Source organism: Balaenoptera physalus (assembly GCF_965194825.1).
Source record: "Balaenoptera physalus genome assembly, contig: HAP1_SCAFFOLD_525, whole genome shotgun sequence".
Lineage (NCBI taxonomy): Eukaryota > Metazoa > Chordata > Mammalia > Artiodactyla > Balaenopteridae > Balaenoptera > Balaenoptera physalus.
The window spans coordinates 295,343-367,431 of NW_028126198.1; the positions used below are offsets into that span (position 1 = coordinate 295,343).

A 72,089-nucleotide genomic window follows, 5' to 3' on the forward strand; every position below is an offset into this window, starting at 1 on the left:
CCCCGACTGATTGACTAATCCGGCTGGAACCGCCTCCCTTCGGGTTTGTCCTCACAGACTCCCTAAGCCCGGGAGCGACAGTAAAAACCGGCGTGTGTCTAGCAGTCCTTTTCAGGATAACAGAGAAATGTTTCGGAGACTATGGGTTGAAGGCTTTTATAAATTCCTGTTTGTCAGGATGCTTCTAAACCAGGGCAGTACTAATGACTGTATGATTTTCTTAAAAAAAAAAAAAAAAGCTTATGTAGAGACAGTTGCTTCTTCCATCAAGTTATACAATTCTGGGGTGTTTCCACAAAATCTTGAAATTAAATTTCATGTGAAGTTCCGTGCTGATTGTGTAAAGTACTTTGTCACGGAGCAGTTTTCCTTAAACCGGGAAGACGTGCTTGGGGTAGTCGGAAGTCAAGTGCTTAAGAAAGAGGCTGGGAGTTCTGTCACTGCCTGGAGTCTTGCGGCCATGCGCTCGCTGGTTAGGAGCTGCGCATCTGCTTGAGGTGTTCTTGCAGCCGTCCTGTGTGTAACCACCGTAATTATAGTGGAAGAACCAAGTGGATTGATCATACTGCATAATTGACTCCGTGGACGAGTTATTGGCAATAACTTAAGTTTTTAAAAAATATGTCAACTGCAGGTTCTCAAATAAGTACTCTCCAGGGTGCTAAATGTTGACTCCATTAAGATACTAAATTGGGGGCTCAGAAAGGGGCTCCATACCCCATTTGCTGAGGCTGTAACTAGTGCTTATTTGTAATAAGAACCTTGATTATAAGATGCATCCTATGTGCCTCATACTGGGTTTGAAACGACTTTCTTGTATGTCATCATTTTTCTAATTAGAAGCACTAAGTTCTCCTTCTTAACTGAAATGATGAAATAACTCTGTAAACTCAATGATGTTATGGACAGTTACTGATAAGAAAAGCAGCAAACCTGCATGCTTGTCTAGATTCCAAGGATTCAAGTGAAAAATTTATGGCCATCAGAGGTCCACAGTGCAAAGATGTTTAGGGCCATTTTCCAGCCAAGGTTCCAGCCATGATTGTGTTCCAGCCAGGAAGTTCTGTCAGCACCAAAGGACAAGTGTTGGAATAGTAACATGGATCCCGTAATAGCAGGAATGGTCCCTCCGGTGTCCTAAGTAATCAGGTGTGCTCAGATGCTGCGTGCTCCGGCCTACAGCAGAGCTCAGATTCTTGCTCATTTATAACAAATCTGTTAACTGTTCTGTCTACACATGTGTCTTTTAAAACGGGAACATTCATAGCTCACAATCATGGCTGGAACCTTGGCTGGAAAATGGCCCTAAACATCTTTGCACTGTGGACCTCTGATGGCCATAAATTTTTCACTTGAATCCTTGGAGTCTAGACAAGCATGCAGATTTGCTGCTTTTCTTATCAGTAACTGTCCATAACATCATTGAGTTTACAGAGTTATTTCATCATTTCAGTTAAGAAGGAGAACTTAGTGCTTCTAATTAGAAAAATGATGACATACAAGAAAATCGTTTCAAACCCATTATATTTCTAGTTGTAAACATTTTTTTGAAGTCAGAAAAACAACATGTTCTTTATGACTGCTGGTTTGAATCATGAGAATTTGGCCACATTTGAATGTCTCTTGCTCAGGATTGGAACTTCTTTTTCTCTTTCGTTTTAGGTAGCCGTACCCTGTTACATGTATTCCCTAAGTTGAGCCAGTTCGTATACCTGTGTCCCTGAGTCTCCTGTGTCCCTGTGGTTAAACCCCTGGGTGGAGAACCGCCAGTGCAGTGTGTAAAGGTGTCCTGCTTTCCTGTTCAAACACTGCTGTTGGTTTGTGCTGAACGCAATTTTCTGTTTTTAATTAACATCACTGCTTCAGTCGAGGGGCTGGAAGCCTGGGAGAGCCAGTCATATGTGAGTTCTCACGGTGAGCTTGGCGACTGGAAGGTGAGAGCATGTCAGGTCATTTAAAGTAGGCATCTAGTAATGTCACCACTTCGTCATCTAGTTAGAGATGTGAGTTGTCGCGGGAGCTAAAGGAAACAGGTAACCTCTGGGGAAGGATGTCCGTTTGTTCTAGGCTTTTGTCACGTGTTTCTCATCCTTGCTGACTCATCTTTGATTTCAAGTGTAGAATTTCTGATGATCTCTATGATGTCATAAGCAAGATTCACATATTTTAAGATGGGGAATTACCTGACTTTACCAGGAGATAGGTTTCCTATCTTGGATAGGTTTCCAAGATCCAAGTTTAAAAAGTGTGCTTATTTATTGAAAATACCAGATGTAAAAATTGCCGTATTTCACCAAACATGTGTAGAACAGCGACCTTTTATATCTACATGTCTGTATAGCTACATAAACATAAATGTGGCTTTTTAAATTTCAACGTTAATTTAGTTCCATGTCCCTAGATGTCCCAGGAGACACACTTACGAAGGGTGACAAGAGGGCAGCACTGATGTGAGTTCGGTCAAGGGAGTGAGTGGCAGACGGAGACGTCGAGCTGCTTTATCGCTGGGTGGAGGGAGGGAGCTCGTGTCAGTGAGTTTATAGCCCGGTTCCCTCTCTGTCATACGGGTACCCAAGCTGCAGAATTATGAGAGCAGCTCGCCTGCCACCACAGGAAGCAGGTGGCGTCGGGCACGTGAGGTCCGTCTCTGTACCCCAGGCCCCCGCGCTGTCCTTCTCAGAGCAGACACTCGCTCTGAGGCACGTGGACACGGGTGATGGGTGGCCGCTCCAGGCGGGACGGGGACGGGGAACCGTGTGTCCCCTGCCTCCCCCTCGCCCGAAGAACCTGTGGTCTGGGTTCTGAGTCACTTCAGACCTGATTCCGACATCCTCAGAAACTCGCTAATTAGAATCTACCTGTATTTTTTGCAATGTAGCAAGGCAGGTTCAAGAAATGCTTTTGGGGGAAAAGTGCATGCGAATTTCGTGGAAAAAAGTATTTGTGTTTCGACTGGCGTGTGCTTTTCCTTAGTATCAGCTGGTTACTGCATGTTGTCATTCAGATTGTACCTTTGGAGAGCTTTGGGCTTGTTTTCAGGGAACACTGGATGTCAGTTTCCCCCAGGCCACCGAGGTCCCCACTCATTCTGCGCTGAGCGGCGGAGGCTCGGCGCCCTGGACGCCCGCCCTCCGGCCTCCCCGCAGCCTCACCTCCTTCCTCTCTTGCGGCTCATCTTCAAGGCTGTTGCAAAAGTGTGGCGAATATTATGCTGTTGTGATTTCTCAATTGAAATTATTGGTGAGACAGTTTCTGTTTTCTACGGAGGCTGTAGTTTTACATCCATAAATATTGTTAACTAGCTATCTTTTAATGAAGCAAGGAAGTAGGACTTTTAAAAAGTGAATGTGACTCTTAGCTTGCTTAGCGGACCACTCAGCAGGCCCTGTTGGAAACAGTTAGAAAAGGCCAGTTACGTGTGGGCGCCGAGCTGCCCTGCCGTGGAGCCCTGGCACCGGCGATGACCTTGTGAGAGTTTCCAGAGCGGCTGAGTCTCGGCGCTTTGCACTCAACACTGTCTGCAGGTTATTTACAGTCACACTTATTATTCTGAGTGAATAAATCTGACTCTAAACTGTTGACATTTGACAGCAATTCTAGTTTTGATAGGCACCAAAATTCATTTGAAATTTGGATGAATACCATTGTATTATGGCGCTGAATTGTACTATTATAAATACGATCATATAAATGGTAAGGTTCAGTATTGTAAATCTCATGGTGTTATTAGCATTCATACTGTTTTATTTCTCGTGCTGATTTTAGTTGAAGGCTGACTCCCCTCCCCTTCCAGTGAGTGGTAATTGCATTTAAGCGTTGACTAAAAGAGAAGTAACTGTAATTATTTGTATTTTAATCGAAGTAGTTTGAATGACAAATCATTGTAAGAATCCAATTCCATTTCTAGAATGAATGTGAATGCTCTCAGCAGGTGTATATTTTATTGTCTGTTTTATGAATTCATATCAGTAAGAATATAACCACATGGATGCACCCAGATTCTACATTAGGACATTTTTGTTCATTGAGCTAGTGTTTAGGAGAATAATCTGTATTTATAAAGTGTGACATAACTGCCAATTATTCCTATCAGGAATTACAACACTTTCTATTGACAATAAATGTCACATTTGACAACGTTCGCACACATTTTGCATGACACGACTTTCAGAAACTAAGTGCGGTGGCCGTCGGGTCTTCTTTAAAGGGAGACCAGCTTCCCTTGCTAAGTCAGAATCCAAGAGGTGGCAGGGGAGCTGAACCCACCTCCCTGACTCTTTCCCTCCGAGTGTGTTGCCCTGGGAGCTGTCCCTTCGTGGTCCCTGCCCCCAGCTGACCATCTTCACCTCTGTCCCTGCAACACTTAGGCCACCGTGTCCCCAGACCTGCTGCCCCTCTGGCTTCACCTCCAAGGGGTTTGAGCTGCTGACGGCTCACCTGGCACGCCTCCCTCCCCGACCCTCTGCTTTTCCTCCTTCCGTCTCCGGCTCTTTGGGGACCTGGTCCTCTGCTCTGCCTTTCAGAGTGCGGTGTACAGACCTTCTGCTGCAGGTTCTTTTCTCGCTGTATGTTTCCAGGTGGCCTCACCTGCCTCTGGTTAACCCACTGATGCCCAACACGGTGCCTCGGTGAGCCCCGCTTGGCTGTCCAGTTAACACTTCCAAGATCCTCCGCCTAATCTGAATCCCGAAACCCCGCTCTCTCTCTGTGTTTATATGTCAGACAACGGCAGCACCACCCAGCCAGCTCATGTCTCTGTCTGATGTGCTCGTGCCCTTGAGGCCGCCTCAGGGCCTTTGCTCACGCTCTCGTCTCTCCCTGGACGTTGACCCCGTCCCTGGCCTCTGTCCCAGCCTCCATCAGCCCTGCTCATTCCCAGTCACAGCCGCGCCCCTTCTCTCTTGCTTTCAGAACCCACGTTTGTCTGGGTATCTGGTGCCCGTATGCTTTATGGGCCTCATCCCACCCTCAGGTGTAAATATGGACCAGTCTAAGTCAATGATTGCCTTTGGAAAGGGCATGATTGCAGCTTTGCCAGTGAGGCTGCTTGTGAGTGAGGGGGGAAGTTCCCCTTTCTTTCAGAAAGAGACGCAAGACTGGGTGAATAAATTACATGCCTGGTACGTAACAGCTGATACGCACTGTTGAATCATAAGTATTTATCTGAATTAATGGTATGTCATGCTGTAAGAGGGAGGAAGTTCTGTTTCTGGCTCTTGTACTGAGAATTTATATTTATGATTAGCTATTTTGTAAATTTATTTATTTATTTATTTATTTATTTTAGGCTGCATTGGGTCTTCGTTGCTGCGCGTGGGCTTCTCTTGCTGCAGAGCACAGATTCTAGGCGTGCGGGCTTCAGTAGTTGTGGCACGGGGGCTCAGTAGTTGTGGCTCGTGGGCACTAGAGCGCAGGCTCAGTAGTTGTGGCGCACGGGCTTAGTTGCCCCGCGGCATGTGGCGTCTTCCTGGACCAGGGCTCGAACCCACGTCCCCTGCATTGGCAGGTGGATTCTTAACCACTGTGCCATCAGGGAATCCCTGATTAGCTATTTCGGGTTTGAATAAAATTGTGCCTTTATATTTTTATAATTGCTGCATTTTGATATCAATTTTACAAATCAGCATAACTGTTAATGGTAAAATATACCGTATTCTCTTCTCATCTCTATCCTGCTGAATATTATCCTTAATGATTTCTCTTCAGATAATTATACTTTACCAAATGGCTCCATTAGTTGACTCTTCACCTTATAATTATCTTAAGTTTTTGTTACGTGCTGAGGAGCATGAAATTACTCCTCAACTGTAAACCTGGGGACATTCGGACCCCTTGAGGCGGCAGCAGTGCTTTGGGGAAGGTGTGTGGGCTCGACATAGGCAGTGCTAGTCCTGTCATCTTGGTGATAGATCCAGGCTGTCATGGCTTGTGTGACAAGGTAGACAAATAGCAGCTTCTGCATTTGTGGCATTAGAAACGCCAGAGGTTTCACTGCCTTCCTGCCGGGGAGGGCAGCCAGGAGAAGTGGCGCCAAGCTGGCCTTTTCCACAGCCGTGAGGGTTTTCCTGAAGGGGTCAGGACTTTATGAAGGTAAACTTAAATGTCATTTGGAAAAGTACTTTGTGGTTACAGATGTGTACGTACCTGCACCTGCGTGCACACCATTTATGCGTGTACATCACTAACAGAGCAAAGTGTGAGCGCCTGTTAGGAGCTGTGCTGGGAGCTGAGAGGACAAAGCAGGACAGAAGGCGTCCAGACACAAGGTGCATGCCGGTGAGCACCCCCCAGCTCCCCCCACCCATGACCACTAGCGGAGGTAGATTCTGGAAGCGCAGGCTTTGGGGCGGGGCAGGGGGGCGTGAGTGGCGGGCGACAGGTGCTTCCTTCCTGCCCCGAGTGGTGACTGCTGCTTGTTGCTGGGGGTGCGGCTGTGGCTGTGTGCACAGGAAAAGAGTGACACACGGAAAACATGATCGCAGATGTTTATGGCTGTTATGAGGGAGAGAGACACGACCTTCCGAGAATACCGTATGTGTTAATCATAAGTGCTCAGCTTGGCGTCTCGGGAGGCTGCCTGGACCATCAGCTGCCCGGTTGTACCCTGGCTCTGTGACCCCAGAGTCTGGGGCCTGGATGCTCTCAGGTGACTCTGTGCAACGGTGAGCAGGTACCAACTTCTTTGTGTGACTCACCTGTAAGGTCGGGAGAAAAATAAGGAGGATACTCATATCTCTAGAATAATGACTATCATTTAATTCTTTTTTTTGAGGGGGATTAATAAGAAAAGATCCAGGTGGGATAGAATTGATTACAAACAGGAGACAGTGTGTGCATGCATGTGTGTGTGTATGTTATAGCACATTTGGAAAAATCATTTGCTCTTATTAGTTATCTATATTATACACATTAGTGTATATAAGTCATTCCCAATCTCCCAATTCATCCCAACACCACCACCACCCTGCCCCCGCTTTCCCTCCTTGGTGTCCGTATGTTTGTTCTCTATATTTGTGTCTCTATTTCTGCCTTGCAAACCGGTTCATCTGTACCATGTTTCTAGAGTCCACAAATATGCGTTAATATACAATATTTGTTTTCCTCTTTCTGACTTACTTCACTCAGTATGACAGTCTCTGGGTCCATCCACATCTCTACAAATAACTCAGTTTCGTTTCTTTTTATGGCTGAGTAATATTCCACTGCGTATATGTACCACATCTTCTGTATCCATTTGTCTGTCGATGGACACTTAGGTTGCTTCCATGACCTGGCTGTTATAAATAGTGCTGCAATGAACATTGGCGTGCATGTGTCTTTTTGAATTATGGTTTTCTCTGGGTATATGCCCAGTAGTGGGATTGCTGGGTCATATGGTAATTCTATTTTTAGTTTTTTAAGGAAACTCCATACTGTTCTCCATAGTGGCTGTATCAATTTACATTCCCACCAACACTGCAAGAGGGTTCCCTTTTCTCCACACCCTCTCCAACATTTACTGTTTGTAGATTTTTTGATGATGGTCATTCTGAACAGTGTGAGGTGATACCTCATTGTAGTTTTGATTTGCATTTCTTTAATAATTAATGATGTTGAGCAGCTTTTCATGTGCCTCTTGGCCATCTGTATGTGTTCTTTGGAGAGATGTCTATTTAGGTCTTCTGCCCATTTTTTGATTGGGTTTTTTTTTTTTTTAATATTGAGCTGCATTAGCTGTTTATATATTTTAGAGATTAATCCTTTGTCCATTGATTCATTTGCAAATATTTTCTCCCATTCTGAGAGTTGTCTTTTCATCTTGTATATAGTTTCCTTTGCTGTGCAAAAGCTTTTAAGTTTCATTAGGTCCCATTTGTTTATTTTTGTTTCTATTTCATTTCTCTAGGAGGTGGGTCAAAAAAGATCTTGCTGTGATTTATGTCAAAGAGTGTTCTTCCTATGTTTTCCTCTAAGAGTTTTATAGTGTCTGGTCTTACTTTTAGGTCTTTAATCCATTTGGAGTTTATTTTTGTGTATGGTGCTAGGGAGTGTTCTAATTTCATTCTTTTACATGTAGCTGTCCAGTTTTTCCAGCACCACTTATTGAAGAGACTGTCTTTTCTCCATTGTATATCCTTGCCTCCTTTGTCATAGATTAGTTGACCATAGGTGTGTGGGTTTACCTCTGGGCTTTCTATCCTGTTCCACTGATCTATATTTCTTTTTTGGGCCAGTACCATATTGTGTTGATTACTGTAGCTTTGTAGTATAGTCTGAAGTCAGGGAGTCTGATTCCTCCAGCTCCGTTTTTTTCCCTCAAGATTGCTTTGGCTATCCGGGGTCTTTTGTGTCTCCATACACATTTTAAGATTTTTTGTTGTAGTTCTGTAAAAAATGCCATTGGTAATTTGATAGGGATTGCATTGAATCTGCAGATTGCTTTGGGTAGTATAGTCATTTTCACAATATTGATTCTTCCAATCCAAGAACATGGTATATCTCTCCATCTGTTTGTGTCATCCTTGATTTCTTTCATCAGTGTCTTAAAGTTTTCTGAGTAGAGGTCTTTTATCTCCTTAGGTAGGTTTATTCTTAGGTATTTTATTCTTTTTGTTGCAATGGTGAATGGGATCATTTCCTTAATTTATCTTTCTGATCTTTCATTGTTACTGCATAGGAATGCAAGAGATTTCTGTGCATTAATTTTGTATCCTGCAACTTTACCAAATTCATTGATTAGCTCTAGTAGTTTTCTGGTGGCATCTTTAGGATTCTCTATGTATAGTATCATGTTATCTGCAAACAGTGACAGTTTTACTTCTTCTTTTCAGTTTCTATTCCTTTTATTTCTTTTTCTTCTTCCAAAGAAGAAGCACTACCTGACAGCACTATTTACATAGTTTTTTGCAAAACTATGTTGAATAGGAGTGGCAAGAGTGGACATCCTTGTCTTGTTCCTGATCTTAGAGGAAATGGTTTCAGTTTTTCACCACTGAGAATGATGTTTGCTGTGGGTTTGTCGTGTATGGCCTTTATTATGTTGAGGTAGGTTCCCTCTATGCCCACTTTCTGGAGGATTTTTATCATAAATGGGTTTTGAATTCTGTCAAAAGCTTTTTCTGCATCTATTGAGACGATCATATGGTTTTTATTCTCCAATTTGTTAGTATGGTTTATCACACTGAATAATATGCATATATTGAAGAATTCTTGCATTCCTGGGATAAATCCCACTTTATCATGGTGTATGATCCTTTTAATGTGTTGTTGGATTCTGTTTGCTAGTATTTTGTTGAGGATTTTTGCATCTATATTCATCAGTGATATTGGTCTGTAATTTTCTTTTTTTGTAGTATCTTTGTCTGGTTTTGGTATCAGGGTGATGGTGGTCTCATGGAATGAGTTTGGGAGTGTTCCTTCCTCTGCAATTTTTTGGAAGAGTTTGAGAAGGATGGGTGTTAGCTGGTCTCTAAATGTTTGATAGAATTCACCTGTGAAGACATCTGGTCCTGGACTTTTGTTTTTAATCACAGTTTCAGTTTCATTACTTGTGATTGGTCTGTTCATATTTTCTATTTCTTCCTGGTTCAGTCTTGGAAAGTTACACCTTTCTAAGAATTTGTCCATTTCTTCCAGGTTGTCCATTTTACTGGCATAGAGTTGCTTGTAGTAGTCTCTTATGATCCTTTGTATTTCTGCAGTGTCTGTTGTAACTTCTCCTTTTTTATTTCTAATTCAATTAATTTGAGTTCTCTCCGTCTTTTTCTTGGTGAGTCTGGCTAAAGGTTTATCAATTTTGTTTATCTTCTCAAAGAACCAGCTTTTAGTTTCACTGATATTTGCTCTTGTTTTGTTTCTATTTCATTTATTTCTGCTCTGATCTTTATGTTTTCTTTCCTCCTACTAACTTTGGGTTTTGTTTGTTCTTCTTTCTCTAGTTCCTTTAGGTGTAAGGTTAGATTGTTTATTTGAGATTTTTCTTGTTTCTTGAGGTAGGATTGCATTACTATAAACTTCCCTCTTAGAACTGCTTTTGCTGCATCCCATAGGTTTTGGATCATCATGTTTTCATTGTCATTTGTCTCTAGGTATTTTTTGCTTTCCTCTTTGATTTCTTCAGTGATCTCTTGGTTATTTAGTAATGTACTGTTTAGCCTCCATGTGATTGTGTTGTTTATGTTTTTTTCCTGTAATTGATTTCTAATCTCCTAATGTTGTGTTTGGAAAAGCCACTTGATATGATTTCAGTTTTCTTAAATTTACCAAGGCTAGATTTGTGACCCAAGATATGATCTATCCTGGAGAATGTTCCATGTGCACTTGAGAAGAAAGTGTAATCTGCTCTTTTCAGATGAAATATCCTATAAATATCAATTAAATATATCTGGTCTCTTGTGTCATTTAAAGCTTGTGTTTCCTTATTAATTTTCTGGCTGGATGATCTGTCCATTGGTGTAATTGAGGTGTTAAAGTCCCCCACTCTTATTGTGTTACTGTCGATTTCCTCTTTTATAGCTGTTAGCATTTACCTTATGTATTGAGGTGCTCCTATGTTGCGTGCATATATATTTATAATTGTTATATCCTCTTCTTGGATTGATCCCTTGATCATTATGTAGTGTCCTTCTTTGTCTCTTGTAACATTCTTTATTTTAAAGTCTATTTTATGTGATATGAGTATTGCTACTCCAGCTTTCTTTTGATTTCCATTTTCATGGAATATCTTTTTCCATCCCCTCACTTTCAGTCTGTATGTGTCCCTAGGTCTGAAGTGGGTCTCTTGTAGACAGCATATACGTGGGTCTTGTTTTTGTATCCATTTAGCGAGACTGTGTCTTTTGGTTGGAGCATTTAATCCGTTCACATTTAAGGTAGTTTTCGATATGTTTGTTCCTATTACCATTTTCTTAATTGTTTGGGGTTTGTTTTTGTAGGTCCTTTTCTTCTCTTGTGTTTCCCACTTAACGAAGTTCCTTTAGCATTTGTTGCAGAGCTGGTTTGGTGGTGCTGAATTCTCTTAGCTTTTGCTTGTCTGTAAAGCTTTTGCTTTCTTCATCAAATCTGAATGAGGTCCTTGCTAGGTAGAGTAATCTTAGTTACAAGTTCTTCTCCTTCATCACTTTAAATATATCGTCCCACTCCTTCTGGCTTGTAGAGTTTCTGCTGAGAAATCAGCTGTTAACCTTATGGGAGTTCCCTTGTATGTTATTTGTCGTTTGTCCCTTGTTGCTTTTAATAATTTTTCTTTGTCTTTAATTTTTGTCAGTTTGATTACTATGTGTCTTGGCGTGTTTCTCCTTGGGTTTATCCTGCCTGAGACTCTCTGTGCTTCCTGGACTTGGGTGGCTGTTTCCTTTCCCATGTTAGGGAAATTTTTGACTATAATCTCTTCCAATATTTTCTCGGGTCCTTTCTCTCTCTCTTCTCCTTCTGGGACCCCTATAATGTGAATGTTGTTGCGTTTCATGTTGTCCCAGAGGTCTCTTAGGCTGTCTTCATTTCTTTTCATTCTTTTTTCTTTAGTCTGTTCCACAGCAGTGAATTCCACCATTCTGTCTTCCAGGTCACTTATCCGTTCTTCTGCCTCAGTTATTCTGCTATTGATTCCTTCTAGTGTAGTTTTCATTTCAGTTATTGTATTGGTCATCTCTGTTTGTTTGTTCTTTAATTCTTCTAGGTCTTTGTGAATCATTTCTTGCATCTTCTCAATCTTTGCCTCCATTCTTATTCCGAGGTCCTGGATCATCTTCACTATCATTATTCTGAATTCTTTCTCTGGAAGGTTGCCTATCTCCATTTCATTTAGTTGTTTTTCTGGGGTTTTTTCTTGTTCCTTCATCTGGTACCTAGCCCTCTGCCTTTTCATCTTGTCTATCTTTCTCTAACTGTGTTTCTTGGTCCACAGGCTGCAGGATTGTAGTTTTTCTTGCTTCTGCTGTCTGCCCTCTGGTGGTTGAGGCTATCTAAGAGGCTTGATGGGAGGCTCTGGTGGTGGGTAGAGCTCTCATTTACCAGTTTTATTTTACATAGGATGCCTCATTTACTAAAACCATAGATTCCAAGTTGCTCCATGAAAAATGTGATATTCTTAGCCGTCAACATTAGGGAATTTCCCCAATCACATTTTTAAATTGATTTAATGTGTTATTTTTTTTTTTTTTTAAATGAAACAAATAACTTTTATTCCACATTGCTCTTTAGAGAAAAACAATACTAATTCCACAATATATATCACTAATATAATAGATCATTTTAACTATTGAATACACTCATTCATAGTCACATTTATATCATTTCCTTTTTTTTTTTTCACACACACACACACACACACTGTATTTTATTTTTACAAGAGATAAATAGACTGACACCAAGCATTGTACATGGATGACCACAACAAAAGCAACAATGATTGCCATTACCAAACATGAAACACACTCATACTATGTCATAATATTGACATTCAGTCCAGTAATCCTCCACTGTAACAGCTCCTTTACTTTGCAGTGAAAATTGATTTGTATATTCTTTGCCTCTGAGTCCTTGTGGGATTTTTTTTTTTTTTTTTAATTCAGACAGAAAGTCACAAAAATTATACTCATCCTCATCAGTTCACTCAGTCCCATGTAATTAATTGTTTTTTTTCATCTTGATCTTTTGTTAGCACTTTTATGAGTTCATAAGTTTTTCATCAGAGTTCTGAAAATGCTTATTCATTCAGTTCAGCAGTACAGTCAGTTACCAGAAACCTGTACATGTCAGAGTCTTTTCCATGAATTTCTTGAAGATGAAACCCTTTTATAGGAACATATTTGCAAAATCATCAGAGTACACCCAGAACTGTCTGTAAATGACAAAAGCCTTAAAAATGACCACGGTAAAAGATTTGATGAAAGTTCATAATAATGCAGTTGACAAGAAAATTAGTTATTTCTGAGATATACATTTTAAAGTAATAACTAGGATTATTACATATAACATTATACCAGAACATATAAGATTTTTAGAAATTTCATGTAATGTCTGAAACATTTATATTAACATATTTCCATACAAATATAAGATTTTTAGAAATTTCATGTAATGTCTGAAACATTTATATTAACATATTTCCATACATATTTCCATACAAATACAAATATAAGATTTTTAGAAATTTCATGTAATGTCTGAAACATTTATATTAACATATTTCCATACAAATAACCCAATGAAAGTTTAGTATTAGTTGTTTTGTTTGCTTTTTTATACTGCAGGTTCTTATTAGGCATCAATTTTATACACATCAGTGTATACATGTCAATCCCAATCGCCCAATTCAGCACACCACCATCCCCACCTCACCACAGTTTTCCCCCCTTGGTGTCCATATGTCCATTCTCTACATCTGTGTCTCAACTTCTGCCCTGCAAACTGGCTCATCTGTACCATTTTTCTAGGTTCCACATACATGCATTAATATATGATATTTGTTTTTCTCTTTCTGACTTACTTCACTCTGTATGACAGTCTCTAGCTCCATCCACGTCTCAACAAATGACTCAATTTCGTTCCTTTTTATGGCTGAGTAATATTCCATTGTATATATGTACCACAACTTTATCCATTCGTCTGTTGATGGGCATTTAGGTTGCTTCCATGACCTGGCTATTGTAAATAGTGCTGCAATGAACATTCGGGTGCATGTGTCTTTTTGAATTATGGTTTTCTCTGGGTATATGCCCAGTAGTGGGATTGCTGGGTCATATGGTAATTCTATTTTTAGTTCTTTAAGGAACCTCCATATTGTTCTCCATAGTGGCTGTATCAATTTACATTCCCACCAACAGTGCAAGAGGGTTCCCTTTTCTCCACACCCTCTCCAGCATTTGTTGTTTGTAGATTTTCTGATGATGCCCATTCTAACAGGAGTGAGGTGATACCTCATTGTAGTTTTGATTTGCATTTCTCTAATAATTAGTGATGTTGAGCATCTTTTCATGTGCTTCGTGGCCGTCTGTATGTCTTCTTTGGAGAAATGTCTATTTAGGTCTTCTGCCCATTTTTGGATTGGGGTGATTGTTTCTTTGATATTGAGCTGAATGAGCTGTTTATATATTTTGGAGATTAATCCTTTGTCCGTTGATTCATTTGCAAATATTTTCTCCCATTCTGAGGGTTGTCTTTTCGTCTTGTTTATGGTTTCCTTTGCTGTGCAAAAGCTTTGAAGTTTCATTAGGTCCCACTTGTTTATTTTTGTTTTTAATTCCATTACTCTAGGAGGTGGATCAAAAAAGATCTTGCTGTGATTTATGTCAAAGAGTGTTCTTCCTATGTTTTCCTCTAAGAGTTTTATAGTGTCCAGTCTTATATTTAGGTCTCTAATCCATTTTGAGTTTATTTTTGTGTATGGTGTTAGGGAGTATTCTAATTTCATTCTTTTACATGTAGCTGTCCAGTTTTCCCAACACCACTTATTGAAGAGACTGTCTTTTCTCCATTGTATATCTTTGCCTCCTTTGTCATAGATTAGTTGACCATAGGTGCGTGGGTTAATCTCTGGGCTTTCTATCTTGTTCCATTGATCTATGTTTCTGTTTTTGTGCCAGTACCATATTGTCTTGATTACTGTAGCTTTGTAGTATAGTCTGAAGTCAGGGAGTCTGATTCCTCCAGCTCCATTTTTTTCCCCTCAAGACTGCTTTGGCTATTCGGGGTCTTTTGTGTCTCCATACAAATTTTAAGATGATTTGTTCTAGCTCCGTAAAAAAGGCCATTGGTAATTTGATAGGGATTGCATTGAATCTGTAGATTGCTTTGGGTAGTATACTCATTTTCACAATGTTGATTCTTCCAATCCAAGAACATGGTATATCTCTCCATCTGTTGGTATCATCTTTAATTTCTTTCATCAGTGTCTTATAGTTTTCTGCATACAGGTCTTTTGTCTCCCTAGGTAGGTTTATTCCTAGGTATTTTATTCTTTTTGTTACAATGGTAAATGGCAGTGTTTCCATAATTTCTCTTTCAGATTTTTCATCATTAGTGTATAGGAATGCAAGAGATTTCTGTGCATTAATTTTGTATCCTGCAACTTTACCATATTCATTAATTAGTTCTAGCAGTTTTCTGGTGGCAGTTTTAGGATTCTCTATGTATAGTATCATGTCATCCGCAAACAGTGACAGTTTTACTTCCTCTTTTCCAATTTGTATTCCTTTTATTTCTTTTTCTTCTCTGATTGCCGTGGCTAGGACTTCCAGAACTATGTTGAATAATAGTGGTGAGAGTGGACATCCTTGTCTCGTTCCTGATCTTAGAGGAAATGCTTTCAGTTTTTCACCATTGAGAATGATGTTTGCTGTGGGTTTGTCATATATGGCCTTTATTATGTTGAGGTAGGTTCCCTCTATGCCCACTTTCTGGAGAGTTTTTATCAGAAATGGGTGTTGAATTTTGTCAAAAGCTTTTTCTGCATCTATTGAGATGATCATATGGTTTTTATTCTTCAATTTGTTAATATGGTGTATCACATTGATTGATTTGCGTATATTGAAGAATCCTTGCATCCCCGGGATAAATCCCACTTGATCGTGGTGTATGATCCTTTTAATGTGTTGTTGGAATCTGTTTGCTAGTATTTTGTTGAGGATTTTTGCATCTATATTCATCAGTGATATTGGCCTCTAATTTTCTTTTTTTGTAGTGTCTTTGTCTGGTTTTGGTATCAGGGTGATGGTGGCCTCATAGAATGAGTTTGGGAGTGTTCCTTCCTCTGCAATTTTTTGGAAGAGTTTGAGAAGGATGGGTGTTAGCTCTTCTCTAAATGTTTGATAGAATTCACCTGTGAAGCCATCTGGTCCTGGACTTTTGTTTGTTGGAAGATTTTTAATCACAGTTTCAATTTCATTACTTGTGATTGGTCTGTTCATATTTTCTGTTTCTTCCTGATTCAGTCTTGGAAGGTTATACCTTTCTAAGAATTTGTCCATTTCCTCCAGGTTGTCCATTTTATTGGCATAAAGTTGCTTATAGTAGTCTCTTAGGATGTTTTGTATTTCTGCGGTGTCTGTTGTAACTTCTCCTTTTTCATTTCTGATTTTATTGATTTGAGTCCTCTCCCTCTTTTTCTTGATGAGTCTGGCTAATGGCTTATCAATTTTGTTTATCTTCTCAAAGAACCAGCTTTTAGTTTTATTGATCTTTGCTATTGTTTTCTTTGTTTCTATTTCATTTATTTCTGCTCTGATCTTTATGATTTCTTTCCTTCTGCTAACTTTGGGTTTTGTTTGTTCTTCTTTCTCTAGTTTCTTTAGGTGTAAGGTTAGATTGTTTACTTGAGATTTTTCTTGTTTCTTTAGGTAGGCTTGTATAGCTATAAACTTCCCTCTTAGAACCGCTTTTGCTGCATCCCATAGGTTTTGGGTCGTCGTGTTTTCATTGTCATTTGTCTCTAGGTATTTTTTTATTTCCTCTTTGATTTCTTCAGTGATCTCTTGGTTATTTAGTAACGTATTGTTTAGCCTCCATGTGTTTGTCTTTTTTACGTTTTTTTCCCTGTAATTCATTTCTAATCTCATAGCGTTGTGGTCAGAAAAGATGCTTGGTATGATTTCAATTTTCTTAAATTTACTGAGGCTTGATTTGTGACCCAAGATGTGATCTATCCTGGAGAATGTTCCGTGCGCACTTGAGAAGAACGTGTAATCTGCTGTTTTTGGATGGAATGTCCTATATATATCAATTAAATCTATCTGGTCTATTGTGTCATTTAAAGCTTCTGTTTCCTTATTTATTTTCATTTTGGATGATCTGTCCATTGGTGTAAGTGAAGTGTTAAAGTCCCCCACTATTATTGTGTTACTGTCGATTTCCTCTTTTAGAGCTGTTAGTAGTTGCCTTATATATTGAGGTGCTCCTATGTTGGGTGCATATATATTTATAATTGTTATATCTTCTTCTTGGATTGATCCCTGGATCATTATGTAGTGTCCTTCCTTGTCTCTTGTAACATTCTTTATTTTAAAGTCTATTTTATCTGATATGAGTATAGCTACTCCAGCTTTCTTTTGATTTCCATTTGCATGGAATATCTTTTTCCATCCCCTCACTTTCAGTCTGTATGTGTCCCTAGGTCTAAAGTGGGTCTCTTGTAGACAGCATATATATGGGTCTTGTTTTTGTATCCATTCAGCCAGTCTATGTCTTTTGGTTGGGGCGTTTAATCCATTCACGTTTAAGGTAATTATCGATATGTATGTTCCTATGACCATTTTCTTAATTGTTTTGGGTTTGTTTTTGTAGGTCCTTTTCTTCTCTTGTGTTTCCCACTTAGAGAAGTTCCTTTAGCATTTGTTGTAGAGCTGGTTTGGTGGTGCTGAATTCTCTTAGCTTTTGCTTGTCTGTAAAGCTTTTGATTTCTCCATCAAATCTAAATGTGATCCTTGCCGGGTAGAGTAATCTTGGTTGTAGGTTCTTCCCTTTCATCACATTAAGTATATCATGCCACTCCCTTCTGGCTTGCAGAGTTTCTGCTGAGAAATCAGCTGTTAACCTTATGGGAGTTCCCTTGTATGTTATTTGTCGTTTTTCCCTTGCTGCTTTCAATAATTTTTCTTTGTCTTTAATTTTTGCCACTTTGATTACTATGTGTCTCGGCGTGTTTCTCCTTGGGTTTATTCTGTATGGGACTCTCTGCGCTTCCTGGACTTGGGTGGCTATTTCCTTTCTCATGTTAGGGAAGTTTTCGACTATAATCTCTTCAAATATTTTCTCTGGTCCTTTCTCTCTCTCTTCTCCTTCTGGGACCCTTATAATGCGAATGTTGTTGCGTTTAATGTTGTCCCAGAGGTCTCTTAGGCTGTCTTCATTTCTTTTCATTCTTTTTTCTTTAGTCTGTTCCACAGCAGTGAATTCCACCATTCTGTCTTCCAGGTCACTTATCCTTTCTTCTGCCTCAGTTATTCTGCTATTGATTCCTTCTAGTGTAGTTTTCATTTCAGTTATTGTATTGGTCATCTCTGTTTGTTTGTTCTTTAATTCTTCTAGGTCTTTGTTAATCATTTCTTGCATCTTCTCAATCTTTGCCTCCATTCTTATTCCGAGGTCCTGGATCATCTTCACTATCATTATTCTGAATTCTTTTTCTGGAAGGTTGCCTATCTCCACTTCATTTAGTTGTTTTTCTGGGTTTTTTTCTTGTTCCTTCATCTGGTACATAGCCCTCTGCCTTTTCATCTTCTCTATCTTTCTGTAACTGTGGTTTTTGGTCCACAGGCTGCAGGATTGTAGTTTTTCTTGCTTCTGTTGTCTGCCCTCTGGTGGTTGAGGCTATCTAAGAGGCTTGATGGGAGGCTCTGGTGGTGGGTAGAGCTGACTGTTGCTGTGGCGGTCAGAGCTCAGTAAAACCTTAATCCACTTGACTGTTGATGGGTGGGGCTGGGTTCCCTCCCTGTTGGTTGTTTTGCCTGAGGCAACCCAACACTGGAGCCTACCCGTGCTGTTTGGTGGGGTTAATGGCAGACTCTGGGAGGGCTCACACCAAGGAGAACTTCCCAGAACCTCGGCTGCCAGTGTCCTTATCCCCACGGTGAAACAGAGCCACCACTCGCCTCTGCAGGAGACCCCCCAACACCAGCAGGTAGGTCTGGTTCAGTCTCCCCCAGGGTCACTGCTCCTTCCCCTGGGTCCCGATGCACACATTACTTTGTATGTGCCCTCCAAGAGTGGGGTCTCTGTTTCCCCCAGTCCTGTCAAAGTCCTGCAATCAATTCCCACTAGGCTTCAAAGTCTGATTCTCTAGGAATTCCTCCTCCCGTAGCCGGACCCCCAGGTTGGGAAGCCTGACGTGGGGCTCAGAACCTTCACTCCAGTGGGTGGACTTCTGTGGTATAAGTGTTCACCAGCCTGTGAGTCACCCACCCAGCAGTTATGGGATTTGATTTTACTCTGATTGCACCCCTCCTACCGTCTCACTGTGGCTTCTCCTCTGTCCTTGGACGTGGGGTATCCTCCTTGGTGAAGTCCAGGGTCTTCCTGTCAATGATTGTCCAGCAGCAAGTTGTGATTCTGGTGCTCTCGCAAGAGGGAGTGAGAGCACGTCCTTCTACTCCGCCATCTTGGTTAATCTAATGTGTTATTTTTGAAAACATAAGTTGGGATATCACAAAATGGACTTAGCCTGCAGAGGCTTACTTTCAACCAGAGAGCTCCATTTCCATGTTCCGCTTAACAGAACCCAAAATGATCTTCCTTCCCAAACCTCTTCCTTTTCCTGCACTATCTAAGAAAAAGTAACCACACTCTACATAGTTCCCTAAGCCAGAACCCTAGCAGCCATTTTTGCTTCTCTTTTCCCCTTCCCGCTCCATATCTAGTCACTGAGCACTTCTATTCTACCTCCCAGATGACCTCAGATCCTTTCCCTCCACTCCAATCTCTGCCACTGCCTTTAGTTTGAGCCCTCACTCCTCTCTTAGATGAATATAAAGTCTCTTAATGGGTTTTGTTGCTTCCATCAGTCCTACTTATTCTCAAGCGTGACCTCACTACAAACCACCTGATAGTGACTCCTTAACTTCACAACATTCAATGGCTCTCATGTTTCTGGGAAGAAAACCAAGCTCTTTACCCCAGCATCTACTTGGGGTTAATAGATCTAGGTTTGAATTTCAGGTTTAAGTACTTTGCAGCAGTGTGACCTCAGACTGTTGGGCTTTCTAAGCCTTTGTTTTCTCACCGTGCCTGAGGTCACTGAGGGCAGGACTATTTTTCACACACGGGTGCCTGGCATGTAGGAGGGACTAATCAATGTTGAATGAAGGGAAAGTATTTTAAAATCCACATCAAAAAATTGTTCCTCCTTAAAAAAAGAAAATCCTGATACACTATGCCACTTCCAACCAAATTTGACTTCGACCTTTATTTTCTGATGATCACAATAAGGTGCCTTTGGGGATCCACACAATCAGGGATCAAATCCTGGCCACACCCCTGAGCAATCATGTGACCTTGGGAACGTGACTTAGCGTCTGTAAAATCTGTAAAATGAAGGTTTCTGAGGATTTTGTTCCCGAGGGTTAAATGAGTACCTCACTTGGAACGGGGGCGGGCGCATAGTGTTTGCCAAATGTTAACTATCGTTATCATCTTCATCAAATCAAGACCGTGGTACTTCACTTTGTGACTCTCAAGTTTGTATGAGAAAATCGTGCTTTATGCGTTGTTGTTGGCTAAAGTAGGGAAACCTGGAAACTCCTGCCGTGGAAGAGAGCAACAGGCGAGAAAAGCGAGTTGCTGAATCCCAGCGCCTCAGAGGTGGGAGGGGGGAGTTTGGTCCCTAATTTGCTGATGAGGAAGTGGAGGGGTGACGTGTCCTCGAGTCTCATTCAAGACACAGCCACAGCTCTTTATTGAGAGTAGGACCAGGGCCCCGGGGGTTGCTATGGTTAAACTGTAGGCGGAAATTAACACTCTTTGGAAGGCAAGACAGGAGGAGCATTCAGTTATAAAAAACGGTCAAAAATTGGGGTGAAACTAAGTTCGTTGAGCAATACATCAAATGAGTCAACTGTGGACCCAGTGAAAGCGAGTTGCTAACTGAACTGGCATTTTACGAACAGGGGCTTTCTACAGAGCCCACTGACTCAGGACGGCTTCGATTAACAAACTCCCGCGGCGCTTCCCGCAGGACCGGAAAGCTCGGAGCGCGAGAGATGAATGGAAACCAGAGTCTGGGGCGCGCCGCTCGGGGGGCGGGGCAGCCGCGGGCGGGGGCGGGGCATTGTGAGTCACATGCCTGCGCTCTGAGGAGGGCGCGTGGAGGGAACTCTGGTCGTGATTGGTCCGTCGTAACCAGGTAACCGAAGGACACATTCCGGTAGGCAAGGGCCGGCCGGGCTAGCTACTTTCAGTCGGGAGGCGGCAGCGGAAGGAGGAGGAGCTCCGGCTGCGCTCTCTCCCTCAGTGGCTGCGCGTCTCAGCGCTTGTCTGGTTCCCAGCCCTTTTAAATAAGCGGGTCTGGTCACCGCCCTCACAGACTAGTTGGTTCCGGGGAGGCAGCGGCGGGGGTGCGGCCGGGGCCGGACCCCTGCCCGGGGCCCAGCGGCTGGGCAGGGGTGCGGCCGGGGCCGTACCCCTGCCCGGGGCCCCGGCGGCTGGGCGGACAGGAGAGCGGCGGGCGAAGTCGCGTCTGCATGTGCGGCACAGCCCCGGCATAGCCCGGGGCTGCCAGTGCCCGCCGCGCCATTGTTGGGGGAGGGGGCGGCTTCTGTGCTCGGCAGAGTCGGGGGACGAGCGGAGGCGGCGGCGGCGAGGAGTGAAGGCGCCCCATGGGGAACTCGCTGTGTTGTTGCCTGTCCCCCAATGCCAGCCCCAAGTCGGGCCGGCGCAGGGGGTCAGCGGAGCCGGACTGCGAGTCTGAGGTCTACAAGGCGGCGGCCGGGAATGCGGTGGCAGTAGCTCCGGCGGCGGCTACCGTGGAACCCGCCGAGTTGGATTTCGCAGGTGGCGAAGGCCACCACCTGCAGCACATCAGCGACCGGGAGATGCCCGAAGGTAAGAAGCGGCGGGCGCGCCTCGCCCCTCGCGGGGTCGGCGCCGTCTGCTCTCGGGCTTACCTCTGGCCTCCGCCGCCCCCAGGGTCCCCCGGGAGGGAGACGCCGCCTAGGGCTCCTTCTTGCCCGGAGTTGGCTCTCCCAGGGCTGGGCACCGGGGACGAAGGCTGGCTCTGCTTGGCGTCCCCACCCCTTATTCTTTACCAGTCGCGTCCGGCCAGTCTCCTTCCCTCTTCCCTACCCGAATGCCCAATTCTTTCCCCCGTTCCCATTTCCCAGCCCGGCCTGAGACCCTCCAATCCGCGGCCCTTCCTGTTCGTGGTTCTATTTAACATCTCGTGGGACTTAGCAGAGACTTTCTGGTGTAGTCTCTCTTTTCTTAATGCAAACTTAAATACTCTAACTTCGGCGTATCCATCCCGTCTCCCTATCCAGATGGTACCTAAGCGAAGGAACTAGGTAAGGGCCTGATGACAGATTTCTATTCCTTAAGGTAGTTGATACTCGAGACAATTAAGACAAACATTAGAGGATTTGTCATTTAAATTCAAAATAGAGATGGACAGAGTCAGTGTGGTGTTCTTAACTAAAATTCTTTGGATTTTAATGTTTTCAGTCGCCCTGATAGAAGCTACTTTATCCCTTCTAACTATAATTTGAACACGATAGGAAAGAAAATGGTGGGAGAGGGGCTTAAAATAACTGTGAACGGTGTGAAACGTTACTGCCACGGCTGCAGAGAATAGTTGTTGGGTTTTTTTTCTTTACCAAAGGAGACCCCATGGAGTTCTGATTACTTTTAAATTCCCACTTTGACACAAGTATGTCTTCAGTTGCACAGCCTTAACCGACTTCTTTTGCACGTTGCCTGTTCTAAGGGAGGGGTGAGGTGGTTCCTGAGACTGCTGGACAGAAGTTTCAAAGGAGAAAAAACAAATTCAGATTGTAATTTGTAATATAAAGGTTTGGGAGTTAACATACCACATCCATCCTGCAGAAAAATGTCTCCATGGCTCCCTCCTCCTCCGCCCCCCCCCCCCAGTAGAATACTATTTAACTTTAGGAATGTTCAGGTAAAAGTTCTGTAGACTAAGTGGCTGGGGGTGGGTGTTGTCGGGGAGGAGAGGAGAGAGAGAAGAGAGGAAATGTTTGATTTTTGCCTCTAGAATTTTGGAAAGGGATGGCTCTAGGTTAAAAAAAAAAAAAATTCTGGGTAGCATAGTGGCACTTTAATAAAGACTGTTCTTTGAAGTATAAAACATTGTATCATAAAGATGTTAAAGCCCCACTGGCCCATTTGTTTCATTTAAATGCCAGAGATTATTTCATTATTTCATAGACGAAATGTCTTACAGCTCTTCTATTTAAATTTTAGTTGGGTTTATTTAATTTCTTTAAAAGTTAGAATAATGAAGCCTGTGGATTCACCCTTATGATGGACGTGGCTTTGTAAGTGGAAAGTACTCCCTTTTCAGAATCGTTAGATATTGTGAAAGAATGAACAAATTATGTGAATTAATTGTAGCTTTAAACACAAAGCATGTAAGTACTTGTGAAAACTGCTCTGCTTGTTGCTATAAGGTAAGCCTCTAAATGATTTTTAAAAACAGTTAGTAGTTGGCTAGTGTAGGATGAGAGACGAAAATTGGACCTTTATAGAATTCTTTTAAGATTTACAATGCATTTTCTTGTGTATTTCACTCGGCCCTTCCATCTACAAATAAGGCCCGTATATATTCTCCCTCTGTTGCCGATGAAGAAGCCAAGACTTAGAGATCTGAAATGACTGTGTAACACAGCTACTGAACAAAAGAGACAGACTTGGGAGGTGGTAGATATGCCAAATTCAGTTCTTGGGATGCTTAAGAAACTGTTTAGAGTGCACCTTATATTTTATTATAATTTATCCATAAGTTAGGCCTATCTCAGCATACTCCAGTTTTGATTATTGCCATTCCAGTTTATTGTACACAACTCAGAAGCAACATTTACCTCTCCATTCTCTGTCTGTACATACATTGCAATGGATATGAATAAAAGTAGAAGTCATGAAATAGCCTAAATTTATCAGTCAGGTAAACACGTTGATATAATTTAAAGAGTTTGTTCTGGTGAAATCCAATTGAAGCCGAGAATGCCCTGGACAGAGGGACATTAGGGGAAGCTGGTAAGCGGGCAGGTAAGGTACTAAGCATTTAGCATACGACTATGTATGATAAGGAAGGAGTGCTAAATCAGGAACTGGAAAAATAGAGTTCATGAGTACAGAATTTACCTTTTTATGTTTAACATGATTGTTAAAATTTCATTTCAATTTGTCTTTTTTGGGGGGGCATTCGATAAAGTGATAAGAGAAACCTCAATTTCAGCATTTGCCTATTAATTAAGTTTCCATAGAAACAAGGTCAGAACACCAAATATAAAGTACAGGCACATTGGAAGTTTGCTCTTCATGTCTTTATTTCAGACAATTTTGTATCAGTTTCCCTGGAAACTGAGAAATACCTACTCAGATATAAAACATTTTGGCTTTTCTACAGTGAAGAATTATTTGGTTACTTAGAGAAAATCGTACATAAATGATGCTCTGTCTTGTTCTTCAGAAACATTGGAGAAGAACATGATTTCTTCAAGCCATCTCAAAAAAGTAACTCCTAAGAACGTAGTATAGATTTCAGATAGACTCAAAAGAATTTTTTACTACTTTGTCTTTAACAGTATATCTAATATAACTGATGGTAGAGTCATAATAGAAAAGAAGATGCTACGGTCCTATTATCTGATTTTATTTTTATTCATCAACTTTTCATACAGCCTTTATGTTCTGACCTTAGGAGCTTTGCTAATTTTCTGGTGAAAGGTGCTCTCTCAAGTGACCCCTACCTCCCATCCCCCTGAAGAGTGGGTAGGGAAGGAATTGGCAATATGATGTGGAAAAACCTCTGAGCAACAGATCTTTCCTTTTTTTGGTGACAGTATTAATGAACATTTGATGTGAAAGATTGAGAAAACACAGAAAAGTCCTTCACTCACACTCAGAATATCCAGAATTTTTATTAATATTTTGGTGTTGATTCTTCCTGAACCTTTTGTATGCATATAAACATAACATTGTGTTTATTTTACAAAGATGGGATTGTTCTTTATGTGCCACTTTGTAACTTTTTGTTATAAAGAAAAGTAACGACATGAAGCTCCTGGAACCGTGCTGACACCTAGAGAGTGCTCCAGGGTGATGTATTTCCATGCAACTGCGCATAGCTCTACAGCCTGCCTTTTACCAACTGTTTACTGGGCCATCGAATAACCTTGGAGCATAATTCATTTACCCAGCCTTTATGGTTGAGCATCTTTTATAATCCCATTATAATGCTTTAGTCAGGGGACACAGATAAAAACTGATGCATTGTATTGATACTTCCCTATAGCATTCTGATTGTACACTTTGTCTTACGACTTAATTAAATTCATAGGGTGAGTCATTTTGTAGTAAAGGTATTTTAACATTAAATGTTCTTTTTCCAAATTAAAGTTACCATTGATTTTTCACTGAACATTAGATTTCCTCTTTTAGGTTTTCGTGGTTCTTGGTAACCTGTCTTGTGTCTTTGATTCTGAGTAACTAAACTACTACTCTAAGAGATCTGAAATTAACTCTGGTCCTAGGTGACAGACACATCAAAAGACAGCATTAGAAGAAATCTTAGATGATGTGGGAAAATTGGGAAAACCTTAACTGGTTTTGGGTACACTGAAACATGATTATTAGGCACCATTCCAGAGGCAGGACAAACAGTGGTTAGACAAGACAAAACCCGTATCCTAACTCAGGTCCTTACTTTCTAGAGGTGCCTGGGGGCTGACGACACAAGAATAACATCAGGTAGTGAGAACACTAAGAAAGAAAATGAAGGTAATGGGCTGGGGAGGAGGACAGTTTTACAAGGGGTGGTTAAAGACAGCTTCTCTCCTTAAGCGACCCATGAGCAGTCCTAAGAGAGCCGTGTGAGGCTGTGGGAGAAGAGGCTTCTGTGCAGTTCCTAAGAAGGGAATATGCTTGATGCGTGCCAAGGACAGAAAGATGGGTGGCTGCAGCTGAGTGAATGAATGCCAGGAGGAATATGGGGGATTAAGACCTTGTATGCCTAGTGGGCCTTGACCAAAAAATATGAATTTTAGTCTAATTGTAATGGGAAACCATTGAAGGATTATATGCAGGGGAATGATGTTAATTCTTAGAAAAAGGGAAGGGGGGTAGAGAGGGCGGAGGGAGATCAGACCAGCTACTGTGTGAGAATAGACTGTAAGGGTGGAAGGAAGCAGAGAGGGAGACCAGTTAGGAGGCTGGTGCGGTAGCTCAGGTGAGAGCCAACAGTGGCTTGAACAAAAAAGCGATATTAATAAGGGTCTAAAATAGGCTGTAGTATATAGATTGCTCTTGCATTTCATTTGATTCTCACCATGTTCTGAGTTAGGTAGTGTAGGAATTCTTCTCTTAGGTATAAATTGAGTTGTCCAAGGTTTTAAAAATGAGTATTGATAGAGAGTAGGACTGTAAATTCCAAATGCATGGCATATAGGAACAGAATTTATTGTTGACATTATGTGAGCTTCTTTGGAATACTACCTTTTTTCTCAGCCTTTTTTGTTGTTGTTGTTTTAGTGTATTAAAGTAATAAAACTTAAGAGTTAAAACAGTAACACTGCGTAATGTGAAATGAAATGAAGGTAACTTGCAACCCAGAAAGGTTCTTAAAAGTCCAAGAAACTGAGTAAAGTGCTCTTTAGAAATATATAAAGCCAGGTGTACTTACCTATGTGTCACCTCTCAGTCATGATCACTGTAACACTGATTGAGGATTAAAATAAGGCAAAACTGAGAACCAGGGTAGAGGCAGGTACAGAAGCAGTTGGAAACCAGAGCTGGGAAGTTTGGAAGCCAGGATTGTCAGAAGCTAGGAAAGCAGGATCAAGGCTTGGGTGAGCAGTAGCCTGGCAGGTGCAGGAGCCTGCTGTGTACCCGCTGGTGAGGCAGCCCAGCTCAGGGCTGGCTGGCAGGAACTCCCTGACTGCGGTGGAAAGTGTGGACGCAAAGAGATGAAATCATCAGTTTACATGGTAATTGTAAAGATTGTAATGTTTGTATTATGAGCCATAAAACTAATACACTGCACAGTATAGGGATGCTAGGGCAGTTCAGTAAATGCAGTGGTTACCGTTAAGTAAACTGGTGCTCAGCAGTTGGCCCAGAAACTGCTGACATCTCCTGTTTATTTGGAATATATTGAAATCAATATGTCGATATTAATCGCTTTCTGAAATATGCTGCTTCTGTCAGATGCTTTCTTGGTCACTTCCCTCTCCCTCTAATATTTTAACAAGGACAAATCATTTATCGACAGTTTGATAGCATAGTTTTAACACTTTTAGCCTTCAGTAATGCATTTCATTTGTTCTAAGTTGCCTATGTTTTCACACTTTTAACAACTGCAATTGAGATGGATCTTAACAACTGGTAGAATCTTAGATTGGAGGAAAAACAGTACTCAGTGTCGGTGGTGTTTTACAGGTTTCCTCTGAGGAATGTTTACATGAAGACCGAGTTTAATTTTTTTTTAATCATACTTTTTCTACATCGACCTATCATGCTGTCAAATAAGTTGCAATTTAAATTGATAATACAAAAATGATGGGTCTTAAAATACAGTTTTAATCATAACCCCTAATCATGAGCTCAAGAATATTTCTCCTGGGTAAAACATTCTTAGAGGTTTCTAAAGAAATAACTTTCGGAAGAATCCATGTAATTTCCTGAATGCACAGTAATTCCCTGAAGTCTCTAAATTACTGTGTGTGCATGTGGTGGGGAGAGGGATGAGAGGGATGGTGGGTGGTAAAGCTTTGCTTAATAGTTGGCAGTCTTACCTTTGTGATAGTGAAGAGTGTGGTAGGTTTTATCATAGTCTCCTTAGGCTCTTGGGAAGATAGTTCATGGGAAGTGCAGAAATATTGTGTGTATGTATGAGTTTACTGTCTAATGGCTCACATGTCCATTCTATAAGATAGTGATGTGGTATTTTTCATTAGCAAAAAGTGCAAGTTATATAGAAAATTGTTAGTTATATAGGCTATAAACAAAAGATTAATATTTTCTGAAAACCTCATGCAAACTGACAGCAGTAGGGCCCTGGTGTTTACAGTACATTCAAATGATAGGCCAACTCACCAAAGTGGAAATAACACTGATAACTGTGGGAAAATGGTCAAACTGTGTAATCAGAAGAAATACAAATTAGATCTACAGTGAGGTTCCTCATTCATATCAGTAGGAATTTTTTTTTTTTTTTTCAAGTATCCAAAGCAAGGGTAGGAAATCAAAATGTCATGATTGGTAGCATTATACCCTAATGTGCCCCCCACCTTCTTTAGGAAGCAATTTAGCATTGTACATGGAGCCGTGAAAGTGATCTAACCTTTTGGCTTAGTCATTCCACTTCCGAAGATCTTTGCTAAGGAGATAAAACCATTATTTTAAAAAACTATGTACATAAAGATTTTCCTCATAATATTTTAAGAATAGAACTTTGTAAGCACCAATCCCCAGCAATAGGGGATTGGCTAAGTCCAGTATAGGAATAACACTTGATGGGCCAGTGTGTATTCATTAAACAATAAATATGCAACAGTGGGGTGGAGAGCGCTTGTTAGTAACAAGAAGACATAAATTGTACACTAATTAGAGCTTTTTTTAACGTATAAGAAAAGCAACTAAAAGTAACAGTTGTGAATCATTGTGTGTTAATGATTGTGAATGGTTGTGTGTAACTTTTAAACAGAGCATCGTTTTGTCTCATGCAGATTTTTGTTCATGATATTTGATAAAGGAATGAGCAAGTGACTTTTACCTTTCCCCACCTTTAGTGTGATCATCAGTACTGCTGATTAACCAGGTCTCCTTCAGTTGCAAGTTAAAAGAACATCACAGAGTTAAGCACTACTTGACCCAGGAGTTAAATGATCTCCTCAGTTCTGCTCTCCTCTGTTGATGTCTCCTGAAAAGCCTTTCCCCTCATGATAGCAAGGGGAGTGTCCAGCAGCTCAAGACTAGCTAAGGATCCTAGAGTACAGTTCTGCCTTTCTCTTTTCTTGGCAAGCCCCAGGACAGCTGTGATTGATTGGCCGTTCCTGGATCCTGTGCCTACCTTTGAACCCCCTAGGATAGAGTAGGGAGAGTGCCAGCTTTTTTCTGGTCACTTGGGCTAAGTTTACTTTTTTTTTTTTGCATGTTGTCATTTCTTTTATCCCAGCCTTCTTGACTTTTGTATTTAGATCTGTAGTAGCACATCTTGGTTTGGCGGCTGTGTGTGTGTGTGTGTGTGTGTGTGTGTGTGTGTGTGTGTGTGTGTGTGTGTGTGTGTGTTAAAGCTTGCTTCTCTTTGATTCTGGCACTTAATTTTCCTGGACTTCCATTGAAAATTGTTAAGTTTTACCATGCCATAGACACTGATAAATAAGACAGCTACTTTGCAAACATTTCTGCTTATTTTTTAGATTCAAATGTAGTCTATTTACTTTCTTTTTGGTATAGGTAAGTAGTCATGAATTCTTTCGGAAGCTATAGGTTAGAGGCAGCTGTGAAAGTCTCTGCCTGCCATTTTGTGTACAGCTGAAATAATTTATTTTCCCATTGTCTTAATTTTTCAAATATGTAGGAGAAAAAAACTTTAAAATAATTGTATGGGTCTTTTACATAAAAATGTTGAATAGAATATTTTCTCCAAAAGCAGCTTGATAAACTTCAAATTCAGTGAAGGAATTTTCATGAAGAACAAAGCAGTTGGTTTAGCTCTGTAAATTACTAGTGCTGGCAATGACATTAAAATGGATGGCTCAGATTCCTGTTAAAACGGGAAGTCCAAAATTACTGTTCGTGCCACATTCTTTCTGGGTGGGAAAAGGGGATTCTAGGTAGATACATTTGTGAAATGCTGGGTTAGACAGAATTCACTACTAGACTAATTAGTTTTTAATATATCAATGTGTGTATTCTTTGGATTCTCTAAGAGGCAGGGATATATTTGTATTTCACTTTGACCATCAAAGCCATCTTTCAAAAACAGATCAGTTATTATGTGGTTTGGGAAATAATTGCCTTAACCATTACTCTTTATCTGAATCTTGGTCCAGTTTCTTAAAAGATTGGTTAAATGGTTTGAGATGGACTTTGCTGAGGAAGTGTCATAGGGCTTTTATGTTTGTTTGTTTGAAACAACAACCTTACTATCCTGTGTGGTAGCTTGTGCTTGTTTTGTATTTCTGCCTAAATAGAAGACGCTATCCCACCTTGGTGCAAGGTGGGCTACAGGCAGACCCACCTTTTCGTGTAGGTATGGCCAAAATTTTTTTCTAGTAGCCCTATGATCTGCTCCAGAAAGTACTCTTATTGAAGCCCCAAATTAATCATGCAGCGTGGAATGAAGAAGTGAGTTTAGCTTTGGAAATAGAGGGCAAAGTTAAAAATCACTCTCATGGAAGTGTTCCTCTAGATTAGAACATTGAACTTTTATGTAGTCCTCTTAAATCTGCCATGATGAATAGCCCCCAGATAAACCACAGCCAATGAAATGAGTTCATTTGTTGAATGGAGTTAGAATTAGCCATTTGATTGTCTGAAGAACATTTGCCAAAAGCAACTCACTTCGTTTTGGCATATTTGATATATTGAGCTGGTATCTGACAGTAGTTGGCCACAGCATAACTTGCTTCTTGAGACTGTTCCTGGAATGTGCTAGTAATATCAGCTTTAAAAGAGGGTGACTGAATTTTTAATTGATAAATAGGAGGGGAGTCACATATATGATTCATCTAAAAATGGCATAGATTATTTAGGTGCAAGTTAAAGAAGTCTAAGACATAGCCATGGTTTTTCTCCACATGTATGGAGAGTTTCTACAATTTTGCTGTTTCCCAATAGAATTTTTATATTGTGCCTTTACTAAAATTGCCTTTTTGTCATTACTAAAAGCTCTTCTCAAGACTATTAATAAGTGGTTTCAATCAATGTGTAGCTATCTTTAAAATCATGTATTTTTCTACTCAACTAAATCACCACACCTTTTTCTCTTCTTCCTATACAGACTTAGCTTTGGAACCAAACCCTTCTGACCACCCAAGGGCAAGCACCATTTTTCCGAGCAAATCTCAAACAGATGGTAAGGCAATGCTTTTTTTTCCCTGAGAAAAAGAGTGAAAACTGTTTTTGTTTTGTGTATTATAGGAGGTATTTAGAAAAACTCTTACAGTGGTTTAAATGTTTCACTTTTTTATGTATTCACTTGTCTTATTTTAATATGTTGATGATACAGTTTCCTTTAGTTGTCAGTGTTTTAGGGAGGAGAACACTTAGACTATCTGTTTATACATTTTGCCACCTCTTTATCAACATAGTCAACTGGCCACATGATTTAGATGTGGTCTATTTCTCCATGCTACTTTGTCCTTTTCCCCTTGCTCCGAAGAGCACATATGTTAAAGACAAATGATAGGGTTTAGGTCACAGTTAGGTTTTCATTTGGTCAAATCAGAAAAATCAGTTGTTATATGTGGGAATTGAGCCTTGTGATTTTGGCCCTGTTTTACACAGTGTTCAACCAGACGAGCCTATCTCACATCCAGATTTATGCTACTCAGAACTTTTAAGCTATTCAAAACTTTCTCATCCTAATGTAGTGCTGTGCCAGGGTAATAAGAGCAACATGCCATATGGGGTTTTCCAGAAGATTATCCTCAGCATGTGAAACTCATATACATTTCCTGTGTCCTCCTTGTTTTAAGATGAGAATCAGAACCGTAGAATTTTTTGCACTCCTGCTTGCCTGCTTGTCTTCCTGAATGTTATGTTAAATCCTAGTTTATTTGCTAAAAAGCCATACGTGACCAAGTTTTTCAGTTGATTACGAGAGCAGGAATACAAGAAGTGAACATTCCATAATATTTAAAGTGATGCAGCACAATAAAAAACGGAGGTTTGGTTTTTTGTTGTTGTTGTTTTGCTTTTGGTTTTTTTCCGTTAGATCACTGGTTTTTATAAAAGGATATAACTCAGGAACAGCCAGATGGAAGAGATGCATAGGGCCAGGCATGGGGACAGGGCACAGAGCTTTGATGCCCTCTGCAAGGGTACTACATGCTCACCAACCTGGAAGCTCCTGGGGTTTCTAACTTGCATTTTTCTAGTGTGTGTACTTGAGCCACTCCTTTCTGGTTAGGATTGCTCTATTTCTCAGTTTCTTCCAGAGCCATGAGCTGCTCACATGTAGAGGGGCTCTGGAGACAGTAAAAGAAAAGCTGTCCCATGCCTGTCTCTCTCTTCAGCCTTAAGGAATCCGTGCCTGTGATGCCTGTCTGGAGTTAAAGGAGGCAATGTGAGCAAGAGTGTGGCCTAAGACCCTCTTCAGGCTTTTATTCTTCTGGCCTTTGTTGGAGCAAAACCGTTTTGTGTGCTGTAGATATGTTCATTTAGGTCAGCACACTCATTTTAAAATTTACGTTTAACATAGGTTACTTTCCAGTTGTGTATTTTTTCAGTAAGGTATTTGAGTAGGTTACCATTAAGTGGTTCAGGATGCTTCCAGAGATCCTGGTGCGTTCGGAGACGAGTGCCTGGCCAGAAACTGGTTCTTAGAGTCGTCATCTGTGGATTGTGGTAATTAAAGTAAGCTGTGTGTAAATGAAGACTGAGAAAATACTCCTGGCTAGTAGTTCAGCTATGCAGCAGGTACATTTTTTTATTAGCTAAGTTTCTCACCTGGCCTGATTTGCTTTGTCCTTTTCTTTTGTAAATGGGGAGTCTTTCATTTGTGCCTAATACAGAATATCTATTAGGTCAAAAAAGTGAAACTAAGTTTTTAGATTTTATTTATAGGACTCATCTTGCTGGGTGATTTAAATTATATATTTTGTTGGAAATTATTTTAAAAAATAGAATGGAATTCTATCTCATTGTGTTATTGGTAATCCATCAGATAATTAGTGACTACTTTTATTTTTCTATGGCATTTGTATCAGAATTCATCAGTTAATTTTTTTTATTCTTAGTGCGGGAAAAGAGGAGGAGCAACCATTTAAACCATGTAAGTAAACAGTTGAAAAGTTAAGAAATTAATAGTTTGAATTAAAAATATGTCTGCCATGATTCCTAAAAATATGATGGATCCAATACTGTTAGCATGGACCTCTTTTTTGTAGATTTTCTAAATCTCTATTTTCCTAATTATCAAATGTATTCAGGAAAGTCTTTGACTTAGTAGTGCCCATTTTTTAAGGGTTCTGACATTTACGTTAAATTTCACTAATACGGTTGTAGTATAAAGATCTGCCTTAAATTCTTTTGCCTTATTTTTTTGATCTTATTTTTTAACCAAAGTAATAAAAGTATAACAGGTAAGTTAATTTTTAGCACTGTCCATTGACTTCTTGTCATAGCAGGTGAAAGCTGAGCTTCTTCGCTCCACCATGACGTTATTTCCCTCCCTGTGTTCCCTCAACATGTATCAGTTTTTATTAAATCAGAATCAATGTTTACATTACTACGACTCTGCAAATATTGTGCATTGCTGAGCCATATAGTTCTCTGACTGTGCCTCCTCCTTGTACACCCTTCATTCTTTTTCTTAAATATTAATGAAATTGGAGCACTTCTGCACTTCTCTAGGATAACCCAATCCCCCTTTTCCTAGCCAACGTGATCTCACACAGCCAAATGCAGTAAGTAGCTCCCTGCCCGGTCTCCCTGCTTTCACATTCTTCATTTTTTCTGTGGAATTAATTTCCTGACTATATTCACTTGCCTGTTTTCTAACAGCTATTTTTTTCCCCAAATGTTTTAACATTTGTCACATGCCTATGAAAACTATTTTCCGTCTACTAAGCCACATCTGTTCCATTTTTTTCTTGGAGACACTTTGCCCCAATCTTTTGTCTTCCTACTCCCATATAGACTAGTGTTCCCCTAGGCCTGCTCTATGCCTCTTTTCCTGGGATATCTGTGTGAAGTCATCTGGGATCTCACATAACTCTGCTCTCTTATGTTGGATCCCCTATGTCCTAGATTCTGTTTCCCTCTTGTCTTGTTATACTTCCTTGTTTTACTGGAGCACATTTTCCTGGGAAAAGGGCACATGGGCAGAAAGTTTAGAGAGATCTAGCCTCTCTGAAACTCCTTCTATTTGATAAAGTATAGAATTCTCAGTTGAAACTAATTTTTGCCGTTCTAAAGACATTTCCCTCTCATCTTCTCATTTACACTGTTGCTCTTAAACCTGTTGACATTGTATGGTACATTGTACATTACCGATTTTAGTCATTTTCCCCCATCCCTTCCTTCTCGGGAACCTTTTAGTACCTTCCCTCTCCCTGGGATTTTGAAATTTCATAATTTGGTTTGGTATAGACCTTTTTTGTGTGTTTCTTTGATATTCTGTTTTTTTCTTCCAGGTTCCTATTATTCAGATGTTGGAAGTCTTAGACTTACCAGATCGCTAACTTTTTTCCCCTCCTGCTTTGCATTTTGTCTTTTTGTCCTGCTTCCTGGAGATTTCCTTGACTGTGCTCTAATCCTTCTATTGAATATATTGTTTTGTCTACCTTATTTTCAATTTATAGAGTTCTCTTATATCCTGTCATTCTTTTTTTCACTGATGCAATTTCAAGTTTTCATTTGCTCCTGAGTTTTTATCACTCCCATCAATTCCTTCTTCCCGTTTTGTTTTGTTTTTTTTTAAAGCGTCCTTATATTTTATTTTATTTATTTATTTTTTGGCTGCATTGGGTCTTGGTTTCTGCACGTGGGCTTTCTCTGGTTGCGGTGAGCTGGGCCTACTCTTTGTTGGGTGCGTGGGCTTCTCATTGCAGTGGCTTCTCTTGTTGCGGAGCACAGGCTCTAGGGCGTGCGGGCTTCAGTAGTTGCGGCTCATGGGCTCTAGAGCGCAGGCTCAGTAGTTGTGGCGCATGGGCTCAGTTGCTCTGTGGTATGTGGGATCTTTCTGGGCCAGGGCTCGAACCCGTGTCCCCTGCATTGGCAGGCGGATTCTTAACCACTGCGCCACCAGGGAAGTCCCATTCCTTCTTCCTGTTTTGATCTCTTACTTGTTGGGGGCTTCCCTCAAACGTGTGATGGTCCTTGGCTGTCTGTTAAGATCTAATTGGAAGCATCACTTGGACAACTCGTTAACTGATGGGCCTCACTGCAAGGATTTGGGGACCACGCCTCTGAACTCTGAGCCTGCCTTGGGTTCTGTAAGACAAACTGGTTTTCTTGTTCCTGTCCTAGTCAGCCTCTGTAGGTACCAAGGTTGTGCTTCCTCTGTTCTGCCATGTCAGTTACCACTCCTTTATCTAGTCTTTTCACCTTTCAAACATTAAAAATCATCTGCTGTTTATCCTGTCTTATGTATAGCTTTTTTAAAAAATGCCTTTAATTCTAATGAGATGATATCTGAAAGAAGGGGGAGAGGAAATAGATTTGTGGTCAGTCTACTCAAACTTAGATTTATTCTTTGAATATAGGTTCTGAGTTTGAAGTTTAATGCAATATAATTAATGATATTAATTCAGACAATATTTTTGATTATACCTATAATTAGAATATTATACTTTTCTACTAAGGCCTTGAGTATGAATTCTATTCAAACCACTCACCCTACCATATTGTCCATTAATGTGCAACATAGATGGAGTATTACAGACTTTTCAGTGAAAGTCATTGATTCTTAATAAACGTATCCAAAACTTGTGAAAAGGGGGAAGAAAAAAGTGAACTTCAGCTTTATTCTCTCTCTTTTTTTTTTTTTTTCATTTATATACTTTTATTTGGGAATGTTTAAATCAATACAGAGAAAACGAAATTTCAGAGACAATGAATATCATTAGTTTGGATATCATTACTTTATTATAAAAGAAACACGGAAATTATTTACAGGATGAAAGATTTCAGAACTTCAGTGGCAGCTTCACGTGATGCCATTGGGGGAACGGGCAGCTTCACGTGATGCCATTTCAATAGTGACTTATTTTAGTCGACATATTTTCCAAGAATGTCACCATCTCTAAATAAGAAATAATCCTTGTCATCTAGAACTACTTTGGTGCCTCCATATTCTGGGAGAAGAACTTTATCTCCAACTTTCACACTAACTGGTTGAATCTCTCCACCCTTTCCTTTAGAGCCTGATCCAACAGCTACTACCATTGCTTGCAATACTTTTCCTTGCGATTTTTCTGGAAGCATAATGCCTCCTTTGGTTACAACTTCGGGTGCACTTCTTTCAACTAATACTCGGTCAAAGAGGGGAAGAAACTTTCTAAATGCCTGTCCTGCCATGACTCGGGTTGCCGCACTTCGTACTCTCGCTCTCTCCAGCTTTATTCTTTTAATGGGTTAAAATCAGAGGCAGTAGGCACAATGGGAAGAGTCATTGGGTGGGGGCAGGATTTCAACAGGTACTTGACCTTTAATGATAAGCTTTGAGGGTTGTTACTTACTAGCCTCCTAGGTATGATTATTTTCTAGTCTTCACCATTAAACCTGCAGTCTACTAAGCAACCTTTCCCCTTATAAAGATTGTAAAAGTCCATGTATTTTGTCCTTAGTGCTGAATGAAGATAAATACTCTTCTTCAGTGACCAATTGAAATAATACCTATGAACATTAAACTGTCAGTAGTGTTTTTTGCTACTTGTTTTTTTTTTTTTTTGTATTTGCATTTTATACCCTTATGTGTGTCAGTGCAGTTTATTGAGGTTGTGAGCCAGCAATGGTAAAGCTTTAATCATAAGGGACAGTTATCTTAAATTTTCAAGCAAGATGAGAGGAAAGTAATCTGCTGGCAGCTAACATATCTAGGCTTTGCTCAGAGGCTTCAATTCTGCCATCCTTTAGTGAACACTAGATGCTGGAAAGTTTGAATAGTTTCAGGAGTAGGCCTGTGGAAGTGTTTCTTTTGTAGGATCGAGCCAGTAGACTGTAAGTTGCTGATACAACTTAAATGAGCCCCCATAGGATTATAGAGCACATCTAATTAAAAATTTTAAATGTTTTAGCAGTAATATTTCCAAAGACAAATCAATATACATTCATAATAGAAAAAAAAGTTTTTAATAGAGGAAAACAGGATAAATAGCACCCAAAGCTCTACCAACTAGTCTATATTTTGGTACATTTCCTTACTATTTTTATTCCCCTCATATATATAGATTTTTGGTCAGAATTGACTTTTATTACGTGTAGTGTATGTCATATTATACCCTAATAGTAGTGACCTTAAAAGATAACCTGCTTCGTTTAGAATCAAAGTATTTGAATGAGTGAATTTTCATTTTTCATGCTGTATCTGTTTTTTGAGATTCTAAAATTACACATTAACCAAATAGCTTAAGGACCATATCAGAGTTTTAGTTTAAAACATTTCTAGCTTGAAGGAGAAATTAGTCTTCCAAATAGTGATACTGTTTCAAATATGTTACATCTAGAACTTTTTGTTAATAAGGAATAAGTGGCTTTGCATAAAGCATCTGAAACAAGCAAAATGGTGTTTTATATATGCCATTTGGATATTTCTGATTATTGGATACTGGCAATTTTTATTTAAATGCTCTGTATTTTAAAAAGCATCAACTAGATTTTCTCCCTGCCTCACCTTTCATGTATTTGTGGAGGACATTGATGGGAGAGTGTGACAGCATGGTGAAAACTATTTTATATGAATAGGAGGAAGGAAGGCTCATCTGAATTAGTAAACAAACAAAAACCAAAACCAAAACCCAGCTTTAAAATTGTTCGTATTCTGTGGTATTAAAGAATGCTACTCTTCCTTCCAGTGGCTTTCAGTGATTGGGATTTGGTTATTGGCCTTACTTTAAGGAAGAGAGTTGTCCTAACATAGTTTAGGCCATTTTAGTATTTGACTATTGCCGTGTTCATGGGCTCTTCACAAATAAATGGATACTTCTAAAGTGTTTTAAAGATAGTTCATTCTCTAGAGGGTCTCAAAAAGTTCTTTGTCACCTATCCAACACCACTGTAGATAAATTCTCACGAATTTGTACCTTTAGTAAGATTTACCTCCAGTTGTAACTGATCTTAAATAATTTCTCAAACACTTGTCGAATCCTAATTTGTCCCAGATTCTGTGCTCAGTAGCTGGAGGTAGGAGAAGAATCTTCCTAACCTGGAGAAGCTTGTTTACTTAAGAGGGTGGTACTATGCAAGCAGCTGAGACCATGGAACAGTTGGTAAATTAGATGTGTGAGTGTGCAGAAAGTGAGAAGTTTTGTGGTGTGCCTGCTGGCAAAGGGATCCTAGAGGCAGATGGGGTCAAGCTTGCTGGGACAGGAGGAAGAAAAAGGCATTGCAGGCAGAGAGCAGCATGGGTGAGGCAGGAGTGTCAAATAACACGTAGAACAGAACTAGTACAATTTTGAAATGAATGGCAAGTATTCTCTGAGGTTCTCACTTGAGTAATGTAATGGCAGTCTTACTTAAACATGAAGTGAGAAGTTAAATTCTCAGAGTTGTTTTATCCGTTTTTTTTGGATGCGAGAGAATCTTTAAGCAGTACCTTTTTGTCCTCCAGATAAGGAAATTGAGGCCCAGAGAGACTTATGGCCCCCAGCTTTTTAGTGATAGAGCAGCCCTGGCATGCCCAGCCTCTGATTGGAAAACGTTTGTTTCGTCACACTGTCTCCTGAACATTTATTATTGGTGTTCATTTACTGCAGTGAAATGCTCCTACATCGGTATTATATAAAGCATTACGTTTTATTGTAGTAAATGAATAGAAATAGGAAATCTCAGCTGCATTTCATTGCTTAAGGAAAAAACCCTGAAATCTTATTCTAAACTTTTTACATTATTATAAAGGTAATTTATAATAGGTGCTTGCCAGGTTTGATTATAGGTACTATATCAAGGCAGCATTTTATAACCCATTTCTCAAAGCTCGTCTGTGGAAGTCAGAGTATAGAGGTTTCCCATAGAGCTGCACATGATATCACACTCAGGCAGTTCATGGAGTGTAAGAAAAATCTTAATGCTTTATCGTTTGACATTTTAACCGAGGAAAAACACACACTTGATAGGTTTAACTTACTGTGACATTTTCTTCTATTTCCCTTCCCCTTCAGGTATCTCCAGGGCAGCTTACTAAAAAGTATAGCTCATGCTCAACAATATTTCTAGATGACAGCACGGTCAGCCAGCCTAATCTTAGAACCACAGTAAAATGGTGAGTACAAGTAGGTTGCCAAGGGCTGAGTGACAGACCCCCTTATCGCTAAAAGCATCCTAGCCATACATAAGTTCATTCATTTGAATTGTCCTTTTCAGTGATCAGGTTAAAAAACTGGTGTCAACTATAGATTGATTTCAAGGACCTAAATATGAATTTTCAGTTTCCATTTTAATCTTAGAGCGCATGATAGAAGGGAAAGCCAGTTAGCAAATAAGAAATCCCAGAAAAAGTATAAATCTTTATTTGACGCGTTTCTGTTGCTAAGCCATTGTTGAACACAGTGAGAAAGAGAGGTGCTTTTGATTGGCTGTTTCTAGAGACAATTATTACTGTATGAGTTGTAGTCCTCAAACAACGTGCACTACTTTGGAAGCTGCTCTTAGAAGAAGGAACAGCTTGTCCCCTGCTGGCACCAAAGCGAATCTGCATTTAAATTTAATTGGAGTTTGTCAGATTTATCCCACTGTGCTTTTTTTTTTTTCCTGCACTCTTTCTGTATGAAATTTTACTTCTCCTTCCTGTCCCCCAAAGAGGGGGAGAATATATCAAACCAGTCTTAAGAAATACACACTCAAGCTTAATTTCTTTGTAGATGAAATTTGTTCAACTGAGGTTTTAACTTAATAGACACATTTAAGTTTTGTTTATATATATATATCTCCAACACACTGTATCACTCACAGCAGAGAACAATAAAAGAGGTGAGGTTTCGGAAACATGGCTGTGGTCAGGCTTATACTTAAGGAGACACGAACAGTGTCATGATGATGGAAACTATTCTTTAATTTCTGGGAGCACCTCATAGTCCACAATTGGAGATGCACTTTCAAAACACCCTAATGATGAACCTTTCAAGCTTATTTAAGAGAAAAAAACCAAACGGGATGCAGAGCTTCTTGCCTCCTCCCTCGCGGTTGTCCACGAAACATTAACATCTCCTTAGGATATGAATGTTGATTTTCCAGAACACAGTTTGGGAAATGCTATTTGAAAATATTAATGTCCTTATCCTTAATTTTATTTGTTGTCTTAATTTTATAAGCTAATTGTATTTTTAATTGGTTTTTAATGTGCCAGCTTTTTTTTTAGCTATTTAAATTCTCAGTAACTTCTACTTTAATTAAAGACAGCAAGTTCACAGTCATAATAATGTAACTTTCCTCTCTTGCTTACAATAATAGTTGCAGTCAAGTCATGTTTCAGCAAAAACTGAGCCCCATCTCTAAAGTCCTGAGTTTGGGCACTTATCACATAATCACTCAATGTTTTTCTTCAGCCAAGACACTGAATCTGTGGGTACAAAAACCACTCTACTTTGGCTAGAGTCGCAGCTTCTTTTGAATTCAAAAGAGTCTGATGTCCAGTATATAATTCAAAAGTACTTTGAAAGTAAACCTTGCTCAGGGACTTCCCTGGTGGTGTAGTGGTTTAAGAATCTGCCTGCCAACGCAGGTGACACAGGTTCGAGCCCTGGTCTGGGAAGATCCCACATGCCGCAGAGCAATTAAACCCGTGCGCCACAACTACTGAGCCTGTGCCGTAGAGCCCGCGAGCCACAACTACTGAGCCCGTGTGCAACTACTGAAGCCCACGCACCTAGAGCCCGTGCCGTGCAACAAGAGAAGCCACCACAGTGAGAAGGCCGCGCACCACGACAAAGAGCAGCCCCCGCTCTTGGCAACTAGAGAAAGCCCGCGCGCAGTAACAAAGACCCCATGCATCCCAAATTAAGTAAAATTAAATAAAATTAAAAAAAAAAAAAAAAGATTTACCTTGCTCAGACAAGAAGGTTTCATCCTTTTTTTTCCCGACCTAGTCTAATTTTTGGAAGTACAGTAAATTTTAATTTGCTCTCATGAAGTTTTAGAAATGATCATTCATCACATTCATTATTGGTGAAATAAAGGTTTACTGAGAAAATTAATAGGGCCAATTGGCTTTTAGGAATGATTTTGAAAATGTTTATCATGGGGTTAGTTTTCAGTGGGGTAGCTGTTCTCAGTGGGGTAGGTGAGCCTTATTAGAATCACTTATGCAACTTTTCAAGATATATGTTTCTGGATGCACAAAGTCCACCCGCCTGCCCCCGCCTCCAAGACACAGTGTCTGTGTGTCTGTCTGTCTGTCTGTCTCTCTCTCACCCACGCACACACACCTGTTGACAAGATGGGGAATGATGTGAAGCATGATTATATGGACAAAAGCATCCCGAGTGATTCTCCGATCTTAACCCTAACTCATTCATCCCTAAACTTTGCTGCACGCTGCAGTCATCTGGGGATCTTTAAAAACAGTCCTGATGCCCAAGTCATACCCAGTGCCGGTTAAATCAGAACATCTTGAAGCAGAAGCCAGGCAGTTTTTAAAGCTTCTCAGATGATCCCAGTGTGCAGCTGAGCTTGGGAGCCACTATTTGGTTAGAGGGCAGGAGAAAGAGAACTGCTTCTGATAATTAGTGGGACCTTAGGTAAGTCAGTTTTAAGCCTTGGTTCCCTTATCTGTAAAATGGGTGGTTTAATTAAATGTCATCTACGGTTCAGTGGTCCTTTCCATCATAAAACTTCTAATGCTGTGATTTTAAAATCAATTTGAAGATGAAACTTGGAAGCACTATAGAAGTATCCATCTTTGATGCTAACGGTGTTACAGGCCTTTATACAAGTGCTAAGATTCTATAGACCTATTCTAAAATTCAGATTTGCCTTCCCTCAATTATTTTGAGTTTCATTTTAGACACTGAGAACAAAGGGGAGCATATAACTTAACCAGAGAACCCCTTTGTTGCCTAATATACAACATCTGTGAATAACTTAGGAATATAGTAACTTAAAAAAGACTACCTAAGGACTTGTATCTATCTGTTCGTTAATACTTTATTTAAAATAATTTGGAAATACCTGTCATTAATAGGATACTGTGTAGTATTATGCTGTCTTATTAGCACTGCTTATTTCAGGATAGCTAGACCTATCATCAGTTTTGTGGCTATAAAATTTTGCTATTAAATTTTCTAATAATTATGTAAAAGTGATTTGAAATCATTTTGGTATAGAGCACTTTTATTATTTACTTTTAGGGAAATAATGGAAAACGGATGGGTAGGTGGATAGCGAACTAAATCAACTGAAATGCAGGGGCTAACAAAACAACCACACACACACACACACACCCCCACACACAAACTACTATATGGCTTAAATTTAAGCATGTGTATAGATAGATATAACTTGTACAGGACAGAAGGTTTTGTGGGTAGAAGGACAAATGACAGGGGACATATGTAATAATTTATATATTATAATAATCAACCAAAACATGCCTTCTAACAGCATATCTAGCATTTTGGGTCTCCTAATTTTGCTAAAAGCTGAAGAACCTAAAACAAGGGGGAAAGCACCCATGTGGTACTGTTCTGAATTCGAGGATTTCGGGGCCACTGGGCCTCTGGAAGGTCTTCCCTCCTTGCTAACCCCTTTTTAAAAATGTCTTCAGGCCTGATATGATAAAAATCAGTGATGACAATGTATTTTTTTTCCTCCACAGTATGACCTTAGCAATATATTACCACATCAAGAACAGGTGAGCTCTTTTGAAACCTATCTTGTTATTCCAGCTAATTAATTTACAAGGTATCAAGTTTAGTGTTAGGTAATAACTATAGATGTTACTGGCATAAGCTTTTATTATTAGAGTGCTTTTATTACAATATAGAAGTGAATCATTTATTTTTCTCTTAGGACCCTTAATTCTTAGGTTACTGAGCATCCCAAAGAGTATTTGTTTATATGGGTTATATTGATAATTTACTGTATTAGAAATTGAAATTGAGAATTTAAAAAATTAAATTCATTGTATATTAAAACAGGGTGTGCCTTAGCACTACTGAAATTTTGAGCTAGATAATGCTTTGTTGTGGGGTGTCGTCCTGTGTGTTATAGGATATATAGCAGCACCCTTGGCCTCTACTCACTAGATGCCAGTAGCACCTTCTTCCCTCCACATTACGACAACCAAAACTGTCTCCAGCCATGGCCAGAAGTCCCCTGGGGGACGAAATCACCCCTGATTGGGAACCCCAGTGTTCAACATAAATCATTTTTTTTAATGAAAAATAACTATTTTCCACAACAAAAAATATTGAGAGAAAAGTATCTCCTCAATAGAAGACAGCTGATTCTCATATCTATTCTGTCTTCAGTCATTTGTTTTGAAGAAACAATATGAAGAAGATCCAGCCGCTTGCAGATATATAGTTGGAAAAAGGTGTATTTTTAAAGCCTTCAGATAATTTGGTATATTCTTTGATACTGTACCAAAAGTCTGCATGTGCTAGTTTCTTAAATTAGTTAAAATGGAATTCTAAATCATATCAATGAACTTGTAATAAATACTATGTTAAATTAATACCCATTGATCTGTCATGCATACTGAGTAGATCTTTTTACCTGTACCTGACTTTATAATATTATACATTGGTCATTTGGAAAGTATTGGTTCACATTTCTTTAGACAGTGTCAAAAACTCACTTTTGTTAGTATCACCACCAGTCTTACCAGAAAAGTCTTTTAAGTGTTGAGAAGTTGTCAAGTTCACAATCGAAGGTAGAAGTTTTCCAAAACTCCTGATATTTTTAGCTTGATGGCTTGAATTTTATCATTGGCAACAAATAACTTTAGAGTTATTTTCCTTGAAGTGACAGGCTCACTTTGTTCATTTTTGAAAGAATGACTGTGTCAGTTGTACATTCAAATAACGATGGTGTTCGATGAAAAAAGTGTTTCAAATAAAGATGGTGTTCTATGAAAAAAATGACTTACCGCCAAGTCACAAGTGCTTTTCCTTAACACAGCCATATTTCAGTATGTAAAAGTGCTTAATGCATACTTTCCACTTATTCAGAATATTAAAAAGAAGGACCAAGGTTTAAGAACACTATTAATTTTTACTCTTTTATCAAGGATGTTCTTCAAGCAGATTTTTTAACTGCAAGTGGCAGTGAATAATTGAATGACTTCTAATTCAGTTTGGTACCACTGCCTTGATTCATGCTCAGAAACCAGCAGTTTTACCCACTTTTGCTTTTATACATCCATAGCAAATGTCACACAATGTGAAGGGCAGGTAGTGTCTTAGTATTCTTATAAAAGCAGTTTTGACCTCTTGGGCCTCCTGAAGGAGGGGATAGGGGAGAATCCCAGAGGCCTGCAGACCACATTTAGAGAACCGCTGTTCAAATGAGCGCAGTGTATTAGTGTGGTGAAATTTTAAATTAAAAAGCCTGGTTTCTTTTAAAATAAAAAGACAATTACATTTTTAACTCAAACTATTTAAAAGAGACAAGAAGAAATACACAATAAGGATATAAAGAACTAAAGAGAAAAAAACGGGAAAAAACCATGAATCTCATATTCACATTGATTGAAGTGAGAAGAATTTATTGCCCACCACCACTGCTTCATAAAATGTTCTTGCATATTCCAGTGTGAGGTTAGAGGGGTGAAAATATATTGGTTTACTAGCATTGCCTGTTAGGGAGGGTCAGTGCTTATAGAGGCAACTCTGGCTGGTTGTTGTAGAAAAGGTTTCACAGAACTTGATGTGCTGAGTAAAAATAGGTCAGGAAACCTTTCTAAGGGTGGAATCCAGGAGAAGAATTTATAAAACTGTTTGCTTCGTTGAAGGTTAAGCTTCCTCTACCCCTCTCTCTACTCCTAGCCGATATTTTACTAAGATAGTAAGTCCTGAATTAATTTTTTAAATGCACATTCTTATTTTATAGAGTTGCAGATAGATCCTTGGATATTTTTGATGAGAGATTACATCCACTCACAGTAAGTGTCAGTTTTATTGAAGTGGTATTTTTCTCTTATACAGTTGTGTTTATTTCATGCTGATTTGCTTTGAAATTAATTACTAGAAGAAAATTACTTCCTCCAGCTCGAAGTCAAATTCATCTTCCTTTAAGTCTTCTTCCCCACGCCATGTTGTGTCTAGTCATTTTCCCGAAGGCGTGTTGTATAAGGGGTTGATGGATATGAACCGAGTTGCACTTTGTGTGAATAGTGAGCAGGTAAGTAAACATACCCAAGTAACAGAAAATGTATCTTTTTAAAGGATGATGTTCCATAGCATCAAACAATATAAATATTTGTAAATAAACCTAATATGATAAGGCCTCTAAGAAGAAAATTAGAAAACTGTTTACATTTTAAACGAATTAAAATGACAAAGTTTTAAAATTCACTTCTCCGGGTGCTCTGTGGCCACACGTGGCTGGCGACTGCTGTACAGGACAGCACATTCTTAGAGCCTTATGGTTACAGGACACTGGAAATGTGTTTTCAAAGTTGACTACAGAAAAGTATGACATATGGTGATCAGCAAGACTTTTGAGCCTAAAAGTATTGGGTTGGCCAAAAAGTTTGTTTGGTTAGTGAATATATTGTTCAATAAAATGCTTGGTGAAAATGAAAACTGTGTCTTTTATTTTTACTTAAAACCAAATGAACTTTTTGGCCAACCCAATAGTTTACATTTGGTTAGAATTCTGTGGGGAGGAACGTGGAAATACATAAATTTTCTGCGGTTGTGCCTGTATTTTTCTTTAATGAATGGTGGTGAGTACTGGATCACTGTGGTATTTTAGGATCCCATTGTTTAGATTTAAAAGACTACAAGACATGTCACCCAATCAGAATTATTTTAAGGGGCACGTGGGCCCAAGTGTGAAGACTGCTATCTTAAGGGTACTTTTAAGTATTTTTCTTCCGTGGATACTTAAATTGCATTTTTTCTCCCTTCAGCGAGAAAAGATTCCAGAGGAATACTTCGAGCATGATCCTGAACACAAATTCATTTACGGATTTGTTCATACTCTTTCTAGTGCCGCACAGCTAACTGCTGAAGGTGCAGTAGTAACTTTGGTAAGATATTTTTTCTTTCATAAAGCATCTGTAGAAATTTCTGTCTTGTACACATGGTATGGTCCTGTTTTTCCCAAATGAAAGTAGGTTCCTGAAACGATCATTAGAACTTTATTAAGAGAAACCTATCAAAAGAAAGTAAAGTATACACATTTGAGCTTTAATCATCATTATGATTTAAAACGTTGCCATTGCTTTTCTCATCACAAAACAATTGCTATTAAAGGCAGCAGGAGAGATTTCTGGTTTCTCCTTCCACACCTGAGGGGACACACGCACGCACAGTGCACACACGCACACACAGACGACGCGTGTGGTGGTGGTGGGGCGGGGCAATCACTGAGCGCTCTGGTCCACAGGCAGAAACAGGTTCCGGGCAGTTTGAAGCTGAGTCCCAGACTGCACTGCCTAGGCAGTTCTGATGTGTGTCCTGACTGAGAACTACTGCCCTCAGTTCTCTGTTCCTTGGATAATGGATAATGGTGTTAACCATCCCTGCTGTCCTCTTATTGCCTGCATGTGAAGTTGCCCAGGACTAGGGTGCCAGTAGGACTTCAGAAGGCTTTACTCTAGTTAGCCTGCTAAGCTACAGCTGTGTAAGGACCTTTTTGTCATCCATTCCTAATTCCTATGGTAAGATTTTATCATTTGAATAATAAATCATATTCAAGTGAGAGGTAGTTGGGATTGTTTTACTCCTCCCTATAGCAAACCTGTAGGGGGGAAAGTCAGCTGCGTGGTCTGCAGGGAAGGAATACTTAGGCCACTCACTGCCTGCTCCTATCAAGGCAGAATTTAGGACAGGAGGCTTGTCCTTTTGAAAAGAGACCCCTCAGTGGGTACTGGATCAGACACAGGCCTTTTCTTGGCGCTACAGGCCACTTGGAGTGCTTAGCACATGCTTGAGAGAGGCAGGAATGGTGCTTGCATATGGAGAGCTAGGAAATGCAGGAAGGAGAGTATTTGGGTTGGAAGAGGGGCATTTCTTTGTAGCCAAGTTAAGCTTGATGTACCTGCGAGACAGCAGAATGGCAGTGTCTAGTAATCATTTGAATATATGGGATTGGAGCATGAATCTGAGCTAGAGGGAGGGAATTAAGTGTAGCTGTTCAAATGCAGAGAAAGTATGTAAAATAAAAAGTGGGTAGAAGATAGATCCTACTAGGGACTGTCAGCACTTAAGGGACAGATCCCCAGAGGAGTGGCTACAGTGGTAGGAAACCCAGCAGAGAACCCTAAGAGACACCAGGAGAGGTTCAAGAAGGAGAGTATGGTCCAAACGCTAAATGCTACCAAGAAGTTGCTCATGTCATAAATACCATGTCACTGAATACCTACTCTGTGTCACTTTTCTACATGTGGGGGGTGGAGGAGAGAACAAGTTGGATAAATAAAGTTCTCGCCTTTATGGAGCAAGTGTGGAAGACGTAAATTTTTTTTTTTTTTTTTTTTTTATCGGAGTACAGTTGATTTACAGTGTTGTGTTAGTTTCAGGTGTATAGCAAAGTATAAGTGTTTTTTTTTAATGAGTGTTTTTTAAAAGATGACTATTTCAAGTGGTGGTAAAAACCATGAAGAGAAAGCAAGGTAAAGGGATAAAGTGATTAGAGGGGCTTACTAGAAAGCTCAGGAAGAGCCTCTTTAAAGAGGTAATGTTTGAACCCAGGACCTGGCTGAACTGAGGAAGATCAGGTACGCTGGCATTACGGGCAGAGGGGACAAGTGCAAGGCTCTGAGACAGGAACTTGTTCTGTGTGTTCAAGGAAAAGCAAGGTGGCCATTGTGATCCGAGCGGGGAATGAGGGAAAGAGCATAGGTGATGAGGTCACGGAAGGACAAGGCCGTACCGCACAGGGCCTCGTAACTTGCAGGCCACGGGAAGAAGGTATTTGTTTGATGGGAAGCCTCTGGCAGATCTGGAGCAGGCGCATAAAGTACTCTTAATTTAAGAGGCTCTCCTGGCTGCTTTGGGGAGAACAGACTGTAGTCTGTTGGGAGGCAGAGAAGTTAGGCAGTGGCAGCGATACAAGTCAGAAGTGACAGACAGAAAAGCGGTCAGGGTACCAGTGAAGGTAGAGATAACAAGAAGTCCTAACAGATTGGAGCAGGATACACTCAAGTGCAGGTTTTTGGTCTCAGCGACTGGGCGTGTGGCAGTGCTCTTTCATTTATGAGGGAAGGCCTGGGGAGTGGAGCTCTGGGACGAAGAGCTCTGGGTTGTTTGTGTGAAGGCACCGGTGACCACGGCAAGAGTAGTCTCTGTAGAGTGGTAGCAGCAGGAGGCTGACTGAAGTGGGTTAAGGAGAGGATGGGAGATGAGGAGCTGGCCTCAGGCCTGAGGACGCCGTCTAGGGGCAGTGGGGGACAGGCTGGGGACATGGAAGCATTCACACTGGAGGAAGCCTCTGACAGAGAGGGAGAAGTTGTTCAAAAGGAGACTAACTGTGGGCACAGTGCTCTGCAGAAGTGAGGTGGGATCAACTTCATTCATAGGAGAGTTAGCTTCAGTGAAAAGAAAGAAATCTCGCTTCCTCCGAGACAGGAGGGCAAGTGGGATAAATGAATATCAGCACGTGTACCAAGTTTGCCAGTACAAAGGTGAGAGGAAGTTGAGAGATTGCCAGTGTCGTTTCAGTGCCTCTGATGAGTCCCATAAAGTAGAGAGTTGAACCTTGCGGGGAGAGTCGTTCTTAGGGTACTAGAGAGTGCTGAGTTCTTTGGGGAATGGGAGCCGAATTTCACTAAGAACATATAATCTCAATACCCGTGTTTGAAAACACAGTAGAGTTTGGAGGGCATGGGCGAATCTGAGCTGTCAATCTGATAACCCTTCAGAGAGTAAACAGACTCTTTCAAACTGGACATTTTTCTTTTTGTCAAATGGCATATACACTCTTCTACAGAGGTAACAACAAATCACAGCTTACCTCTCTAATCTTTGCTCAGCTGTTAACTCCATCCAGTTCTTTGTAGGGTAGACATTTGATACATGTAAAAGAAACCGTGAAATCATCTCACAAACCGGCAGGTTTAGAGGAGCCCCAGGGATACAGACACAGGCAGGTCTTCCCACCTTAAAACCAAAAGAATTGACTAAGCTGCAGATTATGTAAGACAGAAATGAATAATGAAATGATAATGGAGATGTGAAAAATTGGGGCTATGAAAAGGACTACCCTTTGTATGCATGTGTGTTCCTTCAAAAGGCACTAAAATATGGGAATACTTGACAGTTGTAAAGCCCCTTTGTACTGCCTGTCCTGCTGTGCCACGCAGCAGCCACTGGGAGGCTCTCTTGACCACCAGTTTTTATCTTCAAGTTCATGCCACAAAAGGACTGGTGACTGACTCTGAAGAGAAGGTAAAGATGTGCTCAGTCTTACCAGAATTTTACACACTCAAGCGTTATGTAAAATCGCCATGCAACCACCACCAGTCTTGTAGTTAACATTGCACGTGATAGGCACTCAAGCATTTACTGAACAGTTGAAGTCGACACTGGGCTGTATGTGCTGCCCTTGACAAGTGGGAAGGTAATAATACAATGCGTGTCTTTAGAATGCCCTTTGCTGAGATGTCCTTTCATTCCTGTGACCAAAATTGGGTTGGAAATTCACACGGGCAGAGTAGAAATATCAGACTCACAGAAATATCTGACTTACAACTGTGACCTGGCCTCTGGCCTTGGCTTGGCTGAGCAAAGTCTTTGTAGAACCTAGGAATAAAAGGGGTGTCAAAAAGAGATGAAATCTGTCATTCCTAACAATTCTTATCACAGCACTTAAACTGAACGAAAATCAAAGATCAGTGCTCTACTTTTGCAGGTTTACTTAGAAAGGCTTTTAACTTATGCTGAGATCGACATTTGCCCCACTAACTGGAAAAGAATTGTTTTGGGAGCCATTCTTCTTGCCTCCGAGTTTTGGGACGATCGGGCTGTATGGAATGTGGACGACTGCCAGATCCTCAAGGACGTTACAGTTGAGGACATGTGAGTTTGTAAGGTTACCGTGAACTTTCTAACCATTTTCCAATACCTCATTTGCTCTCATAAAGTTTACATTTTTACGAAATGTTACATTTTAAGAAAGGTTACCTTGTGCAGAGAGCTGAAATAGACATAAAATTACAGCCTTCTTTCTATCTAGCTGTAGTATAACAATTTGTATTTCCCCTCATTCATTGGTAGGTCTTGATGTGTTATTGTTGTAATATTCTGCTTGAGAAATTGAAATTATTTTTCTGGTGGTTTTTGCCAAACATTTTACAAGCTCACTACCAGAGCAACATGGTACAGTAAGTAACTTGACAGCTTTCTTAAAGCTGTCTACCAGGTCCAGTCCATTTTTAAGGGGCACATGCCTGGTCTTTGAAGCAAGTGGCCACTGTTAAGGTCTTAGGGCCTCTAGACTACTGACAGGTTATAATTTCAACCTGAGTCACACATTGTGTATTTGCTTTTGCTGGTCTTTTTCTCCTTTTTATCTGAGGTTCTGTTGTTACAGAAACTATGATGTACAGGTAGCCACATATAAAGGTTTCAGATCCCTGTGTTCCTGTCTCCTCCCCTAAAGTCTGCTGAGCTAGGAAACACCTACCTCTCAGGTCGTCCGGGAAGCATCCCTGGGGCCTCACCCAGGGCACTCAGCAAACACAGCGGCACTTTGTGGGGCCTTGAGTTAACTAGGCAGGTTCTCCTCACAGATGGCACGCTCACATTGGCATGAAACGCCAGGCTTCCAATCTGGCTCTGGTGAAGGGCCCCAAGGGTGGGAAGCAGGATGAGCCAGAGAGGTAATTCCAGCAGACTCTCGAAGTGCCCGCTTGACAGTGAACCTGTCTTTGTGGGTGGCATTCAGGAAAATGTGAAAGGACACCTCTTGATTATATTGGACAGCAGCGGCCGATCAAGATGGCAGGCAGGGGCAAGAGTTTGTTTTTGTTACCTTTGCCCCTTACCCTAGATAATTCACAATTACCAAAGTGCATATTTACAGCTGAAGCGAGGAAAGCTGTGACTAAGAGAAGGGACCAGTGACTGTCAGTAGCTGTCAAAGTGGCTTTTGGTGAAAATGCCCACTTTGGTGATCATGTAAACCAGGTGGTCGTGGTGATATTGCTGGTAGCAATCTTAGCAAACAGTGGAACAGCAGATAATGAATTTGAAATGAATAGAAGTACTTTTGGAAGTTGCAGAAACTAAAGTGACGTTGACCAACACTATCATCAGTCTTTGAACTGGTCCCTTGAAGGAAGGAAAATTTGTAATCGTGAACACCATCCCTGCCATGATGGCAGCTGAAATTTTCTCAGAATCTGCAGCTGAGCTGACTGGGGCTCTGGTTCCAGGTACAACATCCGAGAACATGCAGGGAAACGTGTGGGTGTTCATAGACATTGAGCCCAGGAGCATTGGCGGCACTGTCCAGCTATGAAGAAACTAATTCTAAACAACGCTTTTCTGTGTAGAACGGAGAATCACCAGGAGTTATGTTTATAATAGGCTGCTTTTGTTTATGATCTTTGGGAGTTGGAAAGCATTACAACAAAGTGTTTAATACACATTTGTTTCATCCCTCTGCTGTTGACTACTATTTGTAATGGTCTCATTTTGAGTCTGAATTGAAAAATTGCTGTCTATCAGCTTTTCCTTAAAACTTTCTAACATCTCTGTGTCTTGTTAAATATATATTTCCCTTCAAAAGAGTAAGTTAAACTGAGCAGCTGCTGTTCAGACAGTTTGCTGCGCCTGTAAGTGGTAGGCTCTTCAGCCACCTAGCCATTTACAAACAGCAAAAAACACAGAAGATGCATATTCTGTAGGCATAATGCTTTTCTTCAGTGATTAAAGCTCTATTAATAGACATGTTAATCCTATGAAGTACTGTATTTCCACACAATTAAAATGTATTAGTGGAGAAAATATAAAAGGGATAGTGAAGTGCATTTATTCCTGTAGTAAATTAAGTCCTGATTAGCTGATTATCAAAACATTATCTGATTTACATTTCTATAGACTTCTGGCCGTATGAACAGGAAATTAATTTTGGAAGTAGGTTCAGTTAGGTTTAAAGTTCAACAAATGAGAAACCTCATTTCTGCTCATACTCTGCTCTCCATACAGGAGAACATGGAGCATTTGTTGATTTATCCAATGGATAAAATATTAACACTTGAAAACCAAGAAACCAAATGTATGGTAAAATAAGCCACTTGCATGTTTGTTTGGGTATTTATCATTTTTATCTAATCAACTCTCTAAAGTGATTGCTGTGAAAAGTGGTAAGATTTACTCTAACTTTATATTTATTTACTTAAACATTTGGCAAGCAAATGGCTGGATATGGTCATATAGCAGAAGCCTGCTCCCAGCACTCTACTTTCCCACTTCATTGAATTCGCCCTCTGTGGGCGTGTGCAGTCTGTCCTGGCAAGGGGCGGTAGGTCTGAACATTCTGGGCTGCTCTCCTAACACCGGGGGCAACAACTGCTCTATCAGAGGTCGTATCGTAAAGTGGGTTTAGTCTAGCTGAGACATAATCTTACTGCCTTTCTAAGCTTAAAAAGTGCATCCTGTCCTGTCATGGTGACGACAACTCACCCTAGTAAGGTTTTAAGGTGAACAGAAACTTGCATTATGCCCTTCGACACAGCCCCATGCACGGGGTGGGGGTGGGGGGATTCCCTTTCCCATCGAATGTAGCTTATTTATTTATTTACTTGAGATGAATCCTTGTTGCCTCAAGAGTTTTCCCCCCTCAGAGATAATAGCAGTGGCTCTCGATGGATCCATTTGTTGCCGTGGTGATGTGCCCACTCCTTTTGTTGGCTCGTCTCTACTTCAGTAAGCCCCTTCCTGTCACCAGCCCGGTGAAAATGTCTGCAAGTTCTTCAGAGCTAATAAACAGCATACATCATTCCTTTCAACTGATCACTAGAGCGGGGCCTCGTGAGTGAGTGTGGAGCATGAATCGTACAGCTGCACTAATGGAACTCTGAAGAATGAGCCCCTGAGTCAGCAGCATGAGTGCATAAGAGGGCCATGACCTCTTCCCCCTTGTCCCAGACTCAAAGTGCTGGGACGCAGAAAGGACCACAAATAGCTGTACCTTGTTTGCACATTAGGGTATTAATCCAGCTGGGTAGCCATTATTGGTTTCAAAACAGTATTTAGAGCCATCCTAGTAGCTCAGAATGGTATTTTTGAAGATAGCCCAGTTGACTAAAATTGTCCTGTGTTGGTTTTGTCTTCTCCTCCTCCCCCAGGAATGAGATGGAAAGGCACTTCGTGGAGCTACTTCAGTTTAATATTAATGTTCCTTTCAGTGTGTATGCCAAATACTACTTTGACCTTCGCTCCTTAGCAGATGACAACAACCTGAATGTTCTATTCACTCCTCTTAGCAAAGAAAGAGCACAGAACTTAGAGGTAAGGCTGTGAAATCACTAACTGGGGTTTTCTGTCAGCCACCGAAGCCACACCTGTAGCTAAATTATATTAAGCAGTGATTAGGAAAATGGAAAGCTGTTAACAGTTTGAAGAGCTTATTGACCCGTTGGCATCATATTTCCTGTGTCTTTTATGGTTTATACAGGGATCCCACATTATAAAAAAAAAAATTGTCTCTTCTGTAACCATAATTCAGAATACTTTCAATCATATTTAATCTGTTCTTAATGGTTTTCCATTTGAACCTCTACACTTACATATAACCATACATGAATAATTTCTTAAAATTGTATCCCTAATCAGATGTACCTACAGAATCTACTTACCACTCTTAACTGTCTGTTTTTTTTTTAATAATTGATGTTTTGGACTATTTCTACTGTCTTGATATTTTTAATAAATAAATAAATGTATTTATTTATTTATGGCTGCATTGGGTCTTCGCTGCTGCACGCGGGCTTTCTCTAGCTGCGGCGGGCGGGGGCTGCTCTTCATTGCGGTGCGCAGGCTTCTCATTGCAGTGGCTGCCCTTGTTGCAGAGCACGGGCTCTAGAGCGCAGGGTCAGTAGTTGTGGCGCACGGGCTTAGTTGCTCCTCGGCATGTGGGATCTTCCCGGACCAGGGCCCAAATCCGTGTCCCCTGCATTGGCAGGCGGATTCTTAACCACTGCGCCAGCAGGGAATTCCCTCTTAACTGTTTTTTACTCAGCTTGCAGTTCGTGTGTGTGTGTGTGTGTGTGTATGTGTGTGTGTGTGTGTGTGTGTGTGTATCACAGTTCAGTCCCATGAGTTTATTAGACAAAGCATCCGTGGCTAACCTGAGAGACCTATACTTGGAAGGTATAATGTGGATTCAGATACTGGATGTAGAAAGTACATGAGTTTTTAATATAAATGGTAACGTACATGGAACAACGTAATACTTATGGCTTATGATTTTTGGTGGGTATACAGCAAAATTCACAACTGAAATGAACACATTTAAAATTGATACTTTCTGTGGTACCTTGGTGGTACTTTAGAATAAGATGTTTTTCTACCATAATTTATGTGCAAGTGAAATAGCACCTTTCAGCGCTTGTCATTAGACCTCTCCTACCTTCAGCACATACCTACCTGATTAAAATTTTCTTAGAGTATGTAATAACTAATGAAAACTGAAGAGAAGTTGAATAGCTGAGTAAACACTGATTTTGCCCAAGTGTATGTCCATTACGTTTAAGGATCACGTGTGTAGGTAACAGATGATATTGCTATTAGGAGCCTATCATTAGGAACCCAATTTTTAAGTAACTCTAAGTTATTAGGGCAAGTTACCCCTTGCCCCAGCAATCTAATCATAGCCCTTAAAGGTTATTACCTTAGGGAACTGTCAGTTAGTGTAGATATCAGCTATCCAAAGTAGCAGTAACTATGAACTTATCTAAACGAATGGAGATGTGTGGCTTATCAATGATGCTTTTTTTGTTTTTTTAAGGTCCGAACATTTTTTTCCCCCCTAATTATACCTATGTTCTACCTGATTGACTTTCCTAGGCCATTTCCAGATTGTGTGACGACAAATACAAAGACGTGTGTAGAGCTGCTATGAGAAGGTCTTTCAGCGCTGATCATTTCATTGGTATTCGGCGCTCCAGTGCCATCCTCTCTTAAGGGAGAAGTGAGGGGTTGTAACATCATAAACCCCTCGAAACAAAGACTGGAGAAATATCACCTCTCCTGCTCAGAAACCAGCAAAGTTAGTATTTTCACCTTAAAGAAAGACATTGAATTCAAGAGACTCATGGACAAGCGAAGATTATGCTCATAGGAAAGAACGGGACCTCGTCAATGTAACACGCTCTTCTGTCCTTTTTATTGTAAACAGAGTTACAAAAACCACTCCAAAGCTAAAAGCTCCCAATCCACGCACAGATATCTGCTCCCAATCCACGCACAGATATCTGATAGCTGTGAGCTATGTGACGTTTTTTAATTAATAGTTTAAATTTTTAGACTTTAAAGACACTAGCTATATAACTTCTATGTTTTTCTTACCTCACTGTCCCATACTGCTGCATATTCCTTTAGAATCAGTGCAGTATTACCATCAAAAAATGGGACTCCAAAAAAAAAAAAAAGTAAAAAAACAAAAAAAGAAAAAAAAACAAAAAAACAAAAAAAAAACAAAAAAGAAAAAAAAACAAAAAAAAACAAAAAAAAAAAACACAAAAAAAAAAACAAAAAAAAAACATGGGACTCCTAACAACTCATAAAGCCAAACTTCGGAACAGACTGTTGTAGCATCGTTAGGTTTTGCAGGGTTCTTCCTCCCTACTATATCATTGAAGCTGCTAGTCATTATTGGCAATCAATTTAAACCAAAAAGCTGCTGAATAACACATGTCATCCAAATTCTTTGCAGGCAGTACTTATTAGCATATTAGCATGTTTGCGATCATAAACAGAGAAAGTAGGTTATTTCCTTCTATTGGGTCCGTGCTGCATTTCTTGTTAACTATAATGGTGCTTCTGATTTTGTGATGATTTTCCTCTTTGTTATGTACTTGTGTTAAAGGATATTTTCATAATTCCAGCCAACATGGTGGTCCAGTAATTAACAAGCCGGTGATGAAATAGAAGGTGTCCCAAAAGTCTTAGAACAATTTTAAGCTTTAATATAGTGTGCTTGGATACTCCAGAACAGTGTCGCAGAAGTATAAATGCTAGACTGGCAAAACATCACTTGAAACTTTAATCGAATTTCTTCTAAACTCATTTACTTTTGTACATTTTAAACATTAAGCTTTTATTTTTTTATTTTTTATTTTTTTAAATGAATTAATTTATTTAATGGCGTGTTGGGTCGTTTCTGTGTGAGGGCTTTCTCTAGTTGTGGCAAGCGGGGGCCACTCTTCATCGCGGTGCGCGGGCCTCTCACTGTCGCAGGCTCTCTTGTTGGGGACACAGGTTCGAGCCCTGGCTTGGGAAGGCCCGTGAGCCACAATTACTGAGCCTGCGCGTCTGGAGCCTGTGCTCCGCAACAAGAGAGGCCGCGATAATGAGAGGCCCGCGCACCGCGATGAAGAGTGGCCCCCGCTTGCCACAACTAGAGAAAGCCCTCGCACAGAAACGAAGACCCAACACAGCCATAAATAAATAAATACATAAATTTTAAAAAATAAAAAATAAAACAATAAACGCTTAACGTTTAAAATTTACAAAACTAAATGAGTTTAGAAGAAATTCGATTAAACTTTCAAATGATGTTTCGTAAGTTTGTGGCATTTATACTTCTACAAGTATCAAAGCTTAAAATTGCACTAAGACTTGAGGGGATACCTCCCCTCCTCTTTTTAAAATAGTCCTTTGCAAGGCTGGGCTGCTTACCTGCTTGATCACCTAAGTTTCTTTTTTCTAGATTTGGTGAAGGAATTATGAACAACAGTGTTAATTCACATGTAATAAATTGAAAAGAACTGGACCCTAGTAGTAGTGACAGGAGAGTAAGTGATACGAAACAGCTTTTCTATCCTGTGTGTTAACCTGGCTGTAGGTGTCTCACTTCAAGTTCTATGTAAGAGGAAACATATAAACCTTAGGAACCCTTACCTCAGGCTTTAAAAGGCAGGGAGGTCCAGTAATCAGTCTTTTTGGAGATTGGTAACGATGTCACCTAAACTTGAAATATTAAAAAAAAAAAAAAAAAAAAAAGTGTTCTCAACTATGTGAAATCTTTCTCCTCCTACCTTCTCAAATGTAATCCTAGGAATTTTGCCTGTAAACAAAGCATTTCTGGGCCAGAAGTACTTTCTCTCTTTATAGCAAGGCTTCACATTATACTGAGTGCTGCAGGTTCCATCATTTTTAAGGGACAGAGACATAAATGATAAATTATGGTATATAAAATACTACAATCTACCACCTCAAAAAATATTGTTTATGGAGTTTGGAGCTTGGAAATTCAAGTACTGATTGCAGTTTTATTTTGAAAAGAATGCTACAACTTATGTGGTTTTTCTTCCTCATGTTTATATTAAAAGAAAAGCTAATAAACTCTGTTTTAATTAAAATATATGGCTACTGTGTTTGTAACACTTCTCACTGTTCACATAACATTACAACTCTGCCTAACTCAAATGTTTTCAGTCAGCTCTGATAGTCGGGCCTTAAAGCATTTTCCAACTAACCATTCATAAGTTGTTTTGACCCCTGCCTTTAGTTAAGATGTAGACATTTATTTCTTCAGCTTACGCTCTTTTCAACCTGAAGATAATCTAGTCCACTTAAAATCACTGGCTACAGTGCTCAGTGGCATAATGCATTAGATGGCATTTTTGAATTGTTTGTTATGGTGCCAAGATGGAAATGCACATTGAAAGATAAAAGTAGGTAAATCCACAGAGAAAGGAATTACAGGAATACTGTAGAATCAGAACTTGTTGTTTGAGGGTTTCAAGCAATTGAACAGGAAAGAAAATGGAAGAACAGGAAGCAGTAGAATTGTGGTTGCTGTTAAGAGGGTGACTTTTAAACAAGCCACGTAATTTGACTTTAACATGCTATTTCACTTAACATTCAGTTGGAAATATACCAGATCTCTCAAGTTTCTTTTAGACCCTAGCCACTGCACTTGAGCAATATTCCATCAGTCCTGATAGTATTGCCGTAGTATTTCCTCCACCTTAGTTACCTTCCTAAGGTCACATCTTTAACTTTGTTCTTGTTAAGTTGCTGATGAGGAGAAATGATCTGATTTAGTACAGAAGGGAAAAAAAATCGATCACAAGTCACTGTTTATATCAATAGTTTGCACCGCGTAGTAATATGCCAGTTACTAAGCAGAAATGCTGACATATCTCGAGTGGTCGAAGGTTTGAAAAAAAAAAAATTGGGGGTAGGAACATTGGGCATGACTGTAGCTTCAAGAACAAGTTGGTAGAATAAGGGGAATCGCTAAAAATTGCTTTTCCCCTTCAGCTTTAATTCTAGAGGCAATACAGCCATTTTAATAAATGGGAAATTGAGGCAACTTAAGGTAAAAATTTAAACATCACAAAGTAGGTTCTCCAACAAATATGGGGCATGGAAACTAGTTATTAATAGGGTGGCAACTATGGCATGTTTTTCCAGATTTTTATACCGAGGAAGGGTTTGTTCCCTAAAGTAGTAAGACTATAAAAGAATATCTGACTACCTGAACTCAAATTTTATTTTTTCGCTTTTTAAGAAAAATTATTTTTCTCTATTGGAATACTGACATCTGTGCAATTTTAACTCTGGTATACCGTGAACTGAACTTTATTCTTTACAAGGAAAAGACAAAAGTTTGAAATGTATGTTTGAACCAAATTAAATTGCCATTTTTGTATGTTAAATTCATGTGGTTGACCCTAAGACAACTTCTTAGGGCCCAGTGTTTCTGGTTAAGAGAAATTTTTTCCACCCTGTATCAGATTCCATCATGACCCTATGCTTTCACATTTACTCCTAATGTACCCTGTATGCCCATTCTTGAAATTCAACAGCACTAAATCCTAGTTTTACAACAGGTCAAATTTCATTTCTTAGTTTTCCCATTCTATAAAATATACCATTCCTTGATTTTTGAAAAATGCTGAAGCCAGTATTTACTGGAAAACAATTCACTCTGTATTCAGGTTATGCAATGTTTTTGGAAATGTTTACCTATAGCGTGTAGGTTAGCTAAAATCTTTCATCACCCAAGACTTCTCTCTAACCACATGTAAAATGACTACGACTGTTCCCTCACCCAGAAGCCGCATTCTTGAGTATAGAGCTATTTGGTAAAGCACTTGACAGCTGGTAGGGGCTCTCCCAGGGGTAAGTGCTAATTTCTATGCAGAATCTGTAGATTACACCCAGCATCTATCAAGTTAAGGATTAGATCACCTAAAATCTTAACTGTTAGCCACTCACCAGCCTGGCCAGCCTGACACCGTGCCAGCAAGAATACAAAAGATCTAGGAGCCCTTCAGAGACACCTGGTCCCTTGTACACAGGTGCAATCTGTTTGGCTTCTGAGGCAATTTCCACTAGTCCGTTTTAAATGGGTTTGGCAGATGAGATAACATGTACTTCATGTGAAAGAAATGTTATGAATACCAGTTTATGGTTTAGGATCGCTAACATGCAGAAAGAACCAGGAAAGTGAAGTAGTATAGAAATTAAGAGAAATCCAGAGTCAAATGAAAAGAGGTGAATGTTCTTTAAAGAAAAAAAAAAAAAAAAAAAAAGGAACAGGTTAGGTGATTACTTAACTGCTGTGAGGGCAGCTAAATAATTTGAATGTGATTAGAGAAAGTCAGTGACAGCCTCAGAACCTAAGGTCCTCAAGAATATGTCGATCTCTACTTCAAGACCTCAAATTACTCTGCTAGCTTTTTCTTACAACATCTATTCCTTCATCTTACCGTTCTCAATTCTACTGACCTTTACTTCTAGCTCCCCAGATGGTGGCCCTTTATCTCCTCACTGTGGGAACCGACTCTTCCAAACGCAGGGCATCAGTGTTTTGTCCACCTCCCACTGCCCTCTCTCAACAAGGTCATCTCAGCTTCACCCTTTGACTCTCTGCTCGTGTCCAATGTGGCAGTGCTTGATGTTGGTTACTACTATGAGCCATTTCTAAAACACTATCACCAGGTTCCAGGAAATACAGGATTTCTATGGCTCACGGGCTAACTGGCCCCTTGTAATCCCCTTTAATCAACTACTTGAGCCCTCCTGTGTTCCCACAAAGTAGTTGTTCCCAATTTGCTGCACTCACTCCCCTGATCTGCCCACATCCCTAGATGTATCTCCTCAGGCTAGGCAGCAACCCCACCTTCCAAACTCCAAAACTCATTTCATCTGGCATTAGGAATAGATGCCTCACTTCTTAAGGTAACCCCTCTCATCTAAGGGAGAGGATTCCATCCCAACTCTTCAAATCAAATTTCTATATCCAACACCCCCACCACCAGGATGGTGGTGAGGATGGGGCAATTTGACCTTCCTCAGCCCTTGACATGTCCTAGTGTTTCTCAAGATGTGGTCTCCAGACCACCTGCCTCTCATGGGCTGAAAGTCCCTGTAAGAAATGAAGCTTCTCTAAATGCAACGCGGAATCCTAGAACAGATAAAGAACATCAGTGGAAAATCTGGTGAAATCCAAATGAAGTCTGGAGTTAACAGTAGTGCGTTAATGTTGACTTCTTAGTTTAACAAATGTGCTATGATAATATGTTAATATTAGGGCAAAACGGATATATCTTTGCAACTTGTCTGTAAACCTAAAATCATTCTAAAAGTTTACTAAAACAGAACAAAAAGACCTAATTCTTGGATCCCAAATTCATCTCAATTCCTGGAGCTGAAGCCTGGGAATCTACATTTCTAATAGGAAGCCCAAATGATTCTTATGCAGACACAAATTTGAAAACTAGTCTTTCAATTCCCTTTCCATTCCATGCCTGAATGGCTGCTTCCTCCTTGTTTTACTTACCTTAACCTGATTTCATCTTTTAGATCCTCTCAACCCTAAAATATAAGTACTATCATTATCCCCCTTTCACAGATGAGAAAGTATAAGATGCAGTACACAAACGAAGTACTAAGAGCTTAAGTAATTTGTTCAGGATCAACAGCCCATGAATGATGGAGCTGGGAGTTGAATCCCTAATCAGTCTAGCTCCCAAATCTATGCACAGAACCATTCTACTTCCTCTCATTCTGTTGCACGTAAGAGCTCTGTAACTAAATCACTAAAAGAAGCATTATTACCTATTTCTCCAACTTCCTAAGTCCAACAGTGCCCCCCTTTTCCACTGGGGGGAATGAACAATGAGAAAGCATTGGGAAGATGTGCCAACTAGAGACCTGGACGGGTAAGGCACAGTGGCTCTTGCACCAGGATCCAGCTCAACTGCTGTATTCTCTGTTCTCCCAAATGCCCTAACATGTACCAATCTAATAATGCTCATAGTACTCACTTTGATGCTAAATTAATTATCTCAGGTTTACTAAGCATCTGTCCAGATTGTCAGGGAAGTGCCAACTCTAAATCAATTGACAGTTGGCCCTCCGTATCCACAGGTTCTGCATCAGTGGATTCAACCAACCATGGACTGAAAATACTTAGGGAAAAAAATTTCAGAAAGTTACAGAAAGCAAAACTTGAATTTGCTGCACACCACCAACCATTTGCATTATATTTACAACTACTTACTTAGGATTTGTATTTGGTGTTATAAGTAATCTAGACATGACTTAAAGTATAAAGGAGGGTGCGGGGGAAGATGGGAGGATTGTGCGTAGGTTATATGTAAATACTGCACCGTTTTCTATAAGGGACTTGAGCATCCATGGATTTTGGTATGGGGTGGCACGGGGGGGAGGGAGACTACTGGAACCAATGACCCACAAATACAGAGGGAGAACCATATATCCTCTTATCTTAGCTGGGTTCCCTGACTTGTATTTAGACCTTAATACAAAGTTGTGGATCTAACTGCTGAATGATGAAGTTTTGGGAGTTTCTGACTGCAAACCAGACACACACAACAACAGCAGCACTTCTATCCAAATTGCTTCAGTACAGAGTATAGATGGAGGGTTGATAAAATAGAACACAATCTCAGGTAATGTCTCTGTTCTTATGTGTATTTTCCTTCATTTCTTCAAGTGAATCATGAAACAATCACAGGATCAGCAGGAGAAACCTATGAAGTATATTCATTCAGGTAAAACATGTTTTCATTAGTTCTCCTTCTGGTGATTGGAATTTCTTTGATTTTATTATCAATAAAAACGTTGCCACTTATATTCAAAGTACATCCGAGAAATCTGATCATGAAGTTAGAATGCACATACCTCCTTCAGATACTCTTAGAAAACAGTGTCTCTCCATGAAAGCATGAGAAAACTACTTGTACAGCATCTTATTTGCTTTACCATTGCTTTAATGCACTTTAAAATTTAGCTACATTAATTGGGAACAAAGAAACAAAAATAGACATTTCTTTGTTTTTCATAAATAACTACTCTCCATATTTGATAAAAATCTCAAAGCATTATTTTAACTTCCCACAAGTATAATACATACAATTTTTTTTTTCTGAAATAATAAGGTCAGCAAATTAAGTATCTTGGCACTAATATAACCACATACAACTGCTATTCTACTGACTTCCAGGAACAAAACAAAAACAGAAAACTTCTTATCAAGATGCTCTGGGTTTCCTTTTGCTAGTGTTAGGGATCCGGAATTATAATCATCTGCCAGTAATAATTTTATAGATTCTAGTTGATTGTCTACAAATAAAATATCGCTGGCTCTGCTTTGTGAGTTCTGGATTTGACATGACACTAACAATACCGCATGGGACAGGCACTATACACACATGGAAATCAGGAAAAGTACTGAATGCCCTGGACTCGAACTACTGACTCAGTATGTGCCTCACTTGGCTCAGTAATAAATTCACCTGCACCAAACCCGTATCAAAAGTCACTAAATCTCTCATATATATAATATATATTATTTATATACACACCCACAACACATACACACTATACATACAGTTTGTAACAACATGAAGTAATATTGTCTTCAAATGATGTACCACAGACTGAAATAAATCCTGTAATTGTCATCAAGCTGCTAGAAGCTTTTGAGAGTTCTGAGCCAGGTTACTTAGTTACTTTCATCCTGCCTACCCTTCATTCACCCTGCTTTAATGTCTTGGTAGCTTTTTCTTTCAAAACCACCCTCCTCGACCCAGGCGTATTTCTTTCCCAGGATCCCTTGATCGGACTTTGGAGGCAAGAGAGGGCATGCAGGGGGAGCAGGAAATCCTCAGCCACTGTACCTCACACCTGCCTAGATTTGTGATGTTCTCTGTCCTGTTGGCCACATTCGGTGTTAGAAAGCAGTTATTCAAGGCTTTGTCCCTCCTACCCCCCTTGGTCTTTCTGTAGAGCACAAAAGTGAAAGAAGCCTCTTTAGCAGGGGTAGCAGTTCATTAAAATATACAACTACATTTCCTAGCTCTGGGGTTCCCATTCTGTACTTGAGACTGCAGGTCACGGATGCTGTTATTAAGGTGCGGTGTGGGCTCCATGAGGTTTTCTCCTGGCAGCCGGTGTCGGGATTAGTGCAGCCCTAGCCCAGGAGGAAACGGCCTAATGAATACCAACTTGGAAACAGTGGTGTCAGCACGTTATTTAAGCTTGTACATTGCTCACAATTACACACAATACACACACAGGCTTATCACTGGAAATGACTACGAGAAAACATGACAAAGGTTTGCAAGGATAAACCAATAAGGCACCAAGAATACTTATTTTCAGCCAATTTAGACAACTTCAAAGTGTGAGGTTAATAATATAAATTAAAATGACTTCCTAAGTCTTATCAACTGATTTACTGAGAGGTCACATATTAGTTCCTTCTAAATCTTTACCCCCTAATCTGTGATGGGAGACGTTGCTTACAATTGAACCATGAAAGGGACAGCCCAAAAGCTGTACATGTGAAACTAAACTGGGCCTTAAATCCTCACTAAAATCACAGAGCTGGCTGTGAAGAAGCTGCTAAATCACCCCACAACCTTCCAGTTTATAATTGTTTTCATGAGTGTGGATTGTTTGCCTAATAAAAATAAAAATCAGAAGAAAACAGCATATGAGATGGAAATAGGGGGCGACCATAAATAGATGGGCTTCTCTGCCCTGGGTAGCGGGAGGGGTGGCTGAGGTAAGACTTGAGGGAAGCAGGTGGGCTTCATCTTTGAGGGAAGGGAGGGGGAGAGCAGCGGTGAGAACAGAGGCTGAAAACAGAGGCAGCTCTGAGAGTTGGCCTGGACCTAGACCTCCAAATGCATTACCTGTATTGCCTTTCCTTGGCTTAGTATCCTTTGTCTTAACTGTCTTTTTTTTTTTTTTTAAAGTAAATTGGTTGTTCTTTTTAGGTTTGGTATGTTGCCAAAATGAAAAATAGTTGTTTTAACAGGAAGAATTAAATCACTTCAACCACATCATCCCACAACTTTTAGATACATTCTGCATCATCTTTACACTCCTCCACAAAAAAAAAAAAAAAAAGGAAGAGGAAAAACCCAAATTAGGCACAATGACCTAAGGCAGCAGAATAATCTTTGTACTTTCTGGGAAGAAATGTTAACTGAGGGAAGAGGTCAAGGTGATCAGAAAAGTTCCTCATTTGAAAAACAAGAGAGGAACTGGCCCTCAGGCAGGGGATCTATTTCAAGGTTCTAAGAAGCTTCTGAACAAGTAGAGGAATTAGATGTGCAAAAAGTTCTGTAGCTCGGTGTACAAGGTTTTGTCGAATATACTGAAATTTTGATTCAGAGGATGAGTGTGTAAGAGCAGTGCATTTTTATAAACGTGAATAGCTTCTGAAAGTCCATGAAAACTATAACACCAGGCTTCTTTCCACCAGCAAAGTGCTTAAATACACTATGGAAACTATACACTTGTTTACTTAATATCCATAATGTAAAAACTGACCTGGGCTTAAATCTGACTTTTCCAACTTTGGTATAAATGAAGCGCAAATCCCTACACTTGCTGTTTTTCTAGGGAGACATCCTCTAATTTTAATTGTTTTTGCCATTTTAGCTTCTTAAATTTAGTCCCCACTCAGTCCTGGTCACTGGTATTCTGCTGGCCAATGCACTGTCACCCCCTTCCCCAGTAATGGCCTCACACTCTTCTTGAATGAATGGTTAAATAGATTAGGAAAGCAAACAGAATTTTTAACAGTAAAGTATGTATGCGTGGTGTGTGTACGTGTGTATTCATCAATACATAGACTTTAATATATAAATGAGGGAATGGTTCAACAGATTAGAAAAGCAAACAGAATTCTCTAACAGTAAAGTGTGTGCTCATCACTATATAGGCTTTCTCAGAAGAGGAGGAAGAGAAAAATATATTGAGGTGAGGCGGGGGGGAAACAGCTTTCCTTTTGCTACACTGATCCATGTTTTAAAAGCTTATGCAAGGGTGTTATGGGTCTCATTTGTTTTCAGAGGCCGCAGAGGGCAGTGTCTCGATGCTTTTGGAATATCTGGCTGTAATCTAGTCCAAAGTCCAGGGACACTTATTTTCCCCCATCGCTGCCAGTGTGTATTCACAGGACTGCATGGTGCGCGCCCGCCGCCGCGTCCCGCCCGCCGCTCTTCTCCTCCCCTGCAGGGGGATCCGCGCTCCAGCGGACTCCTGGGGGCGGTGGCGGTTCTCCCGGGACGCGCCGGGCTCCGCTCCTCCCCCGCGCTCTAGCACCCTTTGGCCCACCTCCGGCGGGTATTGAACTGCGCGCGGCGGCGGCGGCGGCGGCGCTGGCCGCAGTGGAGTCACGGCCTCGGGCTGACTGGCCTCTCCCGCCCAGCCTGGGTCACCTGCTTCTAATGCCCGCCGGGAGGCTCCGCCCCGGCCCCGCCCCTTACAAAGAGGGTTTGAATTGTTTCCCGCTCCCCCCACCCCTTCCTTCTACTGGAAGAAGGCGGCAAAAAGGCAGGAGGGCCTGAGTTCTTGAGGGACTCAGGACTGCACTTTAGGGCTGAGTCGTTCTTGTGTCCTGGATCCCACTTACACAGACTGGGAGACAAAATTGCAGAATAGCCCTCTTCCTCCTGCTTATCAACAAGACTTTGTGAGAAATAATGAGGAATACGTGTATTAATCCCAGCCTCAAAGTTAAAAGAAATAAATATAAATCTCTTCACAAACATTAAAACCGTTAATAAATATGTTTAAAATGTACTTTACCTCTTTCCTTCCCTGGGATTCTACAGGTGCTTATATTTTTTTGGTTTTTTGGGAACTACTTGGCACTCAGTGTCGGCAAACATCCCAGGGTTGAAAGTAGTGGGAGTTGAAAAGCTATGGAATAGCAATCAAAAAGAAAGGGAAACCCTCAGTGGAAAGTATGCACAGATTGTGAACATGCCAAGAGAGGCTGCCTCATTCTGTGGCCTGGATGCAACATGTGTATTATTGGGGATGGACAAGTGTTGGCTAATAATAAAAATTATTTGAAGTTGGAGAATGTTAATCACTCATGCTGGAATTGAACCAGAATACATGTGTTATTTCACTTGGTTCTGACTCAAAGGATGTTATCTCCTAGTCTGTAAACCTCTCCCTTCTTAATCAACAGGGAGATGTTATTTTTGCTTGGAGATCTCTAATAATAGTAGTAATAATAGCGGGAAAACTTGGCCAAAAGAAACGTATTTTGCATTGTATAGCTTTTTGTATCATTTGAATTTTTGCTTTTCTGCACATAGTATTTCACTTTAAAGGCAGTTTAAAATATGCTGTTTAACATGTATTAGGCAGGGTGCTACATAATTCATTTCAGTTAGCTCATTTGATCCTCACAACAATCAGATGGAACTGGCATCATAATGGCTTCCTTGAAGTTGCATGTTTAGTCCATGGAAAGGACAGAAATCACAATTTTCTTCTGAGTCATAGTTATTGTTTAACAAACTGGAAAACACTGAATTATTTTTAAAGATGCAATTTTTAAGCAACTAGAACATTGCCAGGCATTCTTAGCTATTAATTCACTCATCTATCCTTCCATCTAGCCAGCCATCCATCCATCCATCCAAAAACACCAAATTTCTGACTTGAAGACACTACTGTTATATTAAACGTGTTGCTACAAAGTGGAATTCATGAGGTTCAACTTAAATTATTGTCCAAGGTGTACTTATTAATTGATGAAAATACGGAGGATCATGCCAAACATTCCATCCAGTAAGACTGTGACATTTTGAAAGTTTTGAAGTATTGGTTTTGGATTTTGTAATCAGAGAATAGTTATTGCATTTCTAATCTTACTATACTTGTATTGATTATACATATTGAGACACTTGAGAGTTCAATGCTATAGGAATGACTGGACAGGTAGCCTCTGTATACTCTTCAGTATCTTGATAATCAAGCCTGGAACAGTGTGCTGCCCATAGATGCCTTTGGTAAATATTTGTGAAATAAATGGATGAATAAATGGCAACTGAGATTAACTTTTTAAACTTTAGCAAGTGGCACTGAATCCTTGGATAAAGCTTACCTTATGAGCTATATATATCTCTGAGGTTGACCCTACCCTGTTAAATGCAGCATGAGTCCAAACCTTGGCTCTTCCTTTACTAGCTGCCACTTTGGACAAGTCACACGACAGCTCCAGGTCCTCTTTCCTCATCTGTAAAGTGGAGTTACCCCTCATAGAGTTGTAGTGAGGGGTAAATGAATTTATATGGTGAAGAGCTTAAAACCATGTCTAGCACCTCATAACTCTATTTAAGTCTGTTATTAGTTTCTACTGGGTTCATGCTATTTTTCTGTTTTCCCACTCTATTTTCTTTTGTGTATCACTTTAATAATGGGGAAGAAGTTACATTTTTTAGATGTACAGGCATACCTCAGAGATATTGTGGGTTTGCTTCCAGACCACTGCAATAAAGGAAATATCACAATAAAGTGAGTCACATGGATTTTTTGGTTTTCCAGTAATGTCTATAAAACTTATGTTTACACTATTCTTCAGTCTATTAAGTGTGCAAGAGCATTCTGTCTTTAAAAAAAGTACATATTTTAATTTAAAAATACTTTATTTCTCAAAAATGCTAACCATCATCTGACAACTCAGGGTTGTCACAAACCTTCAATTTGTGAAAAAGCAAAGTCTGCAAAGCGCAATCAAATGAGGTATGCCTGTACTTTATGTCTGAGCACACTCCCAGCTGTCACCAGCTATCTCTAGCATTTAGATATTAGCTAGATTTTATGCCAAAGCAGGGATCATTTCACTTGCCCTGGATCAAAGTGCGTACACCTGACATCAGCAACCAGCCCGCAAGTGTGCGAGTGTGCACAGGGCTGGCACAGGACAGACACCCACAAGCCAACTTGAAATCCCTCACAGGTATTTCCAGACTAGCTTTTTCCATGTCCTAGAGCATTTCTGATAACTCCTCTTCTCGTCAGATCAGACACCTCTAGATGAGAAACCCAGACACTAATCAGAGGATTAACATGATGAGTCATTTATCCAGGTTCATAATAAGAATGCCTTGTTCACATTATAAGTGGAATCATTCAACTGTAATCTTTAGTCCTCTCCCCTCCTCCACTGTGGTGGCGATTATAGAAAAGTAAGAGCTTCTTTCTTCTTTCCCAGAGGCGATGGAAGCGCTAATCTTTCCCACCCTCAGCAATGGCTCTCAGCTGCACATTACAATCACCTGGGGAGCCTTAAGATCTACTGATGCTTGGGCCCTACTGAATCAGAATCTCTGGCTGACGGACCCAGACATTGTTTCTTGGTTTCGTTTTATTTGTTTCTTTTTGTTGCCCTTTTGTTTTTAGCTCTCCAGGTGATCCTGATTTTCAGCTAGGGTCGAGAGCCACTGACATAGATGGTTTTGTTATTTCCTCAGCACAGCCCCAAACTTGGGCCTAGCTGGATCTTCTGCAGAAAAGGGTTAATCACATCATGATGTAAAATGGAACACCTCGGAAGAAAGTATAGAGAAGTACGTTCTAGTCTAACTGCATGTGAGTCTGTTTGGGCTGAAGGAAAGTACATGTATATGAAGTAAAAAATATGTAACAGAATTGTGGTACAGTGATGGCACAGTCAACAACAATGGTGGCCGTAACAGTAACTGATGGGTATTGGGCATTTCCAATGTGCATGCACTGTGCTAAGCATTTTACATATATAATCTCTTTTACTCCCAAGAATCCTGTGAGGTTGATATTATCAACCCCATTTTATAGATTAAGAATCTGAGGTTCAGAAAGTAACTTGCTACACAACGGCACACACCTTCCAACTTGGGTTTTCCTCGCTCCAAAGGCTATGCTGCCATTGATTGCAGGCCTCGTTGTAGGCCCAGCAGTAGAGGGTCCTGAAAACCACCAGATGGTAACTCTTGAGATAAGCAACTTCCCTTGTTCCTTATCATCCTTTTCCTGGGGATCAGGTCAAATTTTCAATTCTGGTGTGGCCTCTTGTGTGGGGGACTAAAGTACGGAAAAGCTGAGGGCTCTGGATTCATCTAGAATCCAGTATAAGTCTAGAGCCACTTGTTCTTTGGGCTTTGCCGACCAGGCATGAGGTGGGGCACCCTTTAGACTAGATTTCAGGACCTGTCTGGTATCTTGGCAGAGGGAGCTTCAGTTCGGTAAATATTGATGCTGCACATGCTGTGAGCCAAACACTGGTGCCAGGGGTGCAAAGATAAAGAGGCATGGGCTTACCAGGCAGGACGTGGTGGGAGCACAGAGGAAGCACCTGGCCCAACCTGGTGGCTCAGGGAAGACCCAGGCTGTGCCTGGAAGGCTGAATATGAATTAGGTGATCTATGAGTCAGGGTTTAGTACAGGAAGAAACCACTCTAGGTGTTTCAAACAGAGAAATATTTAATACTGAGAATCAAACAGAGGCTTACAAAATTGATGAGCTGGAGGGGCAGAAGTCAGGGGGGTACCGCTGGGCTATTGAGTTCATGGGCCTACCACAGTAGCTATGTTCCAGAAGTTGGGATGGTGCTGCAGCAAGGGCGCTTCACACCCATGAAACTGGTGACTAGACACTGAAACAGGACATGGAGTCCAACAGCATTAAATGCCTCTTAACATTATTGCTCAAACCTTGCTGGCCAACAGCAACAGCAACAGAATGATGCCTTCTCCTTGCATCTGCCTCCAAATCTTACACAAGTGCACCTGATTGACTGAACTTATTTCAGATCAAGACCCTAGCTGCAAGGGAGTCTGAAAAAAGTAGTTTGGCAGTTCGCCATCTCTTCAAGCAAATTACTAGAAGGATAGAATGGACGCTGGAGAGGCAATCACTAGTATCCACTATAGGTAAGGAAACTGAGAAGGACTTCCTAGACAGAGGAATCAGCACAAGTAACGGGCACAAGGCCATGAAAGAGCACGATTCAAGTGGTGAACAGCTGGGCATGGCTATGCTATCAGAAGCATGTGAATCAAGGTTTTTACCTGAAAGTGCACTCACGTCTAATCAACATATTTTTGATTAATTAGATTCGTATGTACACTGTACACATGACACTCTTTCCTATTGATACAGCGCTTGATGTATTCAACTGACTACTAGTGCAGAGGAGAAAGGAAAGGAGCAAAAAGCATGAAAAAGAATAAATAAAATTGTTAGGTAATAGTCATCCACAAAGAAAACAGAACATTAACCTTCCCCAAGCCTAATGTTGCAAACACTGTTGATTATGTGCCGAGGAGTCATCTCCCCTTTTTCCTTCCTAACAAAACCCCCGTTATTTGTTTTGTTCTGTTTTGTGGGGGAATCCACCCTTTTCTGCATAGCCCTGTGCTTCAGGAGAGGCAGGAGCTTCAGGTCAAGCCCCAAGGAGTAACACGTGATTAGTCTAACTGCTCGTGTTTCTCCCCTTCTTCTTATCAGCGTTTAGGTTACATACATGCATGGGACACAGTTCTAGCCAATAAGGCGTGGTGTGGGGGCCAGTGTGAGGTAAGTCTGTCAGGGGCTTATGGGAAAGCTCTTACTCCAAAGGAGAAGCAGTCCTCTCCCCTGCTGGGTATTGTTTTGTCTGCCTGTGATGCCTACCACTGTGGGCACCATCTTGCAACCACAAAGGAGCTAAGTTGACCCAGTGAAGAAGGATGGCATTGAGGCTGCCTGAACTGTTGGCCTCCAGACTTGTTGTTATGTGATACGATACGCTGCTTATTTTTTAATACATTTGAGTCCCTGTTTTCTTTCACTTGCAACCAAGAACATTGTAACTACTACTTGCAGTCTGTACACTTAGGATGAGATCTGCCCACTTAAACTTGGCTAATGAAGTCTCTGGAGGAGATTTAAGGAGAAAAATTTATGCCCTTTTTTTTCCACCAGAAAAATTGTTGTTTATCCTTCAAGAGCATTCAAGACCCACTCAAATGTCATTTCTGTCAAGCTGAGTGCTTTGTTATTGCCTGTACTCCCACAGCCCTCCCACTACTTCTCTATTACAGCACTTTACTCATGTACTCTTTCAGCAAATATTTATTGAGTGCCTATTTGGGGCTTGGTAGTGTTTTAGGCACAGGGGTTACAGTAGGAAACTAAATGCATGGAGATTCCAATCTAGTAGAAGACAGACAATGAATGAAAAAATTTTAATGTGATGACTCTTATCAAAGGGAAAAAAAAAGAATTCTTGTAAAAGAGGGGGAAATAACTACCTTGAAATTTATTTTATTGTACTGTGATTCTCTGTTCATATGTCAGTTTTTTCCACTAGATTGTGTGTTCTTGTAACCTCACATCACCCACCACTTCCCTGGGGGATTGCATTTTCCAAAGATGGCTGCGAAAACCTCTCCCATCCCACAGGTTTTTCTGCAATGTGATCTTGCCATTCCCCATAGGGGAGGGATGTAGGCGGTCCTAAGTCTCCTCCTCTTGAATCTCAGTGGGCTTGTGACGGTTTGGACCCATGGACTGTGTTGGAAGTGATGCTCTAAAACTTCCATGGATAGGTCATAAAAGGCCGTGTAGTTTCTACCTGGGTCTCTTGGGACACTTGTTTTTTGGAAGTGCTTTTTCTTGGGACACTCCCTCTTGACACCTACATATAGATGCTCCACTTGACAGTCCCAGCTGAGTGAGCCTTCAAGTCATCCCAGGTTAGGTAAAGAAGCTTCCAGATGATTCCAGCCCCCAACCTCAAGTCATTCCTAGTTGTTCAAGTCTTCCCAACTGAGGCCCCAGATATCATGAATCAGAGACAAGCCATCCCTGCTGTGCCCTCTCCAAATTCCTGATCCACCGTATCCATGTGCATAATAAAATGCCTGTTGGTTCACACCACTACTTTGGAGTGGTTTGTTACACAGCAG

General features: G+C 40.4%; 2 protein-coding genes and 1 pseudogene across 3 annotated transcripts; 2 read left to right on the top strand and 1 right to left on the bottom strand.

Annotated features, from left to right (window-relative positions):
- Positions 1-21,255: 21,255 nt before the first annotated feature.
- Positions 21,256-30,747, top strand: LOC309653521 (cyclin-Y-like protein 1 pseudogene; annotated as a pseudogene). The gene is made up of 2 exons: positions 21,256-21,510; positions 30,647-30,747. The product of its transcript is annotated as a cyclin-Y-like protein 1 pseudogene (transcript).
- A 4,711-nt stretch (positions 30,748-35,458) lies between these two features.
- On the bottom strand, positions 35,459-36,321 carry LOC309653523 (10 kDa heat shock protein, mitochondrial). Its single transcript, XM_082478456.1, has one exon. The coding sequence runs from the start codon at positions 35,887-35,889 to the stop codon at positions 35,581-35,583; it is 309 nt and encodes a 102-aa protein (XP_082334582.1). The 5' UTR covers positions 35,890-36,321; the 3' UTR covers positions 35,459-35,580.
- A 9,274-nt stretch (positions 36,322-45,595) lies between these two features.
- Positions 45,596-55,624, top strand: LOC309653522 (cyclin-Y-like protein 1; the record flags this gene model as incomplete). Its single annotated transcript, XM_082478455.1, has 4 exons — positions 45,596-45,721; positions 49,546-49,712; positions 52,988-53,150; positions 54,708-55,624. Coding segments are annotated over 4 exons (573 nt in total), but the record flags the coding sequence as incomplete, so codon positions are not given.
- Positions 55,625-72,089: the final 16,465 nt, after the last annotated feature.

What these genes read in the sequence shown, in the direction of transcription:
- LOC309653523 (XM_082478456.1), bottom strand. Translation starts at nt 35,889, where the DNA reads ATGGCAGGACAGGCATTTAGAAAGTTTCTTCCCCTCTTTGACCGAGTA.